Below are 72,089 nucleotides of genomic sequence, written 5' to 3' on the forward strand. Positions count from 1 at the left end.
CGTAAGTGATCAGCCCAACTTCACACACTCTCCAGAGAACTAACAGGACACAGGGTGAATAATAAGGGCTGTGGAAGGGAACCCAGAAAACATGGGTTAGCAAAGGGGCTACACAGACAAGCTCCATCCTTTTGGTATTTTCTTGAGGAAAACAAAATACACAGTGCCTCCAACTTTCATCTCCTCGGTCACCCACCGGGCTAAGTTTTTTGAAGTTTTTTATAGCACAGAGGTGGGAGACCTTGAGAGCCTGGGAGCAGCCTGGGCACTGAACTGCTGCAGGAGCAGCGATCCTTGGCGTTGGTAACATGTGCGCTGTTGGGAGCAACTAGCTTTGAGTAGTCCCTTGGAATGACAGTGATGTATTGATCATGTTCGTTTCACAAGGCATTTTTTTTGTGGGTAGGAGGAGGCTGGTTTTGAAAGAAACAATTAATGATGATTAAAGGAAGCTGTTCTGCAGTCGATCGTAGCTGCTTTCTGGAGCAGGTCATGAGGGCTGCTGGATTGCTGTCTTTCACTGAGTCCTCCAGTGACAGCAGTATCTCCCTGCTTCCCTACCTGTAATATTTTATGCCTTTCCTTTTTATTGCTCTTCCTCTTGGACCCTCTTGGAGTTCTTAACTACCCCTATTCAACAATCCTACCTCTACGATTTGCTCTTTATTTTGCCTGGACTTTCTCACAGCTTTTTGTCACAACCTAGCAGTTCTCTCAGAAGTATGAGCCAATGTTATGCAGAAAAGCCATATCAGATTGGATCCTTGGCACAGACAGCTGAACCCCTGGGGGGTGACAGGGGAGTGACAGAGTAGGTGACCAAGAGAGGGTTGAAAGACACACTAGACAGGAGGTTATAAGATGCAGTAGATCTGTCTGGATCCAAGCCCAGATAGTGCTAAGTGAGTACATGTTGCAGAGATACTGGGAACGGAACAGCTGCTTTCAATAGCAAATCGTATTATCCCTTCAGAAAATAATCCAAAATTCAGACAAATTAATAAAAGTATATATGAGTATGTAGAGGTCAGACAATGCCTATTACATACTCACCTACAGTATCTCACTTCTCCAGGCATGGCAATGTGTCAGTCTCTCCCCCATAACACACATGCAACTGGGATATAATAGAGGCTTTACTGGTTTCCACTGGGCAGTGAGCAGGGCTGTGACACAATCACCGACCCACTTTTACTGAAACAAACAACCTTTCTCTCTCCCCTCTGCAAACATGAAAATTGTTAGATCCAAGGCCAGATTCATGTTGTTGTGAACAGCTGCAAATCCACTGACGTCAGCATAGTTGTAACCACTTAGCAAAACAGCAAGTCCAGCTTGTGTTTTTCTGGATGAATTTAACTGGAACAATTGCATTCTATCTATCTAAAATTCGCCTGAGTTTTTCTTTAGATGTGTTTTTCCCTGTTTCATGTAGCTCCAAAGTGTGCTGTCAAGCAGCTGCTGGTGCCAGGTTAGGGATACTTTCAGCTCTCTACCTTACGAAAGAGATTCTAGTCTGGCTGGATGAACTTCCTACATCATGGAAATGTGTGAGATTGTAAAATGAGAAATAAAGCTTTCTACCTCAAAGGCCCAATAAAAATGATATCCCACAATGCAGGAACTCTGAAGCATACTCAAGAGGTGCAGGCTCTATAGGGCCAGCAAGAAGCATATCTATAAGGTTCAAGGGCTGCTCAAAAGAGTTGTAATCTTACAAGATGCAGTCTACTCTGGCTTGATCTTGCAAAGTATCTAAAAGCCTTAGTCGCATCGACATAGACCTTGAGTTACACAGGTCTAAGTGAAGCAGAGAACCAGCACTGCAGAAGTTCAAGCTTAAGAACGGTCACTGCTGATTGCAAAGACTTCTTCGTTCTGCTGAGAAGAAGAGAAACTCTAAATGGGAATGGAGGAAGTGCTGGGAGGGTGTAATGATCTCTAGTGGCTTCAGCACCAACTTCCAGACCAACACCACTATGCCTGAAGTACGGTGGAGCGAGTTGATTGACCTTTGGCAGAAGAAGTTACTTCTGATAGTCTATGTCTACATGAGGTTAGATTGTGCTGATCCCATTCCCTAATCAGAGCAGCTGCGTGGGAGCTGCACTCCAGTTATTCCCATTAAAGTTGTGCGTGTCTCAGGAATTTGAATTATCTGTGTTGAAACGGTAGATAAATGAACAGGATCTTTCAGGGGATGAAAGGTATTGTTTCTTTTAATTTAATCAAAACAAGTTTCCGCATGGACATTTGTGTAAGTAAGAAATTCTGGTAGTGTATGAATGTCCACAGTTCTAATCTTCATTTAAGTTATACAATGAAGTATTTACAGATTACTGAGGCAGACTTTCTAAGGCTGGCATGAGCACAACATAACATCAGCAATCAGGGTCTATTGATGTTGTTCTTTATGCCGAGTCACATTTATGCTGATCTTTGACCTAAGCAGTGTGAGTGACAGTGGTTTGGGATGCTTACAATGGGTAACTGACAAAAATAAAGACATACAATAAAATTCTTGGTACTGAGATGCAACAATTTGATGACAGATACGACTGAATCACTGAGGGAAAACACTTTGTGTACAGGAGGAATTCTGAGTGTCCCATCCTTGTCTTGCTTAGCCTGAGGCTGTGGGAAGAGCAAACAAAAAGCATATAATTGTTCCCACACAGGAACAGACAAGCCTACATTGAAAAGATAATGAGTGAAAACTAGCAGTATTCAGGGACATTGCATGCAGTCTCCAAGGAGAAACAAACTTCAGTCTGAGACCTTGAAGATCAGAAGGAGTCAAAACACTTACAAACCCTTCAAGAAGACACAGGAGGGGAAGTTCACCTTTCAGAAGCTCCCTATGGAGACAAACTGACAGAGACAGAAGGAGAGAAATTGTGAAGAGAATTTAAATACCTCCAGCTTTCCTACACCAGGCGGATGGCAAGCCTAGCAGTTTTACATGTGGACAGTTTCGCAGTTGCACATGTGGACATTTTCACAGTTGTAGAGATATCTTTATCTTTCATATGCAAGTAATAGCGGGATTTAAGCTGGCCATTCATCATCTCTGTCATCGATACTAGAGAAAACAGAGGTACAGTTATGTATGAAGGACTAGAGGAGTCATAATTAACAGTGTGGAAAGTGCAGACAGGGCCCCAGCAGGAAGCAGAAGCATCATGATACGTCATCACACACACACAGGCTGATAGCTAGAGGCTTGGGATGCAGGAAGACACCTGCTCAGACAGAGGCCAGGGGTATTTTCCAAGTAGAGCAATGCTAATAAGCAGCTTCCCCCCCTTTTTTTTTTAAAGACTATATTCTTCCCTTCATGTCTTCTTGCTACTCCATGGCTGTGTCTTCGCCTCTTTCTGCCTCCTCCTAAGGGTAGTATTTTATGTATGTGGGTGTTAAATAGCTGCATGTACAAGTAGCTCTTGCAACTACTACTTCAGCAATGTGGGGGATACCTTCAAAGAAAAGGCACTAGTGTTTCCTAAAAGTGTGATTTAACTTAATTGTTGGCTGAGTGGGGTTGTTTGAAGAAGGTTTTTGTAAAATCCTTTTGAAGCATCTTTTTTTTTTTTCCTTTTTAATAGAGGTAGGTTATTTACTGGGGGTGTGGTGGTTTTCTTTCAGCCCTGTGACTGGCACCTTGCAGCACGTTTCTAAGCTGCCGAGCATTGCAGCGTGTTTCTAGCCTGCCAGACCTAATACCTTGGGCAGTAGGTGGCTGTTTTTAGCGGCAGTCATCTGCTGCCAAATTACCTTGCTAATGGTCTTCTGATTTCTAGATGTCTTGAAATCTAGGGCAGGAACACTCGGGGAGTTTGACAGAAGGCAGATCAGGCTCCTGCCCATTCACAGACTGAGCAACAGCTCATCCACGGTGCTTTTCCTTGTTGGCCTCCCAGACACAGCCATTGCTTCTTTCCAGTTTGTCCTGCATTATCTCCCGTTGCTGTCAGTAGCAAGAGCTGTTTTTGCAGTTTGAATCCTTCAGTGTATCTCTGCCTGTTGTCAAGTTTAAGATTCAGGGCCTTCTTGTCAAAGCCCCCTGGGACACACACACTAGCCTCATTTCCTCTTGCTTTCCACCACATTTCTCTCACCACTGATGCCATCTGCAGCAATTTCTTCATGTTATTCTTTTGTCCGCACCTATCTCTATTATTCAAGTGAATTTCCTTCATGTGGAAGAATTTCCTGACTTTGTAGATTGTGTTTTTTCTGAAGAATTCATTAATTGCAGACCATGCGCTCATCTGCAGACACCTGTTATTGTTTCTTTTCCTGTGTGAGAAGGAACGGGGAACTCCAGGAGGCAAACAACCTTCTTTTGTTAAATTTAAGCCTTTTTGGTTTAGTTTGGTTTTTTGTTTTTTGTTTTTTGTTTTTTTTTCCAGTGAGTCTGGGTTTGTGCAGCATTAGGCTGCAGATTTATTTGACCAGGACTGATTTTGTTTGGTTTGGTTTTGTGGCAAAATCTGGCCCAGTGTGTGCACTTCTTTCCCAGGAAATTCTTCTATAAACTTACCCAGAAGCAACAGCCAGAATCCACATGCACCCATGGAGACCATCTCAGACACAGCCTGAGCCTGCAGATACCACCTGCTGGCACACAGCATTGCCCCAACATCATTATTCTCTGCTCCTCTCCACTGTAAGGGAACACAACAGAGTGAACAAGAGGACAGTAGATGACTTGGCACATGCCATCCCTTCTGCGACACTGGACCTCCTCTGGCAGGGGTGCAGCCATAGTCTAGCAGTGATGAATGGGCTGAAAGTGAAACAAGGTGAAACAAGTGTGCTTCCCTGAAAAAATTATTTTGAGAATGCACCTTGAATGGTTGGCAACTCCAGTTTCATCTGAACAAATCGCAGAAACTCATTTCCAACAAAAAAAGTTCGACATGATGCTTCAGAAAACATGTTCATTCTCAATTCTTCTCTTCATTTAATGTGAAATATTTGCATTTGCAAGTACAAAGTCAAAATGTTGCAAGAATATAAACTATTTTTTCATACAAACGTATGGTATTTTTATTGTTGACAAAATGAAAAACCTCATAAGTAGAGCACTGCGCATATTTTTGTGGGAAAATAATGGAAGATTGGTGAGGAGGATTGTAAACATGCTCAAGTGACTTGCAGCTGGGGTTGAGAAAAACATATATATCATACTGATTGTTGTTTAACCTCGTGTGTTGGACAAGTAGAACGTTTGTGTTTAGGCAACACAGGCCTGTGATAGACTTAGAGGCACCTTATCAACATGTTTGAGATTCCTGCCCTGCTGTGGGAAAGATCAAAGCACAGTGGTAAACAGCGCCTGCATGAATCCCTGAAATAGAGGCGAAAACAGCAGGTTTAGTGATCCTCTAGGATGGACTGAGCTCAACGGTGCCTTCATCCCCACTTGTGTGCCTCTGCCCGCCTGGTTGCTGCTTCGGGGATCCCCTGGTTGGCGAGGAAACAAAAATAAATTTAGTATCTGCATTTCATTGGTGGTTTTGTGGTTGTTCCTGCGTCCTTCCTGTGCTGGCCGACACAGTTTTCTTTTCAATGTATGCTGTTTTGTAGATTTCTAATATCTCATCTGTTTTAACAAACCCATGTTTCAGAGTTGCATATCTTTGGAGTGCCACAATAATACATATTCTTCTAAAGTTAATGCTTATCTGTATCTTTCAATAAATATTTAACAACTTTATTTCCTCTTCATGTAATAATTTAAAATTATCTGGCTGGGCCATTTTTATTTACACACATTAGATGAGGTTTGAATCACTTCCTCTAGTCCTTTTTTATCACGTGTCTCTTGAGGGAGCTGCAATTTAAAATATCTAGAACGCTAACGTTGTCGTGTTTCTTTCTACACATTTCAATACTGCAGTGTGCAAATTTGCACCAGCCAGGCTGATGTTAGAAGTGTCAACGGTTAGATAGAGAAATCTGTGTTGAACCCCATCCCCTCCAGTAGATGTCATTGTGACAATGGAGAATACTGCTGGGGATACTGGTGATGAGACCTGTGCTAAGGCAAGAAAAAAGCTTTCTTTTAACAGACTTTTTACTGTCAAAACAAAGTTGTTCTTTCAATGCTTAGCATTTATAGAGAGCTTTTAATTTGTATAATGCCTCGAAAAACGGAGTGACTCTTAAAACACAGTCACCAGTCAGGTCACATGGGGCTGTGGTCCGTGGCAGTGATGTCTAGGTGCTCCGAAGGTGGCCATAAATATATATACATATGAGCACACATGCAAGTGCAATACTAAGTTTGTCAACTGCCTTTTTTTTTTCAACTATATAGTTTCATTTGTATGACAGCCCTTGTTCAAAGTGATCACATTCTTTCTGTTATACTTCCCCCTCCTCCACCCCAGTACTCTTTAGAAGTGATTTCTCCAAAGGAAAACCCAAATCCTCCTCCTTCCTTTTTACCAAGAATGAATCTTTCCACACCTATCAGCACCTGAGCTGCTGGGTGCCCAGTCAGTTTTAAGGGTCATATCTGTCAAGTGAATGATGGGTTTTGAGTGGTAAATCCACAACCCTATATTATTACTAGGTATAATTTTAATCTCTCAAATAGAGAACAAATCCTCAGAAAAGGCAAGACACAAGTCATTCACTGGCAATTTTACATGCACAAGGGCTCCAAGGCTGCAACATATACACCTACAAAAGAATTGGAAAAACATATGTTTAGCTGTTGTTAAATGGCTGATCTGGGTTTCTCAGGCAAGATCATGAAGTTCTGGCTTAGAAAAAAAAAAATTAGACACCTTTTCCTACCTTCAAAGTTCCAACAGTTCTGTTTGAATGTGTGATACATATCTAGTGTGTGTTGTCCCTTTTTAATTTCAGCCACATCTGTGTTCTTCGTGACAGAAAGATAATATGTAAGATGTCATCAGATAAAATACAGCACAAGCTGAGCCAAGTGAAGCAAGAAAGCTGCTGAGCTGAAATGTGACTTTGTAAAAATCAACAGCTATATCAAATAACGAGTCCATAATTTGAATGTTCTCTTTCGTCTAGATCATAGCCCTATGAATAATAAGCTTTTCTTCTTTAAAATGTCAGGCTTCGGGGAAGTAGACAGCAAGAAAGTGTAGCACTGATGGCCTGATTAACTTAAGAGTCTGACTTTCCTCCTCAGTCCAGTCTTCGAGAGTGAAGCAAGTCTCTGTGATCAGCATTAGAAATTCTAGGGAAAATGACCAAATGATTAAACCAAATTTGTGACCTACCACACCAAGAGGAAAGCAAGTCTTGTTGGCAAGGTTTTTTTCATTGTTCACATTCTTAAAAAAAACATTGGCTGGAATTTTGTCCTTGACCCAGTGGAAAGGCTCTCTGCTGGCAGCAAAACAGAATAGTTAATCAAAACAAAGCAGCTGATGCTCTTGACAGAGCAAGAACAGACATCTGTCTGGCTGTTCAGAAAAGCCCCATAAAATTATATTAAAATAAATGGGTTAATGAGAGGAGTGCAAAGAATGCACTTGTTCATAAGTTATCATCTCATTTTGGCACTGTCAAAGTAGAAACGATTATAAAACCTGTGGGAAAAAAAAAAAAAAAGGCAGGTATTTATCCTCAGGAAATGTAGGGTAGTTTACTATCAAAGTTAATAATGAAAACAATCTGTAACCCCTCCTCCACAGTAATGCTTTAGGAACTGGGAAGATACAGCCATTGACTATAAAAGCAGGAGACGTAGATATAATCCATCAGAAAAGGCAAAAAAGATAACTGCCTACCTCACGTTTGCTTTGGATTTTGCTTAAAATATGTGATATTTTTGTTAGACATATATTTCTTTTTAAGAATACTTGTGTTCCCATTCACAGTGTTCTCATACTTATGCTAAAAGCATTTTGTAACACTGTAATTTAGCACTCTGAGTTTCACTTTAGTCTTAAAATATTCAGTCTGTAACCCATTACTTTGAGAAGAGAGAGTAAGCACAGCTGATAAAAGCCCAGAAGACCAGAAGATAATCACAGAGATATCATTCAGTTCTCAGTATCTGTCTTAAAGCAGGGTCAAATATACCTAAACTGCTCCCAGAAAGCTGAGCTGATGGTAATTCCACATCTTCTTCCAGAAACCTGCTCCAGCTGCGGTGCTATCTGTACACTTAGAGCAGGACCTCCTAATGCTCATCTTCTGTCTCCCTTGCAGCTTAGCCCTGTAATTTGTCACTTTATCTGCTTTAAAATAAACATTATCCTCTCCCAGGGTTATGAAACTTCATAATCTAGCTGAAGCCTTAACTTTCCCCCGGGGGGGAATTGCTTTACATGTGGAGTCTCCAGACTGGTTCTTGCACCCTGGAAGAGCTACAGCTGGGGGTGGATGGGGCCATGGGTCAGACCAAAAAGATGTTGCTGTATAGAGACACTGATGCTGCTTTGCAGGGCTGCTTCCAGCAGTTCTGTATGGAACCAAACACAGTACACATGCCATGGGTTTACTAACACAGGCCAGTGTCAGGGTGCCAAGCAGGATATCAGGCTGCTTCTCTGAGCTAGCAGAAGACGTTATGCACTCTGTAGGCTTGGCTCTAGCACCCTGTTTCTTGGGGCTGATGGGATTACACCAGAAGGGAGGGCTTCCTTTATGAAAGCGTATGCTTCCAGCTCTCGTGATTCAAAGGAAAAGCTGACAAGCCTGACCCAAGACCAAGCAGTAATGAAATGTCAGCTGGTCGCTCTGAGCCCAACCGCACCCTCTTCATCATCTCACCACACGCCGAGGGAGGAAGTGGTGAGAACAGCCCGACCAGCCTCCTGCAAACCCAGCACCCCGAGATGCTGAGCAGCTCTGCCCTGGCCCAGCTGCTGCCCTGGGGGACAGGGCTTCTCATGGGGGATCCCCCGGGTCCCACCATGGGCTAGTTTGCTCGCTGGGAGACATTGCAGGACTGCAAGTATCTCCTGAAAACAATATGCAGCTCTTGGGCTGGTCAGAGTGTCTGACAGCCCTTGTAAACTGAGCTGTTTGTTGTCCGCAGTTCAGCAGCGAGACAATAAATACACACACTCAAAATACTGTCAGCATGCCCAGGCACATGTGTGCTGGGAGAGGAATTCTCTGTAGGAATGACAATTAGTGACCATCTGAACATGTAAAAATCCTTGGATTGCCCCACATCATTTTCTTCTCACTTTTACTTGCACAGCATCTCCATCAGCCCTCCCTGCTCCTCCTCCCACTCAGGCACCGCAAACAGTTGTGGTTAGGGAGAGGAAATCCAGCTCAGCTGTGATAATTAAAGTAGCTGTGATACTTTAATTGAGCTGCTAATACCAATGTAGGGATGTTGCATAAAAGGCCTGGTGGTTAGCAGCATTTATTTTGATACTTCAGTAAGCAGGAAGGGCTGTGGGGATACAGAGGGCATGTTCTACAGAACTCCTAGGAGGTGTTGTGCTGAATCCTTGTCACATTTTTCCCATTTCCCCCTCCCAAATACAGCCTTTCCTGCTCTCATTTCTGTACTACTTATGAGAGAAACCCCCATGTAATTCTCCTCTTCCCCTTCCTCACCTCTAGGCTTGTTTTTAGGATTCTGGAGGACATGAGCTTTGATGCAATGCTTGTGTCTTTCCACTCAAGCAATTAATCTTGTGAACTGCTGCACTAACAAACCTGCATATGTGCTTTTAACCTCTGCTTTTAAAGTGTGGGGAAGAAGTAGTAATGGTTTTCCTAACTCTCATATAGTAAGGGCAGCTGATGCATTATTTACGTTTATTATTATTTGGTTGCTAGGTTTTTAAAATTTTGCCTTACATTACTGGTACAGTAAGAAAAAGCTTTTTCTGTTTTCAAATCCTCATAGTAGCTTCTCCTTAAAACTTGATCAAAATCAGGGGCTTTTGCGTTTTATTCACTGGTATTGTAGTACTGATACAGAACATGTTTACAGAACATGTTTAGAGAACTGGCCTTCAACAGCAAGTCAAACTTGGTTTAAAAAATGTGTTATGTGAATTTAAATTTTTTGAAAGCCTTGGTATGGTAGAATAAATTAACTATTTTGATTTTAATTCTACTATAGTGTTTTCATAACAATTTTTTTTTTTTCAATATTAGTGAATCAAGGCATAGTAGCATTATGCTTGTGTGTAAGTTTTGCCAAGAAAAACTAAGGAGACCTAAAGAGAACTCCAGGCCAGTAGAAAACATAAGCTAAATGCTATCTTTATTTAGAATAAATAAAACTTATCATAAACTACGAAGTAAACAATTTTTTTAATAGTTCTATGTTAGTGTATGATTTTAAAAAATCCTGAAATTCTACTAAAAGGACTTTATTCAATCAATGGATGAACAAAATGTTGATAGATGCCTTATTTCTTAAACATTTTCCTTTTAAGTGTTTTGTGATAATATGAGAAATCTGAGACTGAGAGATCTTCAGTGTTTCAGAGTCAAACAGATGTTAGTGATTTTTCACTTTCCTGGAAGATCTGGTGAAGAGCTTTCTGTTAGAGCCATTTGCTATCAAAACACGGATTTCATAAACGAAACTGATATCTTTCTACAAAAAGTCACATTTTATGTTTTCAAGAGAAAGCTTTCAAAATATTTTACTTGCGATTGAAACTAGAATATTAAGAGGAAAACCATAAGTCAAAACTAAACCTCTGACACTGTCAAAATATTTTATTTGTCAGTTGTTTTAGAGCTCCCAAAATAAAAATTGCAGATTTTGTGTTTTTGTAGGAAGTGTTGGCTTCTTATTTCTATTTGAAAGGAAGTTTCAGAATATCTGGTATTTGTTCCCAGGTCAGCATGTTGTTTTTTTCTTTCCCTCCCCTGACTTTTTACATGCTTTGGCTACTGAAACTGTTTTCATGGAGGATGCCAGACCAGGAGTCTCCAGAGCCCTCTGCATTTGATACAAAGCTCTTGGAACTCTGCTGACTGGAAGAACGACTTCCGTGCAGTCCCAATTAGTGGAATTATCAAAGGCTCTGTAAGAGAGCAATGCGAGTTCTGGGCATCTCTGAGAATGTTAGCTGAATTTCTAATCCAGACTACAGACCGCTCTTAATTCTGAAGTGAGCGTTACTCCATCCTAACTAAAAGACGAGCTGCTGCACAAACGTGCTGCCATCCATCCAGCAGTGTGTGCAGTTGTTATGGTCACAACCAGCCTGGTCTAGGCTGGCACCGCGACAGGGGACCAACAAAATGTCACTTCTGGAGTTCGTCTCTCTCCCTAAATAGTCCCGTCTCGGTGTCTTACAGGCCACGGATTTGCTATGAGATCAGATGACTAGAAATAACCGCTGTATTTTTCCCCAATGTCCAGATGCACTATCTTTTAAAAACAGACTGTGCATTGAATTGAGCTTGAAGAACACAGTCCTATGACTGAGATTACAATTGGTATAAAGGATTTCTGTTTTTAAAGAAGCTTACAACTCCATTATAGTTCACGATCTAAATATAAGAACTTAAAATGCACAGAGCAAAAATAATGAAGCAGACAGAAACTGTAGGTTCCAAATTACGTTCCTGAGCAATGAGAATGTTTTATGAAATGTAAAGGAAACTTCTTCCTGGAAATACTGTTTCTGAAACAACTCTGAGCAGCCCTGGCTGGGGAAATGGAACAGAAGTCCTGATTCTTTGTAACCCTCCTCTTAGAGGACAATTTGAAATGAATTGCTAATGGCAAAAAACCTGCCATGAACGTGGGACTAGAAGACAGGAAATGATGTGAACATCTGTGCACAGAAATATAAACACATGAAAAAATGTATTGCATACAGTTTTGTGCATTTAGAATATTTAAGGCTAATGTGGTAAGAATGCCTAAAACATTAAAATAATTCAGGAGTTATTACATCTGTGGAAGTAATATAAGGTGAAGTATTTTCTTTTGACAATGTGACCTGACATTGCAGAACATTCACATTACATCTGAAGAATTTGCCTGCCTTTTGTTTGTGGATGATTCATTATTTTTACTAATCATTAGAGTCATAACACATCAATAACAGTAAAATTAATAACTAATGACAGTATGATCTCAGTACCTTTCTTTGCAATTATCAGGGTTACTTAGTATGTTGTGTGTGTCACAGGCCACATTAGTGCCCAGTTCTCCTCCTGACACTGTACGTACAGTGAATATGAGGATGCAGGTTAACAAACTCCTCCTGCACAGCTCTGTCTTTGCTCCCACTGCTTGTTCTTTGGTCTGTGCTGCTCTTGCAACTGCAGGACTGAGCATTAAACCAGCTCAGGGAACAGAATCGTGTTCAAAAGAACTTGGATTTTTTTCTATTTGCCCCTCTTCAAACTGAAGTGATTTGGTGTTTTGTGTAACTGCAGAGTGACAAAAAGCAGAAGGGGCTCAGGAATAGGTCCAGGCAGCAGGCATGGAAAATACTGTGATGGGAACTGCATGTGCCTGCACTGTTTTTGGCAGAAGTAGTGGTGGAAGTGCAGAGAAACTCGGATAAAGAGCTTAAAAACCCCCAAACTATTAAGTATTCTGGCTGTGATTCAGATGTATATTATTTCTAAGGTAGAAATTTATTATCTCACTCATAAAGTTCCATTTGGTTGTTCCCAAGATTATGGCATTTAATTGTCTCTCTTCATCTTAGTAAAATAATAAAGCTCTTTTACACCTTTGTTGGAACTATCATCATCTTTCATTTTGAGAAAACAGACCTATTTCATCCAGTGTCATAGAAACTGATGCCAGAATGAATTTACATTGTACCACAGCAGGAGTATTCTGAAGACAAATGGCTTAGTAAGAAAGATGTATTTTAAAAGCAGATTTTATGTATTATAATTTGTATTCTAAAAGATCCTTGAAAAGAATGCATGCATTTTATTGTCAATACATCCAAAGGATACACTAGATACCTTTGGAAATAAATGGTACATCACCACAGGTCTAGATACAGCTCAGACAGAAAAGTACCAACGTGCATGGACAGGATGGCCATGAAGTCTTGAAGAAATGCGTTGAACCTGCCATTTCCTCAGGTTCAAGGCTCCAGGGAAGTCAAACTTTTCAGTGACCAGGCCATCTACCTGTACAAAGTTATTTAGGAAATTACAACTAGTAATTAATAGAAGAGCATGATTTTTAAATGACTAATTATATGGGGCAACACTTTGTGACAGTGTTGGTAGAGCTAATTCTGGCTCTGTCATTACGTGGTATTTGGCACTGACCAAATGACAGCCTCCTCGCTTCGGTTTCACCACACAGCAATTAGATTACTGATTAATTTAATCTTTATTAATCCTGAAGATTACCATAAGCATGTGCTTCTGAGGATTAAAACCTAATCCTCAAAGCATACTTGTGGAGAAACTCTGGTTGTAATAAAAAATGTAAACTGAACTTTAATTAAAATAAAAAGTAGCTAAGTGTGCAGTATTCATTTTTATTTCAAGATCCCTCCTCAGCAATCCAAGGATGAAGTTAGTAGGAAAAAAAAACCCCAACCCTTAAATAAAGAGAAAAGTAATTGAAAAAAGGCCTTAGACTACTGTGGACTGAGAGCTGCCCTCAGTTGCTCCACTTTGCGAAGGCTGATAAGAATCCAGCATCTAAATAATAATAATAAAGAAACGCCTGTTAAAAATTAAGAGGCATTGAATTATGAGACATTCTCATTTAGGTGCCTGGAAACATCCCTTGCGGAGCTGTCAGCCGGTATAATCGTCTCTTTGTTAGGGCTGGGGAAGTTAAAGACTTTATTTTGCTTTACAGGCTCATTAGTCAGCCCATCGCCAGCTCTGCTGTCATTTCTCAGCGCTGGTAGCCGGAGGGCCGGGGGAGGAGGGGGTGCGTGTTTTCGGACAGCCTCGAACACAGCCCAAGCGCTGCCGGTGCGTGTTTTGTTCCATGTGACAACTCCGACGGCGGGCACCCCCCGCAGCATCCCCCTCTTCGGGACACGACCCTCCCTGGCGCCGCGGGCGCCGCTTCGGCTTTCCCATGGCCAGGGCTGGGTGCTGCCTGGCGCTAGAATCGCGTTCCTGATTCAGCCCCGGCGGGGAGACAATGACTTATTCTCGCCCCCCCGGGGCCGCCGCCGCCTCTCACGCTTCCGGGCCTGCGGCTGCGGGACGCTGTGGCACCCGCCCCCCCGGGGCGCCCTCCAGCCCGGCCGCCCCCTCCCGCCCGGCCCCGCCGCCGCCCGCCCTCGGAGCGGGGCAGCACCACCCATTGGGGGAGAGGAGGGCGCGGGCGCCCGCACCGTCCGCTCTGCCATTCTATTGGCTGGCGTGACCGCGCTTCGCCCTTCCATTGGCTGCGGCCCCCGCCAGGCAGCAGCGGGGTCGGGCGGTGCCAGCCAGCCCCTGCCCGCCCTCGCCGCTGTCGCTCCCGGCGGGCGAGTAAGTCCGCGGGCGGCCGCGGCGCCGGAGCCGTTGTCGGGCGGGAGGGGTGAGTGTGACCGGCGGCCGCTCCCGCCGAGCCAACTCTTCCCGCGCGGGGCAGGGGCAGCGCTCTGCGCCGTCGGGACGGTTGGCGGCCGTTGGGCAACTAACGGCCGGTTGAGGAGAGCCCGGTGGCACCGGGTCCCGCGCACCGACCCCGCGGCGGGCGCTCCCGCCCCGCCCCGGGGCAGCCGTTACCCGCCGGCCTCGCGCGTGGGGAGGGAGGGGGCGGCGGAGTTGCTGCGGCGGGGCCGAGGGACGGGCCGGTGCCCGGGGCGCGGTGGAGGGTCAGGGCGGGGGCCCGTGCCGGGCTCGGCGGGCCTCCCCCCGCTTAGCCGGGGGGGAGCAGGTCCGTGCCCCCAGTGTGGGGCGGGGTGAGCGGGGCCACGGGGTGGCGCTCCGGGGAGCGGCTTCGGGCTCCCCTCTTCCCGCGGGTCCCCTCGGAGCGCCGCCGGCATCCTGGCCGCCTGCCGGCGTCCTCCCGCGCCCCATCTCTCCGAGCGGCGATCGGGGAGGGCAGAGGCGGGAAGCGGTGGCCCCGCCGGGGCGGCTCGGGGCTGGCGGGGCAGCGGGCACTGGTGTCGCCTGGAGAAGGCAGCCGGGGCTGTGGGCGAGACAAAGGAGCTGCTCCCGCTCGTCTCCGCGGAGCAGGGGCAGCCAGCGGGGTGTCCGGCAGCCGCCTGCCCGCTGCTCCCGCTGCGCGAGTGTGCCCTCCTGGGAGATTTAGGACATAGTTTAGTTGCCTGCTGTGAAATGCTTTCATTCTCACCCGTCTCTTCTGTGTGTGTGTGTTTGTTTGTTGTTTTTATTTTATTGTTTTTTGTTCCCCTGCCGCGTTGACTTCGGTGTCCGTGCGTAGGGATGCGAGAGGTGGCAGCAACAGTTGCAATTACTGAGAGTTTGCGGTTGAGGTTCCTAAGAAGGAAGTGTCGCAGACTGCAGGGGGTTGTGCCTGTGTAGGCTTCGTTATTTAACTACACGTATATTAAATTAAATTGCTATGTGCTTTGTGTTTTAAAGGTAATGGTAAAAGCAAAGGTGATGTTCGTGGACTGATCATGTTCCCCTGTAATCCGGAAAACCATCATGTTTGTGTCCAGTCCCATTGAATTCGAATTCTATCCTAATAAAGCTCTTCGAGTCTTAAGTTCACAAGGAAAAGATTTGCCTACTCGGGGATTATTAAGTCTTGTTAGCACTGATCTTCCATCATTTTTAATATAAGCTGCTAGTGTGTGAGAAGAAAACTACAGAAGAACAAAATACAAAAGTTGCTATTAAATGATTGCTGTTAGGAAGTTTTATTAGGTGCAAAATCAGATTTGGTGATTAGTTTTGTTTTTGTTTTTTTTTTCTGTTTTTTTTTTTAAGAAAACTGGAACAAATGGCACTGCAAAGAAGCAACAAGCAGTTTTATGTAGCGAAGTGTAGAGTGACATTGGTGATTGCTTTTCATTGCATCTAAAAGGCTTTTCTAGAGTTTTTCCCTCCAATAATGCAGCTAGATGCTGCCAAGTGTCTTTTCAGAAGCTTGTGCTTTTCACAGAATGCCTTCATCTATGATAGTGCTTTGCTTTTGTTGTCCTCTCCACATTTCAACAAGTTCTTTTATGTTGTGTAAAGTAAGTAGCATTATAAAGCTTAGTCAAAGTAACTTCCAAACTATTTGACTTTCATCAGTGAAATACTTTTGGTTAAAGTAATATTCTTTTAGTTTTAGATCTATCTGGCACTGTTCTTGGACATATTTTTCCTCCAGAGTAAGAAGACAATATGAAAATACTACTTTTGAAATGCAAAACTCATCTGCTTCTCTTCTGTGATAACCTCTTTGTGAGGCAAGGTACTTTTAACAGGCCTTTTATCAGAGGGGTGGCAGTTTTGAGGAAGTTCAGTATTGCTTTGGATGATTTATTAACTGTAGCAATTTGCTTGCTTTTCAGTGTTGAACTGTTTTGAAGGTACAAGTTAAATTTATTCAGAATGCTTCTTACAAGTAAAAAGGCTTTCACAGGCAGAATCATGTTGAACTTCAGCCATAGTCTCCTGAATGAGAGGGTTTTCTTCCACTTGAGAATGTCCATGGTAGACATGTTCACAGGCATAGCTGGCTAGTTAAGTCACTGGGATTCTAATTTTGCAAGGACTTGTATCACAAACAAGCATGTGCGTGCTATATTGCAAGGCTGGGCGCTACCAGTGACATGTGTCATCTATATTTTACTTAGCACAATGAGGCTGGCTCTGAGCTGGGAGAAGAGATCATTTACTGATGCATGTTATGACTTTATCAAACCTAGCAGTAAGTTGCTGAGTTAGTCTAATTCTTAGTACATACTAGTGTAAAACGCCAATATCTTCTGCTGTCTCTGTATGTTCATGTCAGGAAATGCATTATCATTAAATCCTGCCTTAAGGTAAATATTTGGTTTTCTCTTAACCTCTGACTTTAAATCCATGCAACATGAAAATGCTTGTTTGTTCTGGAGACCTATTAGTTATCTAATGTTGACTAATGTCTGACTATTTTAATTAGAAAATAAACATACTTTTAATGGCCTGATGTGACACCTGTTTGTTTCAGGTTGTTTAGAAGATGCATAGTTTGAGAAATCTGTGTGATTTGTAAGAGAAAAGTCACAGTTCCCAGGCTTTCATTTGGGACTATGAGCCTATGGAACACTCTTTATATTTGAGGCTTTCAAATCAAACTCTTATGAGGTGTAAATGTTTACATTGATGAGAATATTAAAATGCAGTAGCACTTGGATTCTTAACAAAGATCACCTGGGCACTCTACAAACATACAAGCTTAGACTTAAATCTCTTAGGTGGATCACCAGGCCGGGTTTCATTCCCAAGGCTTTACTTAGGCAAATATGCTGTCTGCGTAACCTGGCACGCTTCCTCTCTTAAAAAATGCATGATTGGGTACAAAGCTTATACTTAAGTCTACCATAGGATTTGTGCGGGTGGTTTTGCTGGCATAGATGGAGATTAATGCATATGAATCACTGTACTTGTGTATCACGATGTTACCAGTTACCAAGCAGTCATTATTCTTGGAGCAACAGGCATGAAGTTTAAGCAGGAGATCCCATCATACTGGATAGGAACTGAGAACACAGATGATATGACCTTCACTGTGTGTGTGCTCTGTTGTCTGTGAAGTGAGGAGAACTAGAGTCTGAATCTGTTACACTTCAGAAAAATTGAAGTCTGCCAATTTGTATTTATCTTCTGAGATATAATAGCTTGATGACTGGAGTGAGTCTATGTAATATCTAAGATTTCTTGCATGGTATTATGAAAATACTATGTGCTTAAAACCTCTGCTTTATATGCAGTGACTTTCAGTGTGTTGGTTTGTACTTGGTAGGATGTACTTGAAATTATTTATTGTGTTACTGAAATCTGATAGTTTTCTTGCTCAATGAAATTACAGTTTTGGATTTGTTAATGCTGTTGTGTTTAATTATGTGAGTATAAAAAACCCCACTCCTTAATTAGAACTGTGCGCATGATATCTTTTATTTAAATGCATATTTTCTTTCTTTTCCAAAAAAAAGCGCGGCCCTTTTGGCAGCTTGCTGTCCTCATTTGCCAGGATTGAAATGGTGACCTATTAAGTGCACGTTTGGGAGTGGAGAACGTGTTGGAATTAAAGCATTGTTTTATTAGCATCAGTTAATTAGGAACTTAAATTGGATTAATTTATTTGAAATGCTTCTTGAGATAATCTTGGAAGGCAATAACAAAGTGGTGTCAGGACAAGGACTGAAAGCTGTGTCAGATCCGTGTTGTTGAAGACAGAGTGCTAAAGTATGAAAATACTTCAAATGTGTGGAAACTGCACATTGCTGCAAGACCATGTTTAAAGCTTCTAGGCTGCTCAAGCTCTGCATGCTATTAAAGTGTTTTATTAGTTCCTGCATTGACCAGAATCTTTCCGTACTCTAATGTATACTGTAAGTGTAGGCACACACTTTTAAGATGAAGTGCTCTGCATGCTCTCAAGATTTTCCTTATAAATAACTGACACTTTAAATATTTGAAGTTACTTGAAACATTGGTGAAATTTAAGAAGTTTTCCATGAGGCTGAAGGGGTGAAATGCTTCTGCGTTTGTTCTTATTGTAAATCATCAGATTTCTATTACAATTTGTGCTAGAACTTTGTTAGCATGAAAACTCTAAGACTTCTGGATTAGATTAAAAAAAAAATAAATAAAAGCAACATCTGAAAGATCCAACAACTGTAATAGTTTTCAGTGTATAGTACATCTAAAATAATGCAGGGTATGAAGTGTTTTCTTGTACTTTTGGTGCAAGCATTGTGAAGCCTTTGTCCTAATTAGGACCATGTTCGTGAGCAGCAGAATAAAAATAGAATAGCAGCTTAGTTTGGGAGGGTGGCTGTTATTTACAGCGATTTCTTTAGACGCATCCCCACATGAACTTACATGCTTTGATAACAGCTGGAAAGGTAGTGAATAAAAGCAGCATTGCTTGCAGCACAAATGAGTACTGAAGTTGTCCAAAAGTAACCCTTTCTTGTCATTGCAGTGCTAGAAATGGGAGGATGTTGGTGTGTTTGATTCAGTGTGATGAATTAAGGGTTTCATGTAAGCCTTCAGTGTAACTTCTAAATGGTGCACAAATTTAATGCAAGTGGGTTTGATAAATAGTTGTTACTAGGAGTACTATTTATTAGAACTGGAATCAATAAAGCATGCGGAATTTGGGCAGATACTTAATAATTGTCACTCTTCTGTATGGAGAATGCCGTGAAAAGTGAGAGTGTGCATGAAAAAAATTTCTTAAGTTTGTTTTAAATGACCATTATTGCTGGAGAATCATCTGTTGAGACGAAGACTGGAAATGGGTTATCTCTCCAAAACAGATGTATGTTTGTCTTCTTCCATCTCTAACGCCTGGTGAGATGAAATGCTATGTAGCAATCAAAGCATAACAAAGACACTTAGGTAAAAGCAATACCAGCTGAGTAGTAAAACATGCCTTTTCCTGATGCAAATGTTGCTGAGTATTTGTTTTACATCCTAATTAACATAAGAGCTCTCATTCTAAATTTAGTGACAGAAACTGTATATTTTGGGCACCTTTGATAGCTACTGAAGAGGGTTCTTTTAGGTAAGAGATAAGATATCCTTTGCATTTTGTTAGTTTTTTCTATTTGGAAGCTAACCTTTAATTAAAAATAGTGTAGTATGCTCTGAAGCTGAACTGGATACTAATTAACTCATTTCAGTGCTTAAAGCCATGCTGTCTCCTAAGGTTTCCTGTTGTTTGCTCTGGATAAATATTTATGCTTCAGCAAGACATTAACTTCAACCTGATGAATAGTGCATGCAGCTTTAATATTTTTGTTAATATTAAACACCATGAATCAGTACTATTACTATATTTTATTGCAATTCTGTTTTTAGAAAGGGGGCAGGAAGCCCGTTACACTTTAAATACACGATAGAGAAATCTAATACTCAATAATTAATCTGTCTAGCAGTCTGAGTTTTGAAGCTAGTGCTGGAGGATATAAGGTCTTCATGAATGTCTGGTTAATGGACAAGACTGTACAATATCTTTGTGGTTTGTTTTCAAGTACTTGAACCCTTTTCTCATATAAAGACAATTGGTTTGTATTTAAATTCTTTTTAATCCTGTAGTATTTTCTGTACTAAGGGAAATGGCTGGAATACATGTAAAAGCATTAAGGTGATTTAATAAATATTTTAAAAATGCCAACATATTTGAATGTTAGGTTACTGTAAATATTTTCAAACAGTCTATTATGAAAGACACGTTGGGTATACTATAGTAACATCTCTATCTGAGGAAGCAGGCTATAGGATCTCCAGATATAAAATTAAAAGCTTTTTCTCCAGTATCATTTCTTCTCAGTGTTTGCTGGCTGAAGGATGTTGTATTACTTTTCCAGAGTTGAAGTAAGTTGCAAAATCATACTACAACATCATATATTTTGTGTTAGGCTGATAAAAGGAATTTTTTTTTTAAACCGTGGGGAGGAGTGATGTTTAGGAATTCCTTAGCTCTTGGTACTTAATGCTAAAGCAACAATTTTATGTTTCTTATAGTAGCTCTACAGTGGATTTTACCAGTGAAATTCTGAATATTATTCTACAATTTATGGTTAGTAGCACATCTGGCTGAACCAATTACTGTCTGCTCAGCTAAAATAATACCTTCCCTATTTACTTAATTTGGGTTGTGCCAAAATACTTATCTGCTTCATGTCACATGCTGCAGATGTGCTACTGCTTTTACTCAGTTACAGCTTTTAGACTCAATAAGCTGTAGTCTTTACACTTATGTCTCTCATACTCCCAGTTATATTGACTCCATATGTCAGGTCTAGAAAGACTAATAGGCTCCTGCATTTTTTTTTCCTGCTTTGAACTAAATTCCCAGTGCAGCAGCCAGGGGAGCAGGTGGGAGGCTTTTGACAGTAATTCTGTGCGTCCGCTTACACATGCATTTTGTAGCTTTGCCAGTGCTGGTATAGTATTTACCAATTCCTGCTGCCTGTCTTGAGAGCATGAGACTTATATTTAATTGTAAAGCTGAGATCGAAAAAAATCAAGCGTCTTTCCCTTCTACCTGTTTTCTCTGCAGCATTTTATGTCAGTACTGTAAATGATGGGTATTTTTGCAACACTGTACTTCAGACAATCAAATTTGCCATGTTACTTAGTGAAACACAACAAAGGGAACATCTGTTTTGCAGAGTACTCAATGATACTGCTTGAAGTATCAGAATTCTGTGTTGTGTGTTGTTTTTTTTTTTTTAAGCTAGAATTGGTTGCAGTTTTGTTGAATTTTCTGTAATGCGTGAAAATATAGCAGAAGTATCCTTCCAGCACTTTTGCATCATGTTAGAGATTGAGTAGATTAGCAATCTCCATGACTTTTAATATTTTTGCTGCCTTAGTAACTTTTGTTTGGCTTACATATTTTCAATACTATTCTTCTTGTCTTACACCAAGATTTAAGAGTGTGTGAAGCATGTGCATTTTCATTGTTTACCAAGAGTTCTTACTAGAATGTAGTGGTTATTTATGCAGGGATATTTTATCCCAAATTGATATTACTGGCAAACTGTAGCTGTACAAGGAAAACTGATAAGGATTTTCCACCTGAAACTTAGCATAATCAGAGAATGTCTCTGTACCATGCAGTTCCTTTGCATATGTAATGTATACATTCATTTGTTCCTTAAGAAAGTAATAAAAATCTTTGATTCTTTCCCATTTTAGTGGTATTTAAAAGTGTCTTAAATATTTTGTCCTATTCTGGCAAATAAGTGGATGATAATTCACCTATGTTCACAAAGTTGCTGCAATCTACTGAAACAGTGACAAGGACTAACTAACTTAACCATTTACAACTTGTTTTTGGTGTGGTAAAAGTCCTATATAAATTCAGTAGCAGCAGTAGGATGTGAGTTTGACATCAAGGGAAGAAGGAACACCTAAAAGAAGGTCTCTACTTGTGCAGTAAACAGAGGAACTGACAAAAGTGTGAACAGGAAGTTAACTGATAAAACAGGAACCAAATGATGCCACTTTTACCCTTCAAGGGGTTCCTTAAATGTGTCTGCTGATTTTAAATGATAAATATGATCCTTTTGTGTTGTGCCGTTATTAACACCCACCCCTCGAATGTCATACTGTTTATAATCTCTTCACTGAGATTATATTTATTTTTTTTTACTCTGCTCTTGGATCACTACAACTCCTCTTTCCTATAGATATGACCTTTATTTTTGAACACAACATGTTGCTTCCTAGGGTTATTAAGCTGTATTGATGTCATTCGGCTCTGGTTCATTTGAGTCCACTGTGTCCCAAATACATGTGTAGTCAATGACCAATTTGCATGTATTGTCATAATTCCATCTGCCATTCAAGTGACTTTTCAGTTGCTGCTTTTAAACAGGATGCGCTAAATCAAGTTGCAAGTTCGTGGACTTCAGATTATTATAGAAAAATATTTTGACTACTTTGTTGTTAGGCTACAGAAATAATTGTCGGGCTCTAAATCCTGAAGTCTGTGCTCTAGACCAGGGCTCTGAATTTATAACTGAATATTGAAAAACTGCTCACTTATTCTAGAAATACTAGATATGAAGGACTTAAAGAATGCACTTAGACACCAGGCCTGTCTTGAGCAGAAGACATCTTGAGATTTAACGACAATGCAAATAAAAGAAACGGGAAAAGAAAATGAATGCTTGCTCCATTATTTTTAATCTTAAACTCTTTTCTGCTACCTAAGCGATATCAATATAAATCCAGTAGAAACTTTGTTATGGCTTTGGAACAATGGCAGATTACTTGATTACCATTTACCTTGGAAATCTGTACTGAATTGCTCAAATAAAAGTCTCTCCAGACCCTATGTAACTTGAGTTTCATTAGATTTGTATTTCTTTATTCGAATAATTAATATTCTGAGCTTTAGATGCTTTCATCAAGTGGGAACATTTTACTTGAAAAGCTTTTTCTTCTAACAGGAATTCAGTCTAAATTAATATGCCCTACAATGTAAGACAATTAACACTTTTTTCTGCTTTGCCACTATTATGCTTTTGGGATTTGACTTTTTAGAAAACATTACAATACAGAGCAAGACGTACAGGGTAGTAAATTGTCTGAGACTTCAAGTTGTGCACATGTCTGTACTACAGCATTGAAATTATATATGACAATAGAGCTTTTAATGTGTTGGATGTATCTTTTCTGAATGAGACAGAAATGTGGGTCCTGCTGTTACTTTTTAAAAGTTTTACTAAAAAAGTCAGGTTTTTCTGTTGCTTATAAAGTGTGTAAATAAACAAGCGAAAAACAACACCACAAAACAAAACAACACCACCACAAAGTTTTTCTTGGGTGTTCTGAACTGTTTTTCAAATTAAAATGTCCAGTCTTGTGGGTATAACAGGCTTGTGCAGGAAGGCTGTTGTTGGAGGAGGAAGGGAAGATATGAGGAAGAAAACTGCCACAGAGGGATAAAGCATATTTTTCGTGAAGCTGTTTAACACAGCATTATGTGCATGTATTGATGATTCATTCTAATTCTGTAACTTAACAGGGAGCAATCAAAAGCCACTCAGAGCAAACTAAATCCTAAGGTTGTTTTCAGTATTGATCGTAGAGTCATAGAATCATTTTGGTTGGAAGAGACCTTCGAGATAATTGAGTCTAACCATTAACCTAACACTGTCAAGTCCACCACTAAACCATGTCCCTAAGAACCTTGTCTGTGTGTCTTTTAAACATCTTCAGGGATGGTGACTCAACCACTTCCCTGGGCAGTCTCTTCCATTGCCTGGCAATCCTTTCCGTGAAGAAATGTTACCTAATATCCAAGCTAAACATCCCCTAGCACAACCTGAGGCCATTTCTTCTTGTCCTACACTACATTGTAGATCTACTCTTGGTAAGCACACTGTAAGGGTTATTCTTCCTTGTACTAAGTTCTTTAAAGCCTGTTTCCAGGAAATCCAAGTAATTGACCTGTCTAAGGATTTATGCCAAAAGCATAGTTTAATGCCTGTTTCAGATGCAATGTGTTGGATTTTCTCAGCTACAAGTAGAAATGTTTTGAAAGGATAGTTCATATTGATGGATACATGAAAATTTATGAATTACCGCAGAGTAGGAGACCAGGTTGTAGAGGGAAGTTGTAACTAGACATGTGCAACTGTCTGGTGAAGGAGGGTATGATTTCAAAGCAGACAGAATTCTCTTTAAATGCTTTTCATGCTAGTAATACTATTTAAAAAATAATTAGAACTTGTAATAACTGATTTTTAGCAAATAAAAATAAGTCACTTCTAAAGCACCTTGAAATTTTGTAATGTAGTTCTTAGTTTGTGGAGCTGCCCACATTTTGTGAAGGCAGAAGGAAGATTCAGTTGAAATGAGGTCCCAAGAGCTCCTACTAAATTTCTTCCTCATAGGTCTCGTGTAGTATCCTCTGAAGTCAGTCCATGGCTTGCAGGTAGGCATCTCTGCCTTTCTAATTAAACGAGGTGCAGAAACTTAGAAAGGCATTGGAAATAGGCAGAATATCCTGAAATCTCATTCTTGGCCAGTGGCATTGGGAAGTTCTGGCCAGAAGTGTTGCATTCTTGATGTTGCTACTAAAAGTAGAAGGTTAAGAGTATTAAAAATGGAAGGTGAAGAGCCTGCTCAAACTTCCATCCCTACTTTGTGAGCTGAGTCTTTTCCTTGTGATAAGTCACTGCTAAACTACTTGCTAGTTGGTTGCTTTAGCTGCAACAACATGCTGTAATGGTAGAAGGTGTTGGAATTGTACCTTTAACAGTTGATGCTCAGAGGTGAAGTACAACCTCTGCTCAATTCTCCATATGCTTTTTAGGTCATACTCAAGCTTTTGTGCAGCATCTGCATATGCATGCTGTACACTGAGAGTCTTTCCAACAAGCTGAATTACCTGACACCTTTTTTTGATATGTGGCTGAAAGTTCTGAGTGAACTCTAACTTGAGATGACTTGCAGTTTTCCCTTAGAAAGGAAAACATGTTTTTAGAACTAGCTTGCAGAAAACAGACTTCACAAACAGCTAGACTAAATGAATAACTACCCGTAAAGGTATACTATAGTAGCACTGAAGTTTGAGGAGGCAAGGAACTAGAGGTCATGGCATTGCTACCAAAATAGTGGTCTATGCTCTTGAAAAGTCCGTTGGTTGGTTCAGGACTTGTATGCAACACTGAAACAAGAGCTGCAATATGATTATGCTCTCCAAATATTTTATTTCAGTTCACTATTTTAAGTTGTCTTTAAGCTTAAGGGAATTTTGTGACTTCTCTGGGATGTAGCATACTTTGGGCTTAGGGAAACTAGGGCACATGAGAACAGTAAGTTTGCTTTGCTTGGGGTTCTGTAGAGAAAGTTTCTTGTGAGTGGTGAACTTGTGCAGCGCTGCTTTCCCTACAGAAGTGGTGAGGGTGCTGTGTCATCTGCTGCAGGATTGCCTGCTCAGAGGTGTCCTTGACACAAATTGCAGAAGTGCAGATACATAGAAAACAGACAACATTTCTAAAGCTTTCTAGTTTGTTCTTACCAAAGCATAAAGAAGATACCTTTATTTTATTATTATGGAATTTTGTTTATTTTAATCCTAGGGGATTTTGTGGCTAAAGCAAAAACTGGAAAACCTGTGTGGATTAGGTCACTTTTGTAGTATTAGCACACTGTTCCCTTATACACATTTCTTTTTGTTGTTTCACATATATTTGGCTAAGCTTGTGGTTGTACTCACTTTAATGCTACTTTAAATTATCTTTCCTTATGATGCATATAGTTATTACCTTGATTTTTTAATTTATGTTAAACTGTTAACTATTTTAATCCAGAATAAAAAAGAACATACTTTAAGACAAGATTTTTCAACTACCTGTGTTTTATTTATCTAAGAGTAGGCTGTTTATGTTTGTTCTTTCTTAAAGATTTAACAAGATGTAAACAATAGTGTTTGCATGGAGTAAAAGAAAATAGGAAACAAGTATTTTTCAGCTGCTAAGAAAAACTGTTTTGAAAGTAATGGCTCTTATTTTCCTATAATGAATGTAACTATTGGTATATTACAGATGATAGAAAAGCTAACCCTTGAGGATACACTGCAAATGAAATAGTTTGAAAGAGAGTAGGGCTTTTGCAAGCTGCAGAACGGGATGTAACTGAAGCAAGTTGGCTTGCAGATGGTCAGTTTTGACTGACTCTGTGGTTATCAGCATGGCAGTTGTACTTACAGTGTGCTTTTGTGTGGAAGGTGGCAAGGAATAATAGCAAAGTAGGATTTAAAAAAAACCATTCGAGCTCTAGAAATTACTTCCTCTTCAGTTTGGCACTGTATGGCTATGGCTGCTTTTGTACTGCTTTAACAATATAAATCTGATTTACTATGGCTTGTATAAATTCAAGTGAATATATCAATGTGTAATCTTATATGTCTATCTCAGTGAGTTGTTCAGCTGGCACGAGTCATTTGATTGTGTTGAGAGAGTTATCTCCTTTCTGGTAAAGGGCAAGTACAAGGTTAGTTACGTACAAAGGTGGTTTGTAATTGTTGTTTCTTAATCTGAAATTGAGCAAATATAATTGCCTGGAGTCGAAGATCGGGATTAAAATCTTCAAAAGCCTATGCTTATGGGGATCCTACCTTCTGCTCGAAACCTTTTAGAAAGCATTAATGTTTTGGGTCATGTGTGCCCCTATGACTATTTGCCAGCATTGTAAACGGCATTATGACCTCAACTGTAGGTGTTTGTGTTTTTTGTTTTGGTTTGTTTGTTTGTTTTTCCTGTTGGCAGAATTGCAAGGTTGTAGAAGGTTGAGTTATAGTTAGATACGCCACATATTTCTGTGTAGGTTTCTGGGCTGCAAAGCATCTGTACTCTATGGTGCTGGATCCTTTGCAGAAGAAACAACTTATTTAAGACAGTAATTTATAGTTTCTATACAGTCTATGTAATGTATGCTTGCTTTCTTTAGAGTAACTTTGTTTTTTACTTATTCGCTGGCATCAAAACTGAATCGATGTCTGTCGTCCATTTGTGGCTGAATATTATGAGCCCTATGATTTTTAAACTTTTTAACAGTTGTCATTCAGGAGGACTTTTCCATTTGATGTGCAGATCTCTCTCACTTGTCATATTCCAAGTGTAAACTGTTCAAGAAGCATATGTGCACAATCCCAGGAAGTCTCGTTCAAATCTATGTCATGGAAAAGTCCATTGACCTCTGACTCTTGGAGGCTGATGTTCCACATTGTGATCCAAAGTGTAAGCTGCAAATAAGGCGGTTGTTTCTGGCAGCAATGGGGTGGGGTGGGGGAGAATTAGCAAAACTGAAAAATGCCCTTGGCAAGATGAAATTCAAATTAACTGCATTTTCAGTTCCTAAGGTACAGTAACCTTTACAGACCACTTGAAACAAACACATTTAAAACCATTATCTTTGTGTAGGTTCACTGCCGTATTGTGAAGAAAACTGCAGTAATGGCCATACCAAATCAGACCAGAATTTCTGAAACCTCATGGTCTAACAGTGGTTGTTAATAGAGGCCTAGAGAGGAACTGATAGGGGAAGCTCCAAGAGTGTTCTGGGGGAGTAACTTCTGGCTTTAACTTTCTGAACTGGAAGAAGTGCTTACATATATATAGGGGCTGTGGATGAATTCTTCCATGAATGTATGCAGGCTTCTTTTTACTGTGCTTTTAGGTAAAGTTGACATACTTGGTCTTGGGACTCAATGCATACTATGCATTGCTTTTGGTAACTCCTTCTCTTTGTTTTGAGCCTCTCACCTATAGTTTCAGCTAATGCTTGTTAGTTCTCTTTTAAAAGATGCTGAACAGCCATCTCTTGTCATTTTAGGAATTTGCTTGAGCCTCAGTCAGTGGTGCTTGGTGTACTGTAGCTATCTTGTTGACACTGCCTGATTTTACATTGAAGATAGCAATTATCAGAGAATTTTGATAGAGTCTTTGAGCACTGCTTGCGTTGTGTATTTGAATAGAGCATGTGACTGTTTCAGGCTTAACACAATGGGGGTTTTGTTTCTTTGTGCAAGTTTGAAAAATGTCAAGAAGTCAGACCTGAGCTTTGTGGTTTCTGAAACTTGCCAGAACCTGTGGTTTTTGGAGTCCATAATAGCATTGGTTTCTTTTTCTCAAGAGACTTTGAATGATTTGCTACCCATTACTGCACCTGCAGATATCTGTTTGAACAGGTTAGCTTGACGATATTCAAAATTATGTAGTAAATGAACAGGTCACTGTATCACTTGAGTGAGTTGTGCATTAACATCAAGAAAATACATTCTCTTCTTTGGCAATTTATTCAATAATATACTTGCCGAGTCCTGTTGACTCTTCCGAGGCTTACCAAAGATTGTGTCATTGTCTCTGAAACAAGTTGGGAGACAAAAGGTTTCAGCAATGTAAATTTTAAGTATAGACTCTAGTCTTTAAGTGGAATTGATGCATGATGTAGAGCTGATTAAAAAGTTTTTAATACTAGTACCACTTCAAAGGGTAAGGAAAGTTGAGTCCTAATTGGCCCTTCCCTACTTTATGTATACAAACTACTATAGAATACAAGATCAGTGTATACCAGAGACTTGATCTCTTATGGGTCTAATACATCCTAACACAATGCCCATAAATTTACTTTGTTTGTCTTCTGGGATGAGTTGACAGATTTGGCTGATAGTTGATAAAAATTTTAATTTTCTGCTCTGTATTTCCCTTAGGCTAAAAAAAAATGTTCTTAGCAAATAGTACAAACTTCCAAGCAGATACTTTTCAGATTAGGTAAGGACACAGTATATGTTTTCCTTCCTCTTCAAGCAATTCCAAGGGGATGGGACTTGAGCGGTTTTTGGCTCCTGGTTTTGTTTTTTCCAGCTCTGTAACTTCCACTAGCAAATGTGTAATGCTGTGTTTCCAGAAGGTCAGCTCTGCAGAACTGAAGAGTTCATTCTGTGTCCAAGTCCAGCCTCCTTGTACTTAATCCAGATTTCATTTACACACGTGTTTTGTGGATGAATTCTACAAAGGCTGGGTAGCTTTAAAGAATAGGAAAGCCACCTCTTGTGAGAATTTCTTTTTAAAGAACAACCTGTGCATGTGTTCTCTGCGATTTCATTCAAGGCTATGATCTGATATTATTGTATGAAAAATGTCTAGAGTGACAGGTATGAAAAACAGGTATGAAGCCATTTAAGTAGGTAGATCCATTAGTGAGTTTACCAGAGAATACATCTTAATTCATCTTGACTCGTCCTCTACCAGCTCATTGCATAGCAACGTTTTCTCCCCCCTCTATTAAAAACAGTAAGTTCAGTAAGGTCCTGTTGTATTTGTACTGTAATGGAAAACAGAACAGTCTTTGTAGAGACCTTGTACAAGTCTCTTCCAAATGAGACTTGCTTTTGTCAGATAAACTTGCTTGATATCTTATTCCAGTTGTACTAGTCATCTTGGAACAAAGCAAAAGTTGATATCTCCTATGTAATAAGAGTTTTATGATAGTATTAGAATAGAGTAAGATCAATTTACAGCTCTCAGAGGCTGCTTATTACTTGGAAACAGATCCAGAGAACAGTCTTACCTCAAGCTATATCAAAATGGATTGCAGACTTTGAGTGGAATGTAAGTTAGTCTTATTTTCCTCTTGTTGCCATTAGAGCTCAAGTTGCATATGTCCTAGCATTCCAATGTTAGAGATTAGTAAGGGCTCTATGTCTTTATGCGTGCTTACTTTAAATAGATGTTCTACTAGGAAAGCTAGTTTGTTAATTATTGTTTAGTATAAATCCTATTTCTTGCTGCTAATCCAAGCTGAGAGTCTTGTGGAAAATACTCCGAAGTGCTCTTAACTCACAGAGCATAAACACACACATAAATTTGCCATGTGTTAGCTGGCCTACATGCTTTCATCAGGTGGCAAATGTGAAGTAATGTGGTAGGACCTGCAATGAAGGAGTGTCACCTAAAGTTGCTTTATTTCATGTTCAACAGAGATGAGGCAACCTGACTATTACTGAGATCCATCACAATTAATTTTGTGGTATAATTTGAATCTTTGGTACTTTGTCCTCTTTCCTGCAACTGTCTTCCATCAGGACATCCAAATGACTCTGCCTCTTAATTTCACAAAACAGGGAGTGGACTTGATCCTTATCACAGAGTGGTTGGGCTTGAGAGGGACCTCTGGAGATGATCTAGTCTAACCCACCCACTAAAGCAGGTTCACCTAGAGTTGAATTTTTGTTGAAATGAGGAGCATGCTGACACTGGAAGCTGCTTGTCAGTTTTAGTTAAAGTATTGTTTGATTTGTGGGGACAAAAGCAATTCATTTTTAAAGAAATTCTCAAACTTCACTCATCTGAACTCTTTCCAGGGACTCAAGAGCAAGAGACCAGGGAAAAAAGTCTATTGAAAGGGAGTTACATGCTGATATACTTTAAAATAAATCTGTATTTTGGGGAGGAAATGCTGTGCAGTGCTTGCTGTATTGTTTGAATTTTCATTACTATTTTGGTATTTATAAAGTACATACTTAATAAAATTTTACAGCGGTTTTTTTCAAAGTAGGATACACTTACTTTATCCGCTTTGTGTTGCTTTAATTCCATAGTAACTGGGGCATCTAATGCTTACGGTGGCCTATATCTTGCAGTTGAATCCACTCAAACGGAGCTATAATTAAGGCATTCTTTTTTAATCCTTTTGGGATTTTCTTTTCTGTAAAATGTTAACAAATGCTATGAATTAGGCCTTATTTTGATCCACTTTGTGTTTAAAAAATCCATTTCAGAGTTACTTTTTGCAAACTTTCTATAGGCTTCAGAAAAAATTGTATTGTTAAGTGAAATTTGTTAATTCTTTCTTTAGAACAGTCTTGGGTTTGCTGACTCTCTCCATATATTGTTGCAGACCAAGATAACGTTATTTAGGTAGCAGGAAATGTGGCAATCCTCAGCAAAACAAGAAGTGTCTGCCTGTTTTAACAGATCACACACACCTGATGTGTGGACTTGAGGTTCGTTTCCTTCTAGGGGGAGATCAGTCTAACAGATAATCTTAATCGTTGTCTTCAGGGAAAATAATTATAAAATTAGATTTCTTATTTGTGACACTCAAATGTGTATTGCTGTGGTTGCATATGTGCTTGAGGTTAAACAGTGTATTCAGAAGGGTATATACATGTTTTAATACTTGAAGGTAAAATAAGGACAGTCTATTTTCTGTGTTCTCAACTGTCTTAACTCTCAGTGGAATGTCTCTGCTACTTTAAAAATCAATGACCTGCTCATCAAAAACTTTGTCCTGTTTCTTTTAATTCAGCTTTTGGTAGATTTTGTTTCAAAAGTTCATGTTTTTTGAGAAAAAAAATAAAGAGATACTTGCCTTCAAATATACTGTCATAAAAGTTAGAAGTATTGTCCTTAGTCCAATGGATAATGCCAGTCAAGGATGCTCTTATTGTTCATACTGGTCAAATGAACCCTGTATTCTCTGGGAACCTTTAATCTGAATATAATTCTTGATGGATCAGTAGAAATAGGTGAAAAAATGCATCTCTTTCATAAATATGGTGTCAATTATGAACTGGAGTATCCAGGACTTTTAAATTAAGAGTTTCTTGCTTTAAACAGTCAATATTAGCCCAGGCATTTGTGCTGTTAGTGGGGCACAGTAGGGAATGGTTACTATTGTCAGCTCTTCTAAAGCATGAAACATTGCTAAGGCCTTTGTCTGCCTTCACAGGAATGAAAGGAGGGCTAGTAGAGTGTGTGATGCTGTAGGAACTGATGAAAGTTGTTGCTTCAGTAATTGTAGTAGGACTAGCCTTTCTGTGGTTAGCACACAGTATTATAGAATAGTTTGGGTTGGAAGGGACCTTAAACATCATCTAGTTCCAACTCCCCTACCATGGACAGGGATACCTTCCACTAGACCAGGTTGCTCCAAGTGCCATCCAGCCTGGCCTTGAACACTTACAGGTATGGGGCATCCACAGCTTCTCTGGGCAGCCTGTTCCAGTGCCTCATCACCCCCATGGTAGAGAATTTTGTTGTTATATCTGATCTAAATCCCATCCTCTTTCAGTTTAAAGCCATTACCCCTTGTCCTGTCACTACATGCCCTTGTAAAAAGTCCCTCTCCAGGTTTCTTGTAGGTCTCCTTTATGTTGAAAGGCTACTATAAGGCCTCCCTGGAGTCTTTTCTTCTCCAGGCTGAACAACTCCAACTCTCTCAGCCTGTCTTCATACCAGGGGTGCTCCAGCCCTCTGATCATCTTTGTGGCCTCCTCTGGACTTGCTCCAACAGGTCCATGTCCTTTTTATGTTGGGGGCCCCAGAGCTGAATGCCGCATTCCAGGTGGGGTCTCATGAGAGCAGAAGGGGAGAATCACCTCCCTTAACCTGCTGGTTACTCTTCTTTTGATGCAGCACAGGATACAGCTGGCTTTCTGGGCTGTAAGAGCAGCATCATTAAAAGCCTCACTTCACAGCAGGGTTTCACACATGACCTATACCATACAGAGGCCACTGATCTGTATTGTCATCATCATACTTTAGAAACCAGCAGTGCTTGTCAGAAAGCTTGTCAGAAAGATGAGTTTCCTTCATTGCAATCCTTCTCATTTCTTTGTAGATACACAAAGTGGATGAGGTTTGAATGGATTTCTGGAGATCATCAAGTTCAAACGTCTTTGCTCAAAGTAGTGAAAATTAGAATAAGTTGCTCAGGATCTTGTCCAACTGGGCTTTGAATATCTCCATGGGTGGAGACTTCTCAACCATTCTGGGCAGTCAGTTGCAGTGTTCAATAACCCTTACATGAAATTACATTTAAACCCTTTATTAGTGTATTTCAGTTTTTGCCTGTTGCCTTTTGTCCTGTTACAGGACATCGGTGGAAAGAACTTCTTCTTTATTCCTTCCCCTCATGTAATTATCTACATTCATAAAGTCCCTGTGAGCCTTCTCTTCTCCAGGCTTAACAGTTCCAGCCTCTCCTCATGTAAGAGATGCTTCAGTTCATCCATCAGCTTTGTGACCCTTTCCCAAACTCTCTCCAATATGTCCATGTGTCTGTTTTGCTGGGGAGCCCAGTGCTCCAAATGTGTGTCACCTGGCTGAGTACAGGGAAGGATCACCTCCCTTGACCTGCTGATGATCTGGGGCCTGTTGGGCATCTTTGCTGCGAGGCTCTGTGTTGCTGGCTCACGTTCCCCTTGTTCATGAAGACCTCCAGGGCTTTTTCTGCAAAGCTGCTTTCCAGCTGTCTGAGCCCTGTGTGTGCTGGTGCCTGGGGGGTTTGTCCCCAGGGGCAGGACTTGGCCCTGGCCTGTAAACTTCCTGAGATTCACGTGTCGGCTCATGTCTTGTGCCTGTATCGACCTTTCCTCTTGGGTTTGTGTTATCTGCAAATGTGCTGAGGGTGAGCTCTGTCCTGTCATCCATCTTCATTAATGAAGATGTTAGATGGTCCTGGCGTGGGTATTGACCCCTGGCATACACCAGTAAGGCCAGGCCTTCCAGCTGGGCTTTGTGCCACTGGTCACAGCCCTTTGAGCCTGGGGACTGAGGCCATGTCCTGTGCCCAGAGGGCTGGGATTCCTGAGGGCTGCTCTTGCTGGTAAGGGCAGCAGTGGGTACCTTGGCCTTTTCCATATCCCTTGTTAGCAGGTCCTCTGCTCCACCCAGCCATGGAGCCCTATTTTCCCCTACTCTTCCTGTTGCTGATGGTATTTTTGCAAAAGCCTGGGAACCATTTTTGATTGGTGTTGATCCTCCTTGCTTTGATCCTTCTTCCTCTTGGAATCCTGTGCTCTATTATGTGCAGCTATAGCTGCTCCGATCCTCACATCACTGCCCAGTTTTCCATGTTTGTAATTAGGATGTTCAGCAGAGTGCCAGCCCTTGTTGGCTCCTCAGTAACCACTTTCAGGAACTTAAGTTCAGTGCACTCCCAAAACCCTGTGGGTTGCTTGTTACCTGTTGTGTTGCCCTTCCAGGAGATATCAGGTTAATTCATGTTCTACGTGAGGACCAGGTGCCTGTAAATGTGAGGCTTCTTATGTGAATAAGGTCTTGCATATTTTGTCTTGATTGGGTAATAAGTAGACCAACATGGATGACATTGGCAGGTGTCTGCTTGCCCTCTCATCTGTGACCCATAGGCTCTCAGCTGTTTCATCATCCATTGCAGGGTAGAGCTCAATCCCAGGCTGTCCTTACAGAGCCCATATCAAGCCATGGCAGTACTCTGGTTGTGTGAGCTGTGCTGTGGTGTCTCGATGATACCATTGAGATTGCAGCCCTGCAGTCACACTCAGACCACTAATTCCTCCTGCTCGGTCTCTGTGCTGCACGTGTGTGGGTGTATGGGCACTTCACAGGGGCACTCAGTTGTACTGATTTGCTAGAAAAGGTGAGAGAGCTTCCTCCATCATGCTGTCCTGCAGGCAGTGCTTTGTTTGCGTGCTTGCGTTTGAGGTGGGGAGAAGGGGGGCTGGTTAGCTCCATTACCCTTTGCTTGCCAACCTGGTCTGTCACTTTCCTCATTTGGCTGTGCATTGTCATCTGCCTCCCCTGATGTTGCTGGTATCCTTCTCACAGAGCTGCTCCAATCGCTTCCTGCCAGGAGAAGCCTCTTAGTGGAGCTGCTACGTTTTACTGCCTAGGTGTTTACATCTACTACTGCTCTTGTTCCCAGAAATTAAATCTAGCCCAGTGTGGCTCATATTTTCTTAGTCCTTTCTTGTTGCCCTTTCATCCTCAGAAAGCACTGGTCTTTTATGCTTTGTGCAGACTTGCCTATCTTCTTGTGCTTGTAAGAGCAGATTGCCCTACCTGGTTCCCCATGGATTCACCTGACCAGGTCATTTATTTAATGATGGTGCTAGTGAGGAGGTATGGAAATCTACAGCTGCTTACACTGTTATTGTATATCAAAATTATTCAAGAAGTTGCTGGACAGCTTATTCAATTTTATTCCTTTTGCCATTCATGTCTGAATATTGGTTTCCTCATAACCTATGCATTGAGAGAGTTTTTTTGGTTTCTCTTTACTTAAAATCTTACTTGAGTATTTTTTTTCTCCTTGCTTTAGAGGGTTATAGTGAGCTTTCACTATTATCATATCTGCTTCTTCTCCTTTTAAACTTCTTTAAATTCTTTGGATATATTCTACTACAGTCTGGATTTCAGAACAAAGTATGTGTTATACAATGCAATTCTTCCTTCCTCTCTTTTCCTTGTTTGTCTTTCATCAACAAGCCCATACTTTGGTATCAGTATTTCATAACTAATTTTAAACTGGCAAAACAAAACTTGATGGGATATCTCATGTAACTGGACATTTCACTGAGTAGGTGTTATTTTTTTCCTCAGACGAGTATTTAATCTTGTCATTGTTTGAAATCCATGGTCACAATTTGAGTAAGCTAATGTGTATTTTTGAATAAGGGTATATTAGAAGGGGTGTGGTCAGTAGGTCGAGAGAGGTTCTCCTCCCCCTCTACTCCGCCCTGGTGAGACCACACCTGGAATATTGTGTCAGGTTCTGGGCCCCTCAGCTCAAGAAGGACTTGAGGGGGGAACTGCTGGAGAAGGTCCAGTGCAGGGCAACAAAGATGATCAAGGGAGTGGAACATCTCCCTTATGAGGGAAGGCTAAGGGAGCTGGGGCTCTTTAGCTTGGAGGAGACTGAGAGGTGACCTTATTAATGTTTATAAATATGTAAAGGGTGAGTGTCACGAGGATGGAGCCAGGCTCTTCTCAGTGACAACCAATGATAAGACAAGGGGTAATGGGTACAAACTGGAACTCAGTAGGTCCCATTTAAATATGAGAAGAAACTTCTTCTCAGTGAGGGTGCCAGAGCACTGGAACAGGCTGCCCAGGGAGGTTGTGGAGTCTCCTTTTCTGGAGACATTCAAGACCTGCCTGGACACCTTCCTGTGTAACCTCATCTAGGTGTTCCTGCTCCAGCAGGGGGATTGGACTAGATGAGGTCCCTTCCAATCCCTAAAGTTCTGTGTTTCTGTGATAACTTACCTATGCCTAGGGAATCCCCCACAGCATACTATTTTAAATTTTAGTACTTTTGTATCTTAATGATATGGTGGTCTTTATTTTAGAATAAGCTGTTCCAAAGGACAGTTGTTTTAAAATGTTTTCTCAGAAACTAAGAGAAATCAGAAATGAGTTTCAAAAGCCACTCTGCTTGTCTCACGTTCAAGTCTTAGTACTGATGAACTTACTGTGTCTGAGATTGTGCAGGACGTTGGGCAGGGAGTCTGTCATAGGCTCCATGCTGAGGCAGCAGGCTTGTTGTCTTGCAGTTGCCACGGTGGGGGAGGATTGAAAGATTTTTCCATCAGCCTTTATTCAGTGACCTTTTCCAAGTTAGGAATAGCAGTTGACTAGAAAAAAACCTGAACAGTCATTTCTTTTCAGGGAGTCCATACAGTTTTTTCTTGAGTTCTGTAAGCTGAAAAATAAATTGAAATTGAGAAGGTAATATTTTCTTTTTTCAAAATGCCATTTCTGCAAATCTTTGACTTATTGAGCTTCCCACGCAATACATGTTTGGAATTTATTAAACTGCTGTATGTGAAGACTCCCGTGCTGCATGCTTCCAGCAGCTTGCTTAAGTGAGGTAGAATTAAAGTTCAAAGTAATGTCAGTATGTGAAATGTTAACAAGTAAAAGCATGATAAGATTTTTAAAAATATTCCCAGGAACTTAATTTTCATCATCTGCTTAATGCAATGGTTACATAGTTTTCACAAACTGTTTACTTATTCTTTTAGGCTGAAGGTTTGGAGCGGATGTTGGAAGATGTTAGCTGTGGATACTGGGACTGTGGAGGAGTGGTTATCAGAGTTCAAGGTAATATACTGTCAGATATTTAGCCCATGGTGTTTGAATCACTGCTGGAGCACTGTGCAACAGTACTCGGTAACTGTAGAAAGTGAAGAAAAATAGTAACCTTGGATTTTGCTGAGATAATGTGATATATACAAATGTCTGCTTGACAGAATTTTTTTTCCTTGTCCTCTTTGGGCTTACATACTTTCTGATACAAAGGGTGAAAGTGGGTATCATAGGTGAATGGTCTTGTTGGTTAAAGTATGGACTTGACTATGGGTTTTGCTCCTTGTCTACTTAAATACACTGGGAACGTGTTTTCCTATCTGTATAATGGAGTATGAGCTCCTTTGAAGGACTGTTGTAAAAGCTGTGAATAGTGTAATAATTCTAAATGTACATCTTCCAAAGGGTTGTTAAAAAGATTAGATTTTTACCCTCTTGATTACGGACAGAAGATCTGTTTAGAGGGGTGGTACCTGTGAAACTCTTAGTTTTTATCTGTTTCCCATCCACTGTCATTACATTCTGTATTAAACTGTCTGCAGTGATAGAATGTAGTGTGTCTTCTGGCCATTTTGCTGTCCTGAAAACATGTTGATTTCTGTAGTAAAGATTTCTTTGTGAAACAAGTTTTAGTTTATAGTAAACGGATAAATAATAATATGTAATGGAAAACTGTTGAAATAACAGTTATATATTTAATTATAGAAATTGCTTTTTCTAGTACATATAATATTTTTATTTCAGACACTGCCAGAAGCATCCATATCCAGCTATGCTACAAACTTGAAAGACAAGAGTGCTTTGATTTCATCTCTTTACAAAGTAATTCAGGAGCCACAGAGTGAAGTGAGTATATCGGATCTCTCACACAAAATGTCTGACATAACACCAGCAGAACAGACCTTGCTTTCTAGTTAATTGTGTTCTAACTATGTGAACTACAGAACTACATGAAGCGTCTCCCTCAGAATGTCTGCTCTTAGCAATGACGAACTACCATGGAAACAATTCATAAGTTTTATAACTAAGCTTGTAGATCATGGGCTTCAGGACTTGAGTATACAATTGAGAAATATGTTAAGGAATGGAAAAGATGTTTGAGACTGACAGAATTATTTTTTAATTCATTATCACTTGAGTGTGAATCTATAGCTGCCACAAGCTTGTCTATTACAACCCAAGAGAACGTGTTAGATAGATTTGCAATACTTTTAAGTTATTGCTTAGGTTTTATTTTTTTAGTTTTTGTTTTAAATACGTGCAATATAAATATACACACTTATACAGTGGATGTACCCTTGCTGAAATGATGAGAAAAAGAGAAAAACCTGGTGGAGGGAGGCAGGTTTGTTCTGTACCTGTGTAAGGAATGTTTCCATACCACATCGCTAAACACTTTAAAACAAACGCAGTCGAGTTTGAAGCATACTGAGCTCTTTTTAGTTGTCTTGTTAACTGTATCATCTCATTTCATACCATCCACCAAACTTTTGTGTATTCTTTTAAAATTGCACCAAGTCCTTAATTCCTTCTGTGAAAAGACCCAGCATAAGGAACCTTTCCAAAATTTGAGATGATGCCAGTAGTGGTCAGAGGATAAAATACTTACAGTATATACATTTTTAGAGAGAATGCTGATCGAGAAACTCCCAAGTTGTCCAGCAAGAAGAAATGTAATTTTACTTTGCTGCTCAGAAAGGCGTTCCGAGTCATTCCAACTACTGAGTCAAGCCTGTCGTCTACAAAATGTGTATCAACATGTAAATTAATCTGGTGAGTGTCCTTGTTGATAGCCAAATTGATACTTTTGTATGTTCATCGATTTCTTACTGCTTTTGGCTATCACTAGGTCTCTCATGGAACTTAGTAGCAGCAGCTTCTGCTTGAAAAGGTTGTTGGGATAATTCTGGGAGCAAAGTATTGAAGATTTCCCTGTTAGTGAGACTTTGATTTGAAATGAAAAGCCAGTGTTGACGTGGAGTGTGTGCTGCCTTGGGAGAACAGTCCCGAAATTATTTGGACTCTTCTCCAAGTACCTGGCACTTTGTGGAAAGGACTACTTGGAGCTTTCCATGATGTAAAAATAGTTACAAACTAGCAGTTAAAAAGTCAAGTAACTATTCAACTTTTTGAGATATATTAGCTGCGTTGTGTAATGACAAGTTGCTTTACAGTGTAGGATATATGCTGTCCTTTCTTATGTATATAAAGCAAAGGAAAAGGATTAATGTGTGAACAATACAAATACTGCTGAGACTGAAATCAGACAAACAACCCCATCTGTACACCTTTGAATCTATGTATTTCTAATATAATAATTATCTGTACCTTAACATCATGGTTAATCTTGTTTTGGGGGATGGATGTGTTCTTTTTTTAAACATTTGAAAAGTAACCATATGTATTTGCATCTGTGACTGCATTTTCTACTGGTTCATGTTTGCTTTTCATATGGGGTTTTTTTTGTTTGCTTGCTTTGCCAAAAATTTAATAATAAATTTGTGAGATAAATGAGGCACTTGTTTGTTATAGCAAAGAAATAGCCAATTTATAGTAGCTTTGTTAGTTACTTTTGAGGTTCCTAGGCCACTGATAGGTGAAAAATGTCACTCAGTACAAGGAGAGTCTTCAGTAGACTGGAGGATTTAAGGACATTTGACTCATGAGTGCAATCGTAACAAAAAAAATAAATTCCGAGGTTTGTTTCTTCACAGATTCAAGAGGTTTTGCTTTCTACCTAAAGCACTATTGCTGTCCTTGTAGATAGTAGCCATGCAGGCATTTGCATTAGGAAATAGAAAGTGTTTGGAGTGTCTAACACATTTGGATGCAGCTTGAAAGGAAGAGGGATGAAATTGCTTGAAATTTCTCCTGTTCCAGCATTAAATATTGTTTCAGTCTAGACACCATTTTAGAACTGGTATAGTGTAAAACAATATCTTGAAACAGCAACAATCATTAGTGCTTTTTGATATTAGGTTGTAGCATGTGGTGGCATTTTGAGGAAGAAAATCTGGTTTTGTACTGATTACGCATTTAAATGTGCTAATATGAAGCTGTCTCGACTGAGATAACGATGTGAACATGGATACCTGTCATAGCTATTTATGTGCCTTTTAAAGTTCAAGCACATCATTCTGAACTGATACTTCATTAAAGGGAGCATGCAAATTATGTGAAATATGTAAGCTGAAGATGGCAAGTACTTGTGCTTATGATAAAGTTTTCTAGAATGCTCTTCCATATCTTGCTCTTAAAATTGATTATGAGCTTAGCTTTGCGTGATTTATTTTTTGCATTTACTGTAGATTTTTTCACAAGTCGTTCCCAAAAAGAAGCTCTATCTGTTAGAAGCTAAAAGTTCCTCTTCGTGTGAATGGATCAGGTTGTCCCAAATTGCTTGTTAAAAAGAACTAAAACCTTCTAAGATCCTTTGGATTCAGAAGTAACTTTGTTGGGTAGGAAATTTTGACTCAACTTTGTTTATACTCGGGAGGAAAAACTTGAGAAAGCAAGCAGATTATTTTCTGTCATGCTCTTCTGGTGATGTTGCCTCCTTTGCTGCAATAAAGGGAAGAAATATAGAAGAGGAGGTTTCTTAGCTTTTTCAAAGCTTGCTCTGTTAAAAAACTGAAGGTGTGACCCAGAGAGATGGCTGAACAACTGAGCATTGTGGTTAAAATGAAATGGAAATTGTGATCTGCATGTTACTGGCAGTAAGTTAGACATCTATATTCCAGTTTTTAAGGATTTTCAGAAAGGTGTTGAGTAATACTTTGCTTTCTGAACTGAAGTGCAGTGGCAATTCTAATGGTTATGGTATCTTTTCTCAGTGCAGTCTCTAAAATGCATGTCTGGCTGGTTTGGACTCCATCATTTTCAGGTTGAAACTTTTGGGGATTTTGTGCAGGAGTACATTTCAGTGAAGGTCTGTTACTAGCCTGAACATTCCTGGTTTTGAAATGAATTTAGAGTCTGTTTCTCTGAGTGATGTAGACGAACTGTTAGGACGTTAAATCTTGGAGGTAAGGAACCAGGTAGCAATATTAGTCCTTTAGGTATGTTACCTTTGAATCCTGTCTTTCAGAGACTTGCAGTTGGAGAATATGTCATTTTATGTAATGCTTTCTTAATATACTAGCTGGAGCTGATAAAATGAATCCTAAACGGCTGGAATCTTAGATTTCATTTTTAAAGTTCGCTAATGTAAGTGCATCAGCGGCCTTGATTCTTTTTCAGGGTGTAGTTTCTTAGATTATAGGCTCCTCCTATTTGTTATTATTTGCAAATAAATTATTTAGAAGGTTTAATTAAAAATCCCCCTTTTTCCTTCCCCACCCCATTTTTTATTTTAGAATAAATTATTTTATAGTTCCAAACTCTTAGTGATTGTTTGCTGCCAAGAAGTATTTTTGAGTCTATACTTCTGAGTTTTTACTTGGAAGTTCACTGTCCAGTTCAGCTGGCTTTGAAAGTGCCTACTGGTTTTGATGGCATTTTCCACTTGGGTTAGGAAATCTCCTATCTAGGGTGACAAAAGAAAAATATAACTTCCATATATTCACACATGATGGTTTACACTATGTTTTGTCCTCTGCCAGAGATAGGTGGTAGCACAAGAATGTGCATTAAATCCAGAAACACAGTGCAGGCTGTTTGTTTTTAAGATTTTTTTTTTAAACTTATTCTAGCTCAATGTATTATTTCCAGTTCAATGTATTACTGCCATTTGTATCGGCTTAGCAGGTTTGATTATAAGATTGCTCTTGAGGCTTCCCATTTTAATGAGAGTGGAAAAGTGAACTAATTCTGCTGTATCTAAGTTATTGTAGTACTTTGAATTTGCATGTTATGCAGCTCTTCTCAGTGGGCAAAAGCTTCCAGCAATTTGTGTGTACACTGTTGGAGCTCTAGAATAGCGAGACCTTTTGTTCAGGTACTTTTCCTGTATATTAGAGGTATTGAAGGCATGGTATGAGGTGTGGTGATAACAAATATCCTCTATTTATGCCTGAAAGGCTGGAGGATGTGAACCAAAAATGGCTAAAAGGAGCTATTGGAATTCTTTCTGCACATGGGATGGAAGGATCTGATGTTATAATCTGAAAGTACATTACAAGGGATGAGAAGTGTGTAAGATGACCCAGGCAGTTATTGCATCAGTAACTCTCTAATAGCTAAAATGTAATATTTATCAGTCTACGGTTTTGTCCAAAGGATAGATCCATGCAAAGTTGCAGTTTCTTGTAATGTCTTATTCATTCACAACCGTAATTTATATTTCAGCTTCTGGAGCCTGTTTGCCATCAGCTCTTTGAGTTCTATCGCAGTGGTGAGCAACAATTACTACGGTTTACGCTGCAGTTTCTGCCGGAGTTGATGTGGTGCTATCTTTCTGTCTCGGCCAGCAGAGATTTGCAGAGCAGTGGATGCATAGAGGCTCTTCTCCTAGGAGTTTATAACTTGGTTTGTATTTGTGTGTAATTATTCAGACCTAAAAATATTCGTGTGCTTTTGGGGGATACTGTAGAGTATTTTACTGAGGAATAATTAACAATTTTGTTTCAGAATTTAAATGGATTGAGTATCTCAGTTTTGAATCTTCAAATTAATGTCCTTGATGGAAATCTGCAACTTGAACTTTTATTCTTTTGTTTTGGTGAATATTTCCTCTGCTCTTCTTGTGGTTCCTGGAAAGTGTTAATGCATTAATGGCTGAAGGATGCAAAGGAGTCCTCTTATTTTTTTTGTTACTTAATTCTTGGCATGGTGATTAAACTTATGTTCTGCTTGAGAACTTTTAGTGATACTACTTTTGAAGTGATTGCCCATATTTTCTGGGGTGTTTTGACTATCTTGACTAGAAAACACAAAAAATCACTTTCAACAAATTTTTAGTACTCAATTGCTGAACAAATTGCTTAGCCTTGAGAAATTAAAGGTCTCATTTTGTAATAACCTTCACATCTTTTTCATATTTTGTATGAAAATATACTATTTGTTACTAAATTATTGCTTGAAGGACAGGATTATGAAGGAACTTTTAAGAGCACCATATTTTAATTATTACAGCAAAATGCATGTAGTCTTTTTATGGCTATTATAAAAAGCTTAGAGTTATTATGTCTTTTAGGCTTCTCTTCAATGTAGTTTTTATGTTCTGGATACTTTAGGAAGGCTTTTTGGGAAGTGAAACAATGATGAGCTTCAAGTCTCCTCTTCCCAGCATGAAAATCTGGAGAAGGCAACTCCCCATCCTTCTTCTAAAAATAATCTTAACTGTCTTTACCAAGCAAGTGAAAACATTTATTCACACAGGATTCTATGTAAAAAGACTTGAGCTCTTATATTCAACTCTTTTTTTAGGCAGAGTACATGTTTCATGTGCTTTCTTTGTGCTTAGTTCTATCTGAGAAAAAAAAACATTCCTGGAAAGCATGTGGTATATCTTATGCCTTAAGTCAATTCACTCCTTTATTTCCATGATGAAGTGATCCTAAACAGGTGATGGATATGGCTGTAATCACTTGTCTTTCTCCTAGAAGAGATTACAGTTAAGTTTGAAACCAGTCCAGTCATATCTTCTCCTAGCTATGAACGGTTTCTTACTCAATTAGTAACATAGCCATCCATCTCCAGCTGCTTGAAGTTCTAAGAATTTTAGAGCAAGCTTCTATAGGAAGCTGTAGATCAATCTGATTTTGGAGACATTTATTCCACTCCTTACCCCAACCCACCTCCCAATAAATGCTTATTCTAAATTAATGCCATGTTACTGATGCTGACTTCTTCCCCTCTGTTGATGTTGTATACAGTTTGTAACTCAAACAAATAACATCACAGAATGTTAGGGATTGGAAGGGACCTAAGATGGTACTGTTCTTCAGTATACAATGTTGAAAAGGTAATAGGTGACCTGCTTAGATATTTATTTTCTCTTAAACTAGCTTACTTTATGTTTTCAAAACCAAGAGTTTTAATAATTCCTATGTGAAGTTAGTCATTCAGCCTTCCAAGGTGTGGATATTAGGAGACACTGAAGTTTCTCTCTAATCTCTACGTTTGGATATATGAAATCTGCTGCTGAAATTTAGGAAAAAAAAAAAATCTCTCATGTGGTGTTGGTTATTGCTCAGGTCTGCTTTGGAACGTGTGAAGTTTTTTTATTTGAAGTACTTCAGTGCTCTCTGCCAAATTACTGCTATGGTGGTATCTTTCAGGAAGGTAGCTTCTCTAAAGCTTCGAATCCATGCTTCTTTTAGTATGGATTTATCAAAGTATGGAATTATCAGACATGGACTTCTGCACATACCATGATGTCTGCTGCTATCAAACCATATGAGGCTGCAGTCATTCCAGTGCTATAATATTTCCAAAACAAATTATGTGTAGACTCATTACTTGATGTGTAAATAGTTTTCAGAGCAGAATTACTGAGCATTAACCTTCACAATTGGTAAATAGTGTATAATTTTAAAAAGGTAGCACTGTTAAAACATACTGAGATTTCTAGTTATTGGTTCTAAGGTGGACTATGTATGTAAACGCATGTGCCCTTTACTAAGTCATTTGAATAGTTCTCATAAACAAAGCAAATGCACTGTGATAGGAAGCAAATACAGAGATAATTTCTAGCTTGTAGTTTGGATTGCCATGGTATCCCTATCTGTCCCGATAACAATTTGTTTTATTTTTTATCCATTCAGCCCTATCTAGCATTATAACGTTTTTGAATGTCTGGTTTATGTGGTACAGTCTAACCATTGGTATCTTCTGGCTTTTTCAGGAAATAGTTAACAAAGAGGGACACAGCAAAGTGCTGAGTTTCACAATTCCATCTTTGTCCAAACCTTCAGTCTATCATGAAGTAAGTGGCTTCTACAACATAAAGCTCTTACTGATTGAAAAAGGCAGTATGCTCTGGGGGGCTGTTTTTTAAGAATAAAAATGAAAATTAGTTTTAATGTGTTGCATAATGACATAGCAACATTCTTCTTGGTCTTCTGAGGACTACTAACTGGTCTCTGTGACCTCTTCAAGACTGAATAGTCATAACTTCATAACATCCATGCACCATCTGTGTGTGTAGTGGTGGTGGTGGTGTTTTTTCCCTGTTCTGAAGCCATATACCTTAGCTGGTGTAAAATAACTTTTCAAATCTAAGACAGCTAAGTAGTCAGATAACCTTAAGCCCATTGAAAATTTATGTACAAATATGGTGATGCTGATCGTTGTCTATTTTCACTTGCTTTTTAGCAAAACTTCAGGTGGACATGTTTTGAATGACCCTTTTTCCTTTAGCCTTCCAGCATTGGCTCCATGGCTCTCACCGAAGGAGCTCTGTCGCAGCATGGTTTGTCCAGAGTTGTGTACAGTGGGCCTCATCCTCAGAGGGAGATGTTAACAGCACAGAACAGGTGAAATTGTATCATAGGATTTTGCTTGAGAATCACTAATGAATCGTGACTGCTTATAATTTTTAATATAGTTACAGACTGAAGGTGGTTAGGGGTATGCTTTTGTTTTGTGGTATTTTGTTTTTAAACATGTGTAAGTATAGATGCAGAAAGACTAGCAGTGAATATTACTACACGAAGAAAAGCTTTGCAGAACCAAACTACTCAATCATCAATTTTATTGCAATAAAATCCCCAATCTCTTCAAATTTCTCTTGAAAATTTATATGTAAACTTTTCTTTTAGAAAATAAAATTGGTAATGTAATTCTAATGTTTCTTGTAAATCCTAGGTTTGAAGTGCTGACTTTCCTCCTGCTCTGTTACAATGCTGCCTTAAGCTACATGCCTGCAGTTTCTCTTCAGTCCTTGTGTCAAATTTGTTCAAGGTAATATATGTAGGTTGATTACCCTTAAAATAGCATTTTCAACTTGAAATGCAATCATTTTTAACTTTTTTTTTCATAAGTGTTTACAGCTGCATTATTTGCTTTTAAAGTATCTCATATTACTTTGGGTTGAAATTTCAAAATGGGAAGCAATGACCTGGCAGCACTGGTAAGTGGAAAAGTCAAATCAAGGGAACTGTTTTTAATCAAGGTAGTTGTAGGAGTTTTAACTAAATAAAATCAGAAAGGTATTCTAAATCGTGGTAAATTTTGCATTGCAAGCTTACTAAATACATTTGGATGCTGTGCAAGTTGAAACTTTCTTGAAATTATAGCAGATCTTGAGACTAGAAATACATTTGTTCTTACAGATACTTGTGTTTCCAAACCCTGCTGTTATTTAAACAAACAAACAAACAAAACAAACCCAAACAAACAAAAAGCCAACCTACAAACAAACACAACCAAACCAGTGTTCAAGGAGTGTTCAGTTTAGGTTTCCTTGGAAGATCTGTGTGAAAGCAATCTACAGTGAATGTGCATTCTTCTAGCAAGTCTAATTCAATTGTTATGACTTTTCTAAAGAAGCAAAAGCTTCTAGTACTTATTTACAAACATGAATTGTAAATGTGACAACTGCAGCACAAAATAGTTTGTGCTGATCTCAAGTGTTGTAAATACAGATTTTTTTTTGCATTTGGATATCACCAGTTACTAAGTCTCTTTTCATAAGAATATTATCTTACTATGATGTAAAGTGAAGCAGTTCTGTTGATGTCATTTTGGCCTTTTTAGAGGAAGTGACTCAGGTTAGAGTAGGACTTTTTAAAACCAATCAGTACTGACATTAATAAAGCGTCTGTGTTAAGGTCCTTTCTATATAACTGTCAGTATCTAACCGATCACATTCCTACTGTGAGTTCACTATTTCCCCCCCAAAATACTTACTGTATGCCTATACAGTAACATCTAGTGAATGCATAAATATATATATCAGCATAAAAATGAGCTGCTTAGATTTTTTTTTTTAATGTAAATTGGCATTTTGGTTTAAACTGGACACTTCCATGCTGCTGCCTCCACTCCTCAGGCTTTGCGTAACACTGAAATACTTATTATTTTAGTGGATCATAAGTGTTTGAGCCAAACTATTGGTAGAAATTATGGACTATCTGTGACCTGAAGTATTGCCCAAGGTGCATAATAATAGCCTCTTCTGGGGGATAAAAAGGGGGAAAATGGGATGAGATTTTTGTGAGGCACTTCTTCAGCCTGTTTAATTTCAGTAATTGGCTCATGTGGTTTAGGACTAGGTAAGAGTCAGAAAACCAGCATTCATGCTTTAACTTTTACCATGTATGGGCAAAATGAAATACGAAAAGATGAACCAATTTGGTTCCAATATCTTAAGCATATTTAACAGAAGAATCAATTTAATTCACTTAACTGGAAGTAAGATTTGTTTTAGCTAACTGTGGGTATAATTTGTAGGTGCACTCTATGTATTTTTAAGATAAAAGTTTATTTGTTTTCTGGTTTCTAAAAATTTAGTTTTAAGCTGTTTGAATAGTAGAGACACAAATTGCAATGCAATCAGAAGTCATGTATTTCTAACAAAAATAAAATTGGAGTTTAAATTCTGAGTGAATAATCAAAGAGTACTTAGTCTGTGCTTCTGGCCAACAACACTATCAAATTTAAGGGAAAACTTGCAGTTAGTTACAAATTAATGTTTGGCTACTTTTGAAAATAAAAATTCAAAACTAAGCAAAATATTTTTTTTCTTTTTTTTAGAAATATTTTTTTGAATTGTTGAATTCAATCATTTAAATCCTTGTTTAAGCCAGACTGAGAAGTTTGTATTTGGCTTTGTAAATTTATGTAAGAATTGTAACTAAATACTGATGCTTAGAGCAGCTGTTGACCAACTTTGTGAAGTGGCAGCGCAAGCCTGAGATTTGTAGAATTCCTTTCAATGCCAGATGAGGGCATAGAGAGTATTTATCCTATACCTATAGGTATCTTAACCTCATGAAGTTCAACAAGGCCAAGTGCAAGATCCTGCACCTGCATTGGGGCAGTCCCTGATATCAATACATTTTGTTTTTGTTGTTTGATCTGTTTGTGTTTTTAAATAGCCAAAGCAGAAAATGAGTTGCAGGATAGAGGAGAAGAGGAAAAAAATGCAGTAGGTTAGTGGTAAAGTTAGTATTAATAAAAAAGTCTGCTGAAATATCTTACTACAGATGTCATTTGAACAGTACTGCAGTACAATCTTAACTCATTCTTTTTCTGGAAAAAATATATTTCATAATAGTTTTACAAGATCTCTGGTATTGAAGCTGAAGAATTGAAATTTTCTGAGACTAAACCTTCTAATTTGTGTTTTGGAGAAGGAAATACTTTGATTCATGTCATTAAAGGTCATTGCAGAATTCCAGCAGTAGCCAATTAATTGAATATTTAACTACCCAGTATCTTTGATTTCCAGAATGTGATGACTGCAGAACCTAATGTGGAATTTGGTTCAGAACTAAATTCTAAAGCTGACTTTTACTGGGTTTTGGATTGGTTTTAGGAATGTGACACTTCCGGTCTCTTTGCTTGGAAACTTGTATGCAGCTGCCATGTTATATGCAGTGATACTGATGCTTCTGTCTGTAATATTAATAGTTGCTATTCTGCTTTATTTCCTTAAATACCATTAACTTTTCTTTTGGTCTGTTCTGCAGCAAATGCATAGAATCAGGATTACTTATACTGGCACTTTTCTTTCAGGTTCCACTGTAGTATAAATGTGACAGGAATGTTTAGGATGCCTCTGTTTAGAAGGATTTGAACTCTGCCAGTAGAGGGCATACCCTCCTTCCACAATGAGTGCTTCAGCACAGGGTTGCTGATGGGGTCTGTTGGGGTTAAAATGTGTGCTGAACACTAAGCTTTGTACTGTCCTGTACAGAGGTGGTTCTGCATTGTTTGCTAATGACAAATGCATGATTTCTTTAGAATTTGTGTCTGTGGATATCCTCGCCAACAAGTGAGAAAGTACAAGGGAGTCAACAGTAGGATTCCAGTTTCATCTGAATTCATGGTGCAAATGCTAACAGGGATTTATTATGCCTTGTAAGTTGTTTTGTTTTTTTGTTTTTTTGTTTTTTTGGTTTTTTTAATATGCATACAAAATAAGAGAAATGTCAGCTTGATTTTCACACTCATTTAGGCATGCTACCTTTCAAGTGTTTTATTTTCTCGTGGGCAGATGCTGTGTCTAGCAATCAGGTCCTTAGGAAGAGCAAATAGTTCTGCAGCTAGTTGAAGTTACCTATTTAATATTGGAGAAGGAGGGCTAGAACAGCACTTAATAGGTATAACAGCTAATGTAAAAAATCTTTCAAAAAACCCTCTTCCAACCATTGCCGTTTTTTTTGCATGCTTAGTTTTGACATCAGACTTGTTAAGGAAAAAAGATTTTCTCATTTTTTCTGTGAAATGCTGATGTCATCTACCTTTGATAGTCACGTCAATGTAGGAACCTCTCTTCTTAGCTGAAATAATTAAGAGACTAGTAACACAGGAATATTCAAAAAGCGGAGTAATATTAAAACAATCCTGTTTGAATTTCAGAATATTTCATGACTACCTGGTCAATAGCTAGTTGCATAATTTTTAAACTGCTTAGAGTGGCAAATGAAAATAAAATTTGTCTCCATAGATGCTATTTCAGAACAGGTTCTCTAAATAGCAGACTTACTGCTAATGGGCACAAGTAGTTCCACTCCTCTAAATTACGCTCTCAAGGAATACCCAAATCCGTGAAGATTATGTAACCAAGAAGGCTCATCTGTTGATCTGGATACTTATTATTATGTATATATTTACCTTTGTAGTTATAATGGAGAATGGGATCTGGCTCGTAAAGCTATGGATGACATTTTGTATAGAGCACAGCTGGAACTGTATCCAGAACCACTGCTGGTAGGTGTTATATTTCATCATTTTTTGAGTAGAATTTTTAGTCTAGGAAGTCCTTCCTGCTGATGTGCATGATGCAGCATCATACCAGGAACCTGAATCCCATGGAGTCTATGTGGCTGTGCTTGTGCGAATAGCTAGATCTGCCAGTCTACACATGCACACAGAGATACTTTCAACATACCTCATTATTTTGTCGTCTTCCCTAGTGAACAGCCTGTCTTCAATAGAACAATTCTAAGACTTGAAAGCATAGATGATAGTGCAGAGGCACTCTGCAGTTCCTATTAAGTGATAGCACAACTTTAAACTGGAAACTGTTTAAAACACAGTGGCACATATTGAACGTAACTTCATTCTGAGAGGTAATTGCAACCAGCCTTCTTTATAACCCATGCAAAACGCTAGGGTGCTTTTTGACCTTAAACTGGAACTGTACACAGTATTCTTCTTGGAGCAGTAAGAATCCCCTATCAGAATTCTTGTAAAATTTGGATTTTCATGTTAAGAACTTAACTGCATCTTTTCTGTTCTAGGTTGCTAATGCAATAAAAGCTTCACTGCCTCAGGGTGCCATGAAATCTAGTAAAGAAGGTACAAGGTGCATTCAAGTTGAAATTACACCTACTTCATCCAGAATATCAAGAAATGCTGTTACTAGCATGTCTATCCGAGGGCATAGATGGAAAAGGCATGGTAAGAAACCCATTTTGCAATGAATTCTCAGCTTTTTACATGTGTTTAAAGTAATAATGAGAATTGTCCTATTACATATCTTCATTGCTAGTAAACAAGCGGCAGTTTGGAGGTTATTTTCTTATCTGGTGAATGAGAATCTTAATGCAGTTCAGATGAAGTATATTCTTTATTCCCTTAATCATGTTAACAACCAAAACAAACAAACAAACTCACAAAATGTTTTTGTTAAAGGTAGCTGTACAAAGTTGTTGATTCTTTAAAGAGGCCAATATTCCTGTTTTCTTCTGAAAAGTAGTGTATAGTACCTGAAACAAAGGAAATATTTAACAACTTTACTGCAGAGCCTCATCTGTCTTAAATTACTTAAATAAAAATAGGTTTTAAGAGTAGAGGGGTAAATTATTATGTTTTGGTGTCATGGTATAAGCCCGGTCAGCAGCTAAGCACTGCACAGTCATTTACTCGCTCGCCTGCCAGAGGGATGGGGGAATCAGAAGAGTAAAAGTTAAGAACTTGTGGGCTGAGATAAGAACAGTTTAATAGGTAAAGCAAAAGCCACGCACACAAGCAAAGCAAAACAAGGGATTCATTCACTGCTTCCCATGGGCAGGCAGTTGTGTAGCCATCTCCAGGAAAACTGGGCTCCATCATGTGTAACTGTTACTTGAGAAGACATATGCCATCACTCCAAATGTCCTCCCCTTCTTTCTTCTCTCCCCAGCTTTCTATACTGAGCATGATGTTGTGTGGTCTGGAATATCTTTTTGGTCAGCTGGGGTCAGCTGTCCCAGCTTTGTCTCCTCCCAACTTCTTGTGTACCCCCAGCCTACTCACTGGTGGGGTGGTGTGAGAAGCAGAAAAGATCTTGACTCTGTGTAAGCACCGCTCAGCAATAAGAAAAACATCCCTGTGTTATCAACACTCTTTTCAGCACAAATCCCAAACATAGCCCCATGCTAGTTAACTATGAAGTAAGTAAACTCTATCCCAGCCAAAACCAGCACATTTGGGCAAACCAATATAAGGTCTTCCACAAAGTAGATCATAGGTCTGGGCTTAGAAGTAGAAAAAATGGTGCTGAATGTACTGCAAAAGGAAAAGCATTATATTCCACTTCTACTCTCTTCAGATGAGGAAAAAGACGCTGGACCAGCTATCAAAACTGGCAATAGCCTGTACTGCTGGGCTTGTAATTCTGATGACAGACCAAGCAAGTGAGCGTAGACAAGGATGCTCTTTTAATAGGTTCAGTAAAGATTTTGAAATGGTATCATAAAAAAATTGGTATGATGTGTACTGCATGAGCTTTTGGTAGCATATGGACAGTTTGGTTAGAAAAATATTGCCAAGTTTAATTGTAAAGGACCAAGAGGTAATTCAGGAAAGTGTTGAGAAAATTATTTATAAATATGCTGGTAGAAGATGACTTTGAAACAGCCATAGAGCAGCAATGGTACACATTGGTGGTTGTAGTACCAATAGAAAGCTGCCAGAGGAGGCGAGGGGCAAAGCAAGGTAAAATACCCAAGTTCTTTTCAATTAATTAAAAACTGCTTAAAACTGTCAGACAAAGCTGAGCAGCAAAATAACATGAGTGAGGACCAGTAGCAAGTCAGTACTGAAATCTCAAGACTGGTAAGGAACATTTTAGTCTTTATTATTTATTTTCCTTTCTTCAGGCTTACAGTTAAGCAGGGATTATTGACCAGGTGCAAGAAAACTGTATGATAGCTCAGCTTTTAAATGGCCAAATGCCCTCTCAAGGTTGGCAAACTTGTCAGCTATTATTTTTGAGTGGTTCTGATGCTTGTTCAGATGAGGTGGTGGAGGGGAACACAGATTAGGGTTAGTGAGTGCTAGTTCAGAGGAATTGAAAATGTATTAAAATAAACATTATCTTTAGATTTAAGGAAAAAAAAATGAAATAAAAATGTTAAAGAATTGGTATTGGAACCATCCTTATAAGAATGCAAATTTTTCAGGAAATACAGAGATCTAGAAGTTTTTAGAATTATTGTCCTCTTGCGGGGGTGATGTTTGGTGAAGTTCAAGGAAAAATGGGTGGTACAAGTGTGCACTGCCACAGATAACAGTAATGTGAAAGGGAAATGAGAATAATGGCAGGATTCAGAAATGGGGGGAATGCTGTGTTTTATGGGACTCTCATAAAGCAGGGCAAGTTGTCAAAAACAGTGATAATCTAGATAGTATGACCCAAGTGAGTAGTCAGTGTTTAGGGATGAGGATTGAAAGGTTAAAGGCTTTTACAAAAAAGCTTTTGTCAACATGTTGTTTGGGTTTTTGGGAAAACTTTACTTGGATTTGCCTCGATGGTACAGGATTTAATGAAGAGAAAGAAAATCACTTGGTATAGGGCAACTTTTATAGCAGGTTATGGAAGTACTTGAAAATTTGAAGGCTATGTAAACATTAGGTTAGTTTAAAAGCCAAAACTGAGTCTATGGTATCTTTGACTGACTATCCAACTGTTTTGTTTTAAATGGTAAATGTTCCATGTATACACCACTTCAGCTGATCTCCTCAAAATTTGCATTATAAAATACTAACAAAATTGTTGTTTGTGACTTGAAAAGCCTTTTAAAGTCAGAGTGGTCATCTGATTTGAAAATTCCTAACAACCTAATTCAGTGCCTTATAATTCCTGGTGAAAGAAAGATATGAAGTAGATCGTCAGGGTCAGCATGCAGCAAGAGTGAGGCCTGTGCTTACAGATGCTTGTTTGAATTAAAATAAATACTTGAATTGGTGAAATCAGGTGACAGACCTTGTACCTCCTGACCATGGTTCTTTCTCCCACAGTGTAAGGGGGGAAAGTGTCTTTGGGAGTTTTATTTTTGTGCTTTAGTGTAATAAAAATGAGTTGTACAAATGTATTAGGAAGCTAGAGGAGACAGCTGAGAGGTAGTTCATTAGAACTCTTACTTAGAAGGACTTTTTTTAAAACCAAATTGTATTGTAAATTTGGACTTCTAAGGTAGGTACTTTAGATATACTAAAGGTGAAGGTCATTTGCAAAATGGATCCATCTAATCACAAAATGATAGTATTTATAGAGTCAGCTGACACTAGCCACCACTTGCCAACAAATTATTTAGGGCTGTTGAATAGGATTGCCTATCAATCATGAAGCTTTAAAAAGAGGAGCACCAGCTCCTCTGTCTGGCATTAGTTTTTGTAGCATTCATGTTTTCAAAACAAGCCCTGAATGGCATCTCCATTTCCATTCACAAATAGAAGAAACCAGAAAAATCATACGGTGTGTAAGAGACATAAATAACCATTCATTTAGGTGTTTATAGAAAGTAGGACAAAAACGAAAGCAAGTCCTAGCAATGCTTTCCCTATTAATGTAAAATCTACTGAACAGCCCCATAAAAGAGTTGCTGGGGAAAAACTCCTGTGTGTAGAGGTAATGGATGTAAGTGAAATACTCTGATGTAACACACTGAGTAAGAAGAGCAAAGCAGATGTTGGTACGATACATAACACAAAACCAAAGACGTCAACTAGAGAAGAAACACAAGGTGCTATTTTGTTCCTCTTTGCAGAAACTGACTTTCATGTAGTACACAAGGTTTAGAAACATTTGTTTTAGAGTCTCTTTGGAGAGAGTCCTCTTTTTTCGAAACAGTGTTAATCTCTGGAAAAGTTATTTTTTTTTTTTTTTTTAGGAATCTGGACTGAATGTTAATTTTGGGATAAAAGGCTGATGCTTTTGTGAATAATTCCAAATGCAAACATTGTGCAAGAAATGCAACTTGAGCTTGCGGTGGTTAAAATTGAGTTACAATCCAAATAAGCAGTTTGCCTGTGCAATCTGAGATATATGATGTAGTCAACTGTAACAATGTGGTAAACTATGATTGAAATATCTTTTGAATCAATTCTTAGTGAGTGATCATGGAATGCATTTATCAAGATTGGTTGTACTACTCAAAGCATTCAGAAATGTGATTCCAAGTGCACTTTCCTTCATCTACTCTGGGCATATTTATATTTATTTTCAAACTGACATAATTATTTGGTTTTGTCTCTACACTGTTTAGTGGTGTCCTTTGTTTTCTCTTTTGCTATGTTGCCTTGTGCACTGGGTATTTATATCTCTTTCTCAAAGGATAGACCCCCAGAGTTGTCCGGCTTGAAGCATTATTGTCTTCAAAACCAAGCACTACGAAGAGAAAGGTTTGGTTTAGGTGTTACTGAAAGTTTTAAAATGAGGAGGGGATGCTACTATGAAGAACATGGATTGTGTGGTCTTATCCCTGCCACAAGATTGTAGATGCCCTAGTAGAGAGTATTAACAGGAGTTGAGAATACCCAGTATCCCATTTTTTCATTAATTTCCTCCTGTAGTTCAATGTTAAACTCAGAGGAAGGCATATTCCATTTCATTAAACAAACTTAATAGCACTTAACTAAAAGATTAGACACAATTGTGCTGAGTAAAACCCTTAAGTTTTTCAGGTTTTTTTCGCAGTTCATTGTGGTAATGGTTACACAGCAATGGGAATGCAGCAGTGATGGGTGAAGTGCTGATATCAAATTTGGAAATGCACACCACCAAACAACAATAAGTACAGCTATTATACAAAATCTGTAAAAAAATTCTTCCCCTGTTCCTCCGATTTCTGCTGTGCACTCTGAGCCTCCTTTCTTTGGAGCTGGATGAGGTTACGTGGTGATTTTCTGCTCTGGATGGGAAAGGGACTGCCAGCAAGGTCTGTTGCTCCCTCTCCTCTCTCTAGTGTCCTGGCTCTAAATGGAGTTTCCAGCAGAATCGACTTGTGCATGTGGAGATCAGTGGATCCTGGGAAGAAGTTCTGCTGACAAGAGGTGCCTGCAGCTGCACTGGCATGGCAGCAGGAGAGGGGTTGAGGTTGCCATAGGGAAGGCACAGGTACCTCACCCTAGTAAAATTAGACCAATGAGGCCAATCAGAGCATTGATCTTCTCTCCTCGCTAACCTTTCTGCTCCTGTGTTCTTAGGAAAAAATACTTTATTTGATTGTGGTATTGTTTTATTTGTTATTATTACTATTGCAGTTCAAGGTGCTCAGTTGTTTCCTTTGTTACATATGACTGGGGGCTTTCACAGAAAGCGCTGTTAGAAGGAGTAACACTTGGAAACAGTTCTAACTTGATTTTCCTGCCAAATATCAGGAAGTTAGTGGCTCATAGCAGCAATTATTAATATCACTTTGTTTGGATAGTACAAATTGTTAAATAGATACTTTGACTAGTTGCTGACTAGTTGATACTTAGCATTGGCAGGGAGAGCTCTTACACCGGTGGACGGTAATGTCTGTCCCTGCCAGAATAACCTTCTAGCTCTGAGGCTGATTTCATTGTCCTGGTTAAGTGCAGATAGCACAAATGCCAGCAAAACACCCAGCGCTGTAGCTGCACAAGAGTTCTCAATGGGGCCCAGGGGAAGGAGAGGAGAGGATCCCTTCCAGCTAAAAGCATTAGAGCTGCTGCTGTGAAAAATCATCTCATCATAAAGTCCTCTGCTTTTAGACTTCGTACTGTCAGTGAAATGTCTGTGCTGCCAGCTTGTGTCATGTGCAGTAGCAAACTGGCAGCATCATCTGAGCGGTCTTTACTTAATCCTCAGGTCTGAATGAGCTGTGATATGAATAAAGCACAGGGATTCAGTTAAGCTTTATTCTGAGCAGTACTTCTAGTGCAATTTTAGTCTTGTCAAGTTTGTGGCCATAGTGTTTGCATATGGTATATATGTAAAATAACTATATAGCATATAGTGTAGGTCTTGCTCTTCTTCACTCGTGTTTGCATGATATACATCTTCCTGGAGGGTGTGCTGTGACTGTCTGCGACTGATGGCTTTTTTTCTTCTCCAGGTCATCTAGATGCAGTTTTGTGGTTTTAGAGCTAGTGCTGATAAAGCAATTCTGAATACCTTTTTAGACAACCTTCAGTCACTGAGAATACTTGAAACACTGTGGAGCTGACGGGCTGCTGGGATTGTAACTTGTTAATTGCATGTGCTTGGAATTTCCATTAAGTTTAAATACTCATTTTCCCTTTTTTTTCCTCTCAAGAGTTTACCCTTCTCAAACCTGTCTTCATCTAATGTGGACAGGCATCTTTTGAGCTGGGATTTGTTTTACCAACACCTTTTAGAATCTCCAGCGTTCTTTTCACTAAATATCATTATTGAATCTCTTGTACTCAGAGCCATCATTCTCACACTCTGAGTAGCAGTGGAGTTTTCTGTTTGCTTGGGGATTTTTGGCAATATCTGCAAGAATCTTTGACTATCTTGAAATATTTTTTTGGCCAGGCTGGGCACTTGTGTATCTGCTGTTGATGACTCAGATGAGAAGAAGTAATCTTAGAACCAAGCTGCACTGGGTTTTGCCTTTTTTCCCCACCCACCCAGTGCTGTGGAAAGTTTTGGTGCTTCCCTTCCCCCCAGCTGCTTCATCCCTGTTCTCTCAACTATACTTAGTAACTGAATTGTGTGACACAAATAAGTTCATTCCAAACCAGTGTAGTTACAAGCTCATACAAGAAGCTTAGAAAGGCTGAGAAGATCAACATTTATGTTATAATATTAGTAAGTGGTAAAAACTGCAGTAAAATTCTATAGATTTTATCTGAATAAGTTGATTTTAGTAACTGGAGAATTTTCCTACTTGTAAATATGTTTCTGGTTGAAAATAAGGGATTGTTTTGTAATGCAGAAAAAGAAAATGGAAGTCAAAGTGTGCTTGAGTTGGCTTAGTTGTTCCGTTATAAGTTTTTGGGCTGACCACTGTACAGCATCGTGACACTGTATGTGTAGAATTTCTAATCTTACATGATAACAAATGAAGTTGATGTGCCATTTCATTGCAAAAAAAAGTTTTACTTTAGCATGATGATCCAAGTAATATATTTGTAAAAGTGAATTATGGAGAGTTCTTTGATTTCTGTTATTCTCTGAACGTTTGTTTCACAATCCTCAGAAATTTCAGTTTTGAAGGATCAAACATGTTTTTTTCCTGTGTGTATGTGCAGGCCAATAATTTGAAGATTGAAGCCTACAGTTTAAAAATAAAGCAAAATTCCATACTTGCTAATGTTGCTAATTAACAAGAGGTTAATGTGTGAACATCTGCTTTAATTCATAATGCTTTAGTCATCTGTATGGTATTGGCTTTTGTTTCATGTTTTGTTTCAGACTTTTTTTTTTTCTTATCCATCTTTAATTCTAGAACAACCAGAGAATGGTAATGATGCTACTGAATTGGGCAACTTTATCATACCTGAGATTAGTGTCACAAGTGTGGCTGGAGAGAGGACCGGGAATGGGGAAAAGAGCAGAGCACTAGCAGAGAATGATGTTCAGCATTTACAGGGAGTACAGGAGACAGCTACAGATCCTAGAACTGACAGCAAAGGCATGCCAGAAATCAGGAGACAAAAATCTGTAAGAAAAATGATGGAGGACGGATTAAACTCATCTGGCAGAGTGCAGTTTTAGCAGAGCACTTGTAGCTGCACTCGAAGGTATCACTGTTGATTGAAAGGGTCACTGCTGCATGTTCGGACAATTAAAGTATGCAGTTAATATATTTGCATGTGTAATAACACAAATGCATGTATTGCACACAGCTCTGTCTGTGCCACAGACAATGGCTACATATGGACAAGTAGATTCATCTAATCTGGAGAAAATACACTGTGAGACTCAACATACCTTTGAGTCTGTTAGGCATATTTATTGGGTGATCAATGGTATGAAGAATCCATCAAAATGGATGTGAAAAGTATCTCACTGTGTACCTCAGATTTACCAAATTCCACCTTTCGTGGTATACTGGAGATCTCATGTTGTGCTTGAATTTCCAACTCGTATCACCAGACCTGTGATGCAGAAGGTGACCTTTCAGTCCTAAAGCATTCTTGGGTTGCTAAATGGGCAGGTGCTATATTGGGTGTCCTGGGGCATTGATCACATACCTTTATAATCAATGAGCTTTACAAAATAAGATTTACAATTTCTTTGTTCTATGTGGTATCTTCTAATCTATAAGTTTCTAATCTCCTGCATGAATTAACAAGACTGCATTTTCATTTTCAAAATCACTGCAAAATGAGATTGTGGGCATGCTCTTTGATCTAGTTAATGCAGCACTATTTGCTGTAACTTTATATCCTAATGAACCTTAATTCCAAAATATAATGGAATAGGTAAGTGTTTTGTCTTCTTCATTCTGTTGCTTTATGGCTTCATGCTTGTAAATATAAAAATCTAGCAATACATAAAATCAATAAATGTGAGAAAGTCAATTGCTAATTCACTATTTCTTTTTCTACCATGCAGGTAATACTGATTTAGCAATTCAAGATGAACTGATAGAAATATCTGAAACTGATGAAGGGTTTTACTCTAGGGCTACTTCTAGTACAAGTCAATCTGCCCTATCTAACAGCAGCAACACGAGCAGTAAGAACCTGTTAGGGAAGAGCCAACGAAGGTCTGGAGGAAACAAAGCTGGAGGCAAAGAAAAAGAAGGAGAAACCTGCAGAGAACACTTGTCCCGAAAACAAACTCAGAGAGCCATGAGTGAGAATCTAGAGCTGATCTCTCTGAAAAGACTGACACTGACAACTAGCCAGTCCCTGCCTAAGCCTGGCAGCCATAGTCTGGCCAGAACGACCACTACTGTGTTTAGTAAATCATTTGAACAGGTCAGTGGTGTCACAGTTCCAAATAATCGTGGCGGTGTGTCTGGTACAGAGGCAAACAGGTTTTCAGCTTGCAGCCTTCAGGAGGAAAAACTGATATATGGAACAGAAAGAACAGATCTTCCAATTTTAAGCAAACAACCCAATCAGCAGCGACCTCCTAGTATTAGCATAACTTTGTCAACAGATTGATACTGTAAACTGACAAGTATGAAAAATAAAACATCGAGGGTTTATGCTGATGTTGGTACACTGGTACATGAGGCTCCTTAATGTGCTACACATTATTTTCTTGAATGTCAAGCCCATCAATTCTTATTTGGCTCACATTTGACAGTATTAGTGAATAGACAACAGTTGTAATCATTCTGCATCAACTTCATCAAGTTTCTTCTTGACTTACTATATTTGTACACCTGATTGCTTATGGCTTCATGTGAAGTTTCCAGCTTCACCAGTTTAACAAGCACTGATCGGTTGTTTAGCCACTGACCGAGATCTGGCTGTTTATAAGTGCACAGTGTGGGAACAAATAGAGCCTCTTGCCCAGAACCTGCTTTTTTACTACCACTTGACATAGGCAAAACTGCAAGTACTTTTATTTAAGAGGAATCTTGCAGTATGGGCATGAAATTGTGGAACAGCATTGTAAGAACATAAACATTCTCTTATGTTACCTGTGAGAAAGCTGTGCTTACGTGTAAGGTTAAAACTAGAAGCATCAGTTCAGTGTTTGATGTTTTGGTGGGTTTTGTAATGGTCGCTCCTTAGACTTATAAATTGTGTGACAGACTGTCTTTCAGATTCTTAAATATCAGGCACAAAGCTACTCATTGAAAAGTCACTGTCATCAGTATTTTTATTATTTACGAAGAAGAGCTGTGCTTATGTAACAACGTTACGTATAAAATGAGGTTATGAGCCCTTTGCACTGACTCAAGAAAATCAGGAGTGTCTGAATGTGTTTAACAAGAACTTCTTACTTGGGACTAAGAGAATACTACCAAAGGATGTGTACTTTCAGTAACTTGCAAGCACAAAGGGAAACTGTAATGTAAATGTAACTAGTGCTCTAATTGCTAGTCTTTTATATCCATTATTTTTCTAGTTTAATATTCTAAACCAGCAGCCTGTTCAAAGTTACTTAACCTTTAACCTTCAGGTAGTTTGGTGACCTTGTTTGATACCAACTTTTATAACATTAAGATTTTAATTAAAAATAGACATTAAAAATGATTATGCAGAAATTTGGAGAAGCAATAGCTGACAAAACCACTCCAGAGCAGTGATTAGCTGCTAAACAGACAATGTATTATTATGAGTGGGGAAACAGAAGAAATAGTCATTCCCAGCTGTCCAGGTTTTTGCAGCAAGTGATCCCTTATTGTCAAGAACCTGGTAACAGAACAAACACTAAAATTCTGGTAGACTTTCCTGTTTACCTGCAGAAAAGTTTAGATAGCCCTTTTTGACTTAAACTGAAGCACAAATAACTTTTAAGCAGCTAACATTATTCAGGTTCATAGAAATTACTAAGCTGGTTAATTAATAAAGAGAGATGAGGAGAAATAGTTGATAGAGACAAGGCAGTTGTATAATTCTACTTCTAAGACTGCAGACTAGATGTGTACATTTCTTAATATTCACCAGAGTCTGTGGCATAGCTATGTCAGTCTGTAGAAGTTTGTCTTTACCTGAGAACCTGTGTTTAAATGAATGTGCCACACTTTGTCACATTCTTCAGTTTGTTGTGTGACACTGTTCTATTCCTTGTAATGTGGTATTTCACCTTTTTTACAGTGAAGTGTTCTCTTAATTGTACATGAAAACTTACATTCCTAATGTATAAACGACAAGTTTGTCTTGTTTCGCATGTAATACGTTGGCCAGTGAAATAAACTGGTTCTTTGAATTTGTATGTTTTTGTAAAAACTTTGTACAGCAGAAAATTTTGCCTTTTTTTCTATAGGTTTTTCTGCAATATGCATTAGATGGCACATTTGTTTCACATTGACTAACTAGAATTTGTAAGTAATTCTACTGGTTTTGTTTTGGTTAATTTAGTCCATTAGTGTTTCAGTTGTCTCCACAGTATATGCTTTTTCAAGTGGGTGTTGGTTTAAAAGGCGTTTATTATACTGGCAAGATTTAGTCACTTGACCTATAAATAATTAGAATTTTGATGTATCTAAACCAGCATATAATGTAGATCTGTGACATAATGTTTACAATACTGTTGGCTACAAGTCAATCTATGTTAAGGTAAAGTTAGTTTATCCAGCTAACTATTCTATACTGTGGTCTGACTGGAACTCGAGACTTCAACTCATGTTGGTACAAATAAAATTACATAAAGCTTCATACTTTTTTGAGAAAATGATAGAAGAAAAGGTTCTTTAAACTGGAGACTCCTGTTTCTATACCTATGTGGCTTTATATAAATATGTATGTATTGGTCTCTGGAGCAACTTACACAATGAGTGTGTTTTTTGTAAACTGACATCACACCTTGATACTGATTGAGTCTAGATAATTTCTTTCCTGATGTAAGTAATCAGACTTTCCATTGTGCTTCTTTCTTTTCTTAAAACTGGAAAGAAAAAACAACAGAAAAAGCCCACACCACAAAAAACCCACCAGAACAGGGAGGGGGAGGGCAGAATTATTTGCTGTCCAGATACCATGTGCAGTACTGGGGGTGGAAAGGGAGGAAGTAGTAGGGCAGGAAGCAGATATATTAATTCTTTCACAATATTTCTAAAACTGTCAAGCTCTTGGGTTTTGAGCATTATCACTTTAGACTGATGAATGAAAAATGTATATTTAAAGAAGTAGTGGTCTTCTAACAGTGTAAGGAAAACCTGTTAAAACATCCCATATTGTAGTCTGCCCAGGAGCGGGTACTTCTGATAAATACACTCCAAACATCATACACAGCTGCAACATTCTGCAGGAAAAATGTTATTAATCATCTCAAGTCATAATAAGAGAAGTTAATTTAATGCTCACCCTTAAAACTGACCTGTATTTTTAAAAAAGGCACTGTTTTCAATGATGGCTTTGAGCAACAACATTTTCAAAACTGTATAGAAGCTGAAAAGAATTATTTTTGTTGTGAGAATCTAAAACATTTGTGCAAAAAGTGTATGGCCTCTAGCCATGACTCCTGAAGGGTGTGACATGTTCTTGAATTGCTTTGAATACCTGACAGATAGGTACAGAAATACCTATTTTAGCCACACATCTCTGAGGAAGTCTCTTCTGATTTCTGTGAGGACTCTAGAAATGTCTAGATTATTATGTCTGATACCTTTTGTCAGTGTTTAAGACTTACAGTGCTGTATATAGGTGTGTAATATATTGCCTTTTGTTTTTGTATAATTCTAAGACTGCAGACTAGATGTGTACATTTCTTCATGTTCACCAGTCTGTGGAATAGCTGCGTCAGTCTGTAGAAGTTTGTCTCCACCTGAGAGCCCAAGTTTAAATGTGCACCACACTTTCTTACATTCTTCAGTTCATTCTGTGACACTGTTCTGTGTTTTAGTAATGCAGTATTCCACCTTTTTTACAGTGAAGTGTTCTCTTAATTGTACACGAAAACTTATATTCCTAATGTATGAACTACAAGGTTATCTTGTTTAGTGTTTAATAATTTGGGCAGTAAAATAAACTGGGGTTTTTTTGAAGTCATATGCTTTTGTAAGTACTTCATACAGCAGAAAATTTTGCTGTTTCTTTATAGGCTTTGTTGAAATACACATAACAAATTTGTTCAGCTTTCATTGTACATATCTAGAAGTCACAGTAAGGTTGACCACATTACTTAAAATCTGCTAAATACCCATTTTAGAGTGTTGGCTTTGCAAAGGCAGCCTTGTCAGGTAAGACACCATGCCTAAACCACTTGTCTGAGAAACACTGACTGAGAGAAGGAAGGTGAGTTCAAGCAAATGGATGTGTAAACTTGTTGATGGTAGAAGTAGGTGTCTGTCCTGTCAGTAATGTTGCACTACTTGGGCAACTGGGTAGTTTCGATGGTCTTAAAACAGTGGTTTGATACAGAGCCATTATCTGCATTATTTCTTTATTATTAGATCTTCTATCCAGCAATCCTCACTGCATGTGTGTGAGCTGCGGCCTGTTGGGCATCTTTGCTGCGAGACTCTGTGTTGCTGGCTCACGTTCCCCTTGTTCATGAAGACCTCCAGGGCTTTTTCTGCAAAGCTGCTTTCCAGCTGTCTGAGCCCTGTGTGTGCTGGTGCCTGGGGGGTTTGTCCCCAGGGGCAGGACTTGGCGCTGCCTGTAAACTTCCTGAGATTCACGTGTCGGCTCATGTCTTGTGCCTGTATCGACCTTTCCTCTTGGGTTTGTGTTATCTGCAAACGTGCTGAGGGTGAGCTCTGTCCTGTCATCCGTCTTCATTAATGAAGATGTTAGATGGTCCTGGCGTGGGTATTGACCCCTGGCATACACCAGTAAGGCCAGGCCTTCCAGCTGGGCTTTGTGCCACTGGTCACAGCCCTTTGAGCCTGGGGACTGAGGCCATGTCCTGTGCCCAGAGGGCTGGGATTCCTGAGGGCTGCTCTTGCTGGCAAAGGCAGCAGTGGGTACCTTGGCCTTTTCCATATCCCTTGTTAGCAGGTCCTCTGCTCCACCCAGCCATGGAGCCCTATTTTCCTCTACTCTTCTTGTTGCTGATGATGTGTCTGCTAATGTTTTTGTTGTCTTTCACCTCCCTTGCCAGATTCTACTTCATTTGGGCTTTGTCTTTCCTAACTCCATCTGTGTGTAGCGCCTAATCCATGCTTGTGTAGCGCCTCTAATCCACCTGGGTCCCCTGCTCTTGCTTCCCCCTCTTGTATATTTCTTTTTCATGTTTTAGTCGAGAGCTCTTTGTTCATGCTTCCATGCCTCTTACAGATTCTTCTTAACTTTCTCTGTGTTGGGGTGGACCATTCTTGAGCTTGGAAGAGGTGGTTTATGAACATCAACCAGCTCTCCTGGGCCCCTCTTCTCCCTAGGGTGGTCTCCCTTGGACGGCTGCTGAGCAGATTCGCTGAGCAACAAGTTCTGTTCTTCTGTAGGTCCAAGGTTGTGATTTTGAGTTTTATTCAAGGTTTCTTTCCTTCTTTCCCCTCAGAAATGCAGTCTCTGGTGCAATACTGTAGAGAAATCTGGATGAATGGAAGAGCTGTTGTAGGTGGCAGCAGTGGGAGAACTTATGTTTTGGGTAGACTGTGCATTTGCTCTTTTTTTTTTAAGCTCAAATGTCAATCTTAAACCTATACTTTTGAATGAGCAGAACTCAATTTATCTTTATGAATGAGTGAAAACGGAAATCTCAGATTATTGATATTTCATCTAAATAAGTTAAAAAACATTTCTTTTCCAAAGGGTCCAAGTTAGTCTTGATGCTGTTATTGTCCTGCTATTTCAGTTACAGTGGGTAAAAGGCCACGCTTAGAACAGGCTCTTATATGTTTTTAGGTTGCAAGTGTTATTGATAGTGAAAGACCGTGTGAATTTGAATACCTCCTCGCTTCCCCAAATGTGGTAGGGAGTACAAAAGAAAGTAATGGTATCCCAAAGTACAGCCCTGAATGGAGGTTGAGAGGACCTGAGACACCGCTGGATGACTCGCAGTAAGAAGAAGGTTTGAAGGTAATTAAAACCATTAGTAACCAGTTACAAAAATTACATCTGTTTCTACAGACTTTACAGTTACTTGCCTACATTAAGCTTGCGATAATAATTTTTTCATGTTTTATGTTAATCTAGCTCTGTATTAAAGATGACTTCAGTATGGGGGTTTTCTCCCAACCCACAGCTGCCAGGTAATAAATATATCTGCTGATTCAGGATAGTGGGGAAAAATGTCACTGTGACTCCAGAAGCCTTTGTGAAACAAGCCTTTACATTGCACAGTGCTCGCTTCATTAACTTGATCCCTAAAATGAGGTTGTGTTTAATCATCTGTTACTCTAAATGTGCTGGGACAATACTGAAATTTAATGGTGTGGAAAGACTTGTGGAAGTTGGCCTGAGTCACACCGTACTTGTGACAAGCTGCCTGGTTGTTCTTGTCATTAGTGCTGACTAATACTGGCAGTGCCCTGTGCAGAGTCCCCTGGCCTGGATTATGATGGTGGATTTTTCTAGTGTGAGGGGACAGATTTCAGAGGTGAGAAGAAATAGCAGCTTTTACCTCCACAACACACAATGAAGTAGATGAACAAAGTAAATGAAGGAGAGTCAGGCATTGGCACAAGGAGTCCTCAGCGTGGGCGTGATTTTTCTGATATTTCCGCAATACAAATAGTGAACTGAAATAAAGAATGAATGTTCTGTGCTTCTTCTGAAATAATACTTTGCTCAAGTGTGCAACTTGAACATAATTTTTAATTCCTATCAAAGTAGGAACAGAATAGGGACTCATTTAAAACATACATATAAAAACATAAGTTATATATGTGGGTGTATATACATTTATGCATATATACACATGTACATGGTTTCCTCTTCAGCTAGTCAAGGTATGGTGGTTGTAGAACTGTTGGGGAGACTGTTGGAGCTGGCAAAGATCTGGACCAGGACTGATGTTGATGACCTATGATACCATCTAAAATAAACATATTACTGCTGGGTACTAAACAATTGTGCTCTCACTGGAGTATTTTCATTGTGGTATTATCTGCCAAGAGCAAACTGATTTGAATATGAATGGTAAAGAATCTTGCACTTATTCCTTAAATATGTCAAAAGAAAATCACGCTATTCATATTTTTTGTTTGCTTTTAAAATGCATTGTGGTTTCATTATTGTTAATAACCTGCGGTTCAGACTTTGCAAATCTTTCAGATTGAAAAATTGAATTGGGATAACATTATATACAAAACCATTTTGGAATGAAGTGCAAGCCAACTGTCATACCAAATGTCAGCCTTCAGCAGACTGTCCTACCCCTAAGATGTTGATGTTTGAGAAGCCTGCTCTAATAAATCACAAAATGGAAAGACTTTGAAAAGGTAACAGCATGGATATTCCCCAGAAGATTATTTACTGCTTAGTTCACTGGGATTTACATTACTCATTTCAGCAATTAAAGAAAACCAATTCAACAGCTATTTATCTAAGCTACTAAATTCAGCTCCCCCTGTACTGACTGGAGAAAGAGCACTGTCAAACTGGTTAAGCACATCCTGAGGCAGGGAGATCCTCTCTGACACTTGGAAAGGGTTCATTCCATCTCTCGCTTCTCATCCTGAATGACCAGCTTAGCACTGCCGTCTCCTTACTGCTCCCACTGACCTGAATCCACACATCTCCCTTCTTGCTGCATAAAGTCTAAATAAGGTTTAGCATCACATCAGTCACTTCAGCACAGCTCCGAATGTCAGCAGCTGCCCTATTTGTACCGAAAGTCTCACAAGCAGGCAGACGTCTAGGAAGAACAGATCTGGTTTAGTAGATCTGCTGGCCAGGATGTAAAGATCTGCTTGAAATAATGGGGATGGGTACAGAGAGCTATAATTCAAATTGTATCTGTTCAGATTCTTTGAGTAATAACAAAGTAGTTGCATTTCAAAATGTCTAAAGTAGGGAAGAAGAAAAGAACCAGAGCACGAATCTTTTTATAGCATTCCTGTTTCTGCCATTTTTTGTTCAGGATCTCACTTAAAATTGTGTAATAGCTTTAGCAGCTTTTGGATTTGAAGGTAGAATAGCAGCAAGGCTGTTAAAACATTCTTATAACTGCGGTACTTGTTAAGCTCTAGCTGAATCATCTGACAAATCTGAGGCTTGGTTCTTAACTCTTCAGCCTGGGAAGGAGCTTCTTGACTGCCTCACAGACCGTGTCAAATTCATAACTTTGAACTCTGGTTATTTGTGAAAACTTTTTCCTGCTACCAGCATAGGAAGCCCTGCTGCAAAAGTGTTGCCCTTAAATCTAGCATCAACCTGACTGTGTTCCAGGTATTCAGGTCTTCTCCAGCTCAGTGAAGCATCTTGGTAATGGTGAGATGAGTAATTTCTTAAATACACCAACAAAATTATTTACTTGGTAGATCCACTTATAAGGCATTTGATGCCATAATTTAATTTCAGTCAGAAAAGCAGTGACTTAAGTGGAAGAATCTTTGTTCCATCTTGAGATATAGAACAGCTTTAATACGCCGGGATGTTCAGTACCACATTCATAATCCCTGTAATTATTCCTTCCTACTGTTAATGAGAGCAGGTGCTGTACTGCATGAACACTGAGGGACAGTTTTGTTTCATGCTTGAAAGGAGGAACACGTTGTATAAAGCACCCTTTGTACCAAGCTGTAGGAAAATAGGTGAATGGGAGACTGAAGCAGAAGCTTGAAAAGCAGTTCAGAATGTCTAGTGTGCTTCTGCTTGGCCTGTCTCCGCAGGCAGATTTGAATGAATGAAGAAGCCGCACCCAATGGAAGAGGCATCAAGCTGGGAGTTCATGGGAGCAAGGGGAGCTTTTGGAGGAAACCTCTTCCCCCATGGCTCCCACCTGCCCCCAGGGACAGGGATCCTCCCACTGGACACGGCTTGTGCTACCGTGTTCTGCCCCCTCCCTTCCTCCACCTGAAACTTGTGCCTCTGTTTCCTTCTTGGGGAGCAACCTGAGTGCTGGCACTACCACAGTGACAGACACAGGACAATGATGCTATTTGTGGGTGGAACTGGCAGCTGTGCTCTGTGCCATAGGTTTAGGCATTGATGATTTTCTTGCCATGCTTTGGTGTCAAGAAATGCATGGGGGGTTCCTGAACCCAAAGTGTCAGGAGCTTCTGGGCTGTTTCTGTCAGAGGGTTGAAGAAAAGGAGGAGAGACAAGGAGTGATCTGAGGAATTTTTTTACTTTCCTAAAGGGGGTGGCCACTAGTCTGGCTAGTGAGGTGACTTTTAAACTGGAAGAAACTTTATTTAAAGATTTTGTGCATGTACTGACTATTAGCTGGATATCTGAGGGAGTTAATGGAAGAGACAATGCAAAGGCTGCAGCCCTTGATCAGATGTAGCCTGACAAGGTGTGAAGGAGGAGTCAATAAGGATGGGTCAATAAGGTTGGAAGCTGTGAAGACCTCTCAAGACTGACAGATATCTATCAAAGAGGAGAATGAGGAGCCTGCAGTTCACGAGGTACATGGAAACGGCAGGTCTGGTGCAGGGGAGGAGCAAAGCTGTCCGTGTGGTATGGTGTAGCTCATCTGTCCACCCAGAGTAAGACTGAGCTGCGCACCCGACTCTACGAGAGATTCCAATTTGAAAAGTTGTAGATTGTCTCACTGCCTTGGCCAGTATGACATGACTTAGAAGGTTTTTTTCCTTTTTACTAATGCAAGAAGTTTCTGTAGCAAGACTAACAGACCACTTGTGCAGCAGAGATACTGACTAATGCACAGTCTGTAGGAAAAGCAACAGCATGACAGAAAATACGGACTCGCATTCAACAGCAAACCTGGAGCCTCTGTACCGCTTTCCATGTACCACTCTGCCTGTGAGTGCCAACAGGGGAATTCATCCCAGTTCATATTTCTTGGACAATTTTTCTTTTTCCGTCAAGTTATATAGAAGGTGACTGAACTACCTGAAACTACCTGAAAAAAACTAAGTGATACTATATGAGAAAGTATGATAAAAGAGAAATGCTGCTTAGCTACTTAATAAAACTGATAAATCCTAACTTATAAGCGGCTGCATTGTACAGATGAAATGATAGTTCTGCTGTCATGGTTGATCGGTGCTAATTACAGCAATTATAATGCTCGTGGAGTAGGAAATTTGCAAAAAAGTATATTAAGTGTTCAGCACTCAGCTGCCTGTCAGCTGAAAGGAAGGTGAGTTAATTGAATGTAACAGTCTATCCTCTCTCTGTTGTAAATCAGTGGTTAATTATAATGTGCAGCTACGTGGCCGTGTGTCACTTGCTCTGGCATAACAGTGATGTGTCATGTTATTGATCACGGCACTGGTGGAGCTGGAAGTTGCGATACCCATGCACTAAATGCCTTACAGAAGCCTGACTGGTTTCAGTGTTGCACAAAACTAATCTTCATTTGAAGTTTAGGAATTAAAACTACACCAAATATCCTACCAGAAACTAACATACATTTGGTGTGTTATATTAGTGTGTGATTTTTTTTTTCTACTACTGCTATTTACTGTCAATACACGTAAATATGAAAGAAAATAGATGAAGTGGTAGAAATATCCCCTATGAGCAGGCACAAAGTTACTGAGAAAAGAGCTGTTGCCACGTACAATTTTCCTGTAGACTTCTTGAAGCAAAGCAGAGCTGTCCCAAACTGACTTAATGTCTCAAAGTATCTGGAAATTGGCTACTTTTAATGTATAGCAGCTTTGATTGCCCACTGAAAAGTGCAGAGCTGTCTAAAAGACTGCTTTTCTCAAATGTTTGTTTTCTATTTGATAATATACTTGTGCTTGATTTAAACTACTGCTTAGAAACTAGGCGTGGTTTTCAAAGTAGTGTCCCACCTCTCCTGATGGTTTTTCAGGCCTGTAGGCCTGTGTAGGTGCAGGTACCAAAAATGGGTGTGGGAATGAAGGCAAAGTCCAGTTGTTTGGGGTGATAGAGCCCAGGGCTGCAACCTGCAGGCACTGGGAACCAGAGGTAATGGCACAGTTACCAGAATCTTTAGGAAGGATAATAAGGAATATATTGCCAGACATTCCTCTAACTTTCCCTTGTGCAGGCACTTCTCATCTGTGAGGATAAATCAGAATGTAACAGTACATATTTGGAATAAAGGACAATATAGTGTGGTAGAGAAGCAGGTATAATGAAGCTCACTGTGAAAGGGAAGCACTTGCCAACACAGATGGGTCATGTCCTCTGTTCTGCTTTAGATAGCTCAATATTGGATGACATTCAAAAATGTGACATTTTGTGGTGCTAGGAAAACCATTATTAGTCCAGTTTATTAGACTGCGCATACCATACCCACTGTGTTTAAACATCTTTATTCCCTATTAACTAGAATAAAAACTGGTGTGTAACATGAGGTATTTTGTTGAAGAGGGAAGTAGTCTTTACAACATTTGGTTGCTTGAAGGTGAGAAAGGATCCAGCTACTTTCAGCTAGAGGAAAAAGCACACCACTTAAATGTTCGTTTATCCACCTGTGTTTGGAAAACAGGCAGTCAGGCACCTGTCTAAATGTTCACACTAGTTTACACCAAGGACTGAAAAGCATGGAAGGAAAATTAAAGGTTATTTAATGCTTTGTCCATTTAGCCCACAGCCCTTGGTGCCACATTCTTCTCAGGACAGCTGCAGCCAGACAGGTTTGCTCCAAAAGGACAGCACAGCATTGATCTGATATCAATAGATCAGAGTCTCGCTGAAGACATTGCAGCGTGTGCCATGTAAGGCAGGAAAAACACATTTTGTTAACTTAGCCAAATCGGCGCAGCGTAGTTCAAATACAGTATTGCTTTCTTCTGTCAGTGTTTACACCATGTAACTGGAGGCTCCGGTACCCTTTCACAATATTTCCACTCACCCGAAATAAAAGTGGATGTTCTTTTTTCTGTCAGCAAACATCTTGACTTCTGAATTCAGTAAGAATGGTGGTGTTGATGCCCAAGAGAGCAGAACATTGTCCTTCATCCTAGATTGTCTGTTTTTATTGCACCTACCTTACCCTTCCTTCTTTGGGTACATAGTTTCATAAATAAGCATCCCTTGCATGCAGATTATTACTTGGAGGTCAATTGCTTTATTTATATACATATATATATATATATATATATATACATCCTCTATGGCATAAGTGCCTTCTGTAGTTTAACTGCTGTTGGCCTTGGATGCTGCCCCTCACCTTTGCCCTCATAGGAAGCCACAAGCAGAAAATTAGGGCCCCAATGAGTATTGTTCTGGGGTGCTCTGCTCCAAAAGGCCAAGATGAATATAAATTCTGAGAGGCATTTTTATCTCTGAAAGTACAGAAATCTGTCCAAGAGCTGATATCTACTCAAGCACCAGACTGTTCGGGGCAGCATGCCCAGAAATGTTGGTATTTATTTGAGCTAAAAATGTAAGTGTTCATGCATCCCAGTTCCTGTGTTTGTGTAGTTATAGTACAGGTCTGCTTTGTCAGACAGAAAAAAACCCCAACATGTTCCACCTTTTCCATTTTACTCATGAGTCAAATGTAGTGTTTTGCAATGTAGGTATCTTTCACAGAATTACATGGGAATAAGCTCTTCCTGGTCACTGTTCTTGGGTTAATGGTGGTTGTCTCCATCTAGTTGTTTGTAGACTTTCTTGGAAACTGCAGTGACAGAAAACAAAGACATAAGGAGTCCTTCTGCATAAGGAACAGCTGCTATTTACAATTCCTGTGGAGGGGGGAAATGGAATATCCCAGGTGAAGAGGCTAAAGCAAGACTGAGAAATTGCTGGAAATTGCTGTAACAGAGTGTGGAAAAGTTCTGCATGAGATCTTATGAAAGGGGGAAGGGGGTATTTGTTCACAAAATCTTTAAGCAAGTTGCTTTTATCCACTCACACTCATTCTGCTATAGATTTGATTATTTCACACTCTGACACTCACACACTCACGGGCACCAAGACATACGTGTCCAAGTGGCCTGGCCAGGAGCCCCTAGTTTGACACAAAGGAGCAGGGATGCCAGTGGCTGAGACCTCAATACATGTCCAAGGTTCCCCTTTACTGAGGACAACAAAGTAGTTTCTAGACAGATCTTTCATATCATGTAGGAGGTTTAAGGTCATCAGCTGGTTTGAGGTCATCTTTTACCCAAGAATCCTGCTTGCTTTGGTCTCCATGGAGGATAATTCAGGTTGCTGCCCACTGCCTGTTTTTCCTTGTTATTAAAGTGTGTGTTTTCCTGACAGGCTAACAGGAAAGGCAAAATGTACCTGATGCTG

The 72,089-nt window shown here is 39.4% G+C and overlaps 1 protein-coding gene across 1 annotated transcript; it reads left to right on the plus strand.

The window, feature by feature from the left end:
* Positions 1-14,385: 14,385 nt before the first annotated feature.
* On the plus strand, positions 14,386-59,414 carry HYCC1 (hyccin PI4KA lipid kinase complex subunit 1). The gene is made up of 11 exons (XM_080364301.1): positions 14,386-14,458; positions 36,854-36,932; positions 37,662-37,763; positions 42,204-42,383; positions 44,704-44,784; positions 45,219-45,334; positions 45,666-45,761; positions 48,768-48,884; positions 49,649-49,736; positions 50,270-50,429; positions 58,786-59,414. The coding sequence occupies exons 2-11, from the start codon at positions 36,882-36,884 to the stop codon at positions 59,340-59,342; spliced, it is 1,548 nt and encodes a 515-aa protein (XP_080220427.1). The 5' UTR covers positions 14,386-14,458; positions 36,854-36,881; the 3' UTR covers positions 59,343-59,414.
* Positions 59,415-72,089: the final 12,675 nt, after the last annotated feature.

This window comes from Nesoenas mayeri (genome assembly GCF_963082525.1).
Source record: "Nesoenas mayeri genome assembly, chromosome: 2".
In the NCBI taxonomy this organism is placed as follows: domain Eukaryota; kingdom Metazoa; phylum Chordata; class Aves; order Columbiformes; family Columbidae; genus Nesoenas; species Nesoenas mayeri.

Excerpts from the sequence above, each read along its gene's own strand:
- HYCC1 (XM_080364301.1), top strand. The coding sequence starts at position 36,882 with ATGTTAGCTGTGGATACTGGGACTGTGGAGGAGTGGTTATCAGAGTTC. Across the intron at positions 42,384-44,703 it reads TCCTAGGAGTTTATAACTTG|GAAATAGTTAACAAAGAGGG; the intron begins GTTTGTATTTGT and ends TGGCTTTTTCAG. Across the intron at positions 44,785-45,218 it reads AACCTTCAGTCTATCATGAA|CCTTCCAGCATTGGCTCCAT; the intron begins GTAAGTGGCTTC and ends TTTTTCCTTTAG.